The sequence below is a fragment of the Bombyx mandarina genome, chromosome 12 (assembly GCF_030267445.1).
Source record: "Bombyx mandarina strain Sakado chromosome 12, ASM3026744v2".
In the NCBI taxonomy this organism is placed as follows: domain Eukaryota; kingdom Metazoa; phylum Arthropoda; class Insecta; order Lepidoptera; family Bombycidae; genus Bombyx; species Bombyx mandarina.
The window spans coordinates 9,984,343-10,056,431 of record NC_143219.1 but is presented as its reverse complement, the minus strand read 5'-3'; the positions used below and the strand labels follow the sequence as shown (position 1 = coordinate 10,056,431).

The window sequence follows — 72,089 nt, the reverse complement described above, 5'->3', positions numbered from 1 at the left end:
CACATAGATTTATTATAATCATATCGACCAACAAATCATACCAACATTTTTAGCCTACCTCGTTTTTATTATATACCAGACTAAAACTCTACCCTTACATTTGAAAAAATCTGTTTATGTAGGTGCGTTTCGAGTTTAGACTACGATCATTGTATAAGAGCTCTCAATACGTGAAACCCGACCGGCGTTCAATTGTAATCCGCGTATGATGGCTACCGACCGACGCAGTAATTACTCCTATCATAAACATCACCAAACGGAGTGACGTCTAGTGGTCATTCCGAATTTAGGAGTGGTCACGCCAAATTAACTTGCTATCACGTACAGCCCGAGCGAAATTGAATGTGCTCGTATTTTTTTGTGCTACGAAACTGAATTCCCTGAACTTTTTGGCCATACGTTCGTGTGTGTTATTCGTGTGTACTACATAAATATTTTGTTAATGTGAGATAATAAGAGATGTATATTTTAAGGACAGATGATGTTAATGACAAATACTATGCACGATTAATTAAAAGCCGCGCATGAAAAACGTCCGTCCTGAGCTACTTCGACTTCTTCTTTAGTCTATAAAAGTAGACACACCTCAACTGGACACAGCAAAGTAAGTGATGACAGTGGCAGGACTATAATATTATCCACTTTAACACACTGCAGGATAACAGTTCTACGGAAATGCTGTGAAAGAGCTACCGGTTAGCGGTGGTCCAGCGGGATATTCCGGGACACCAGCGGCACTGCCTGGAGCGGCTTATTTGGCTAACAAGATAGCCAACGTAGAGTCATCGACTATCGCCGATTCTGGTTGTAGAGTTCACCGCGCGAATCCCTCTATTCTACCCGGGCTCTGACCCGGTTGTTGTTGACGAAAAATGCGCAAAAAGGCCATCATTTTTCTTTGCTGCCTTAGTTGCGTTTCGATAACCTTCAAAAAACCCGTAGTATAAGTTTGGATGAATGATAAAATATACCTTTAAGTTGACTGTTTTTATTTCGAAACTTCAGTTTTTGTTTATTAATTCATTCGGTGCTTAGTATTGGTACTTATTTCATCTTAATACAGTTCCCCAACAAAATAATTTTAATAGTCGAACAGATCGACAATAGAGTGATCATATCAGGGCTCCGCTTTTTTCTTTTCAAATCCGGAACTCTTAAAACATTACTTATTCCTTCATAGGGAAATATTTTTAAAATTATTCTCAAATGAAACATGATGATGTGATATAACGATTTAGATAAAAATACTTTTTGCAATAAAAGAATTGTTGTATCATTGAAAATTTTGAAAGATTTGCATCTTTTTTAATAATCTTAAAACGGGCACACTCAAGGCCTACGTTGCGTTACTTGGTTATTGGAGGTCACAAGAGGAACAGGGAAATCGAAAGTATTAATTTTGAAAACTAGAACATCTTGTTTTACAGAAATGGCAGGATAATTGTACATCCGGGTGCCGGCTCTTATTCTATCATACCACAGATTGGAAAAAATAGTATTGGATTGATTGGAAAAACCGCATAAATGCTTGTTTTAAAATAACGCAAAAAATTGTGTACATTAATCCCTGTAGATTATAAATTTATATTAGAAAAAAAAGTAACTGCAAAACTCAGATTTGTCAAACTTTCTGTACTCACCATTGACTTTCACTGTATTTTTGTTTCAAGTTCCGTTAATTCCATTTTTATTTTTGATTATTCGACGTACCATGACAATTTATTTTTAGTTATACGATACAACGGGTCAATTAATAACAAAGGTATTCAACTGAAATTTTCACTTTATATTTTAAGGTGGGGTAGTGTGCGGCATGCACGCTGGATACTAAGAGGTCCTGGAAAACGCTTAATATCCGATGAGCTACGAGATCGCTTAACAGCTACGCATTTAAATAAGAAGACACATAAAATAATGTTATTAGGACAACGGATATTACAATGACATATACAAGTATCTAGTTCAATTGAAGTGGGTAGGTCTCCATGAAACAATTGTTATTCTGCTATTTCTTATTCTGCTATTTTTAGCTTCAGTTTATTTGATTAATAGCAATTGAAAATAAATTACATTTCACAGTCTATAAAGTAACTGTTTGTCTCGGAAACCTTTGATAAATTCAATTTTCAACTGGGTGAGTTTCGTGTCTGGGTGGTCCACGCTTGATACATTTGGAATAAATTGGCTGCGTGCCGAATCGATGGTACTAGATATAAAACCGAAGTTATTGAAGAGAACATTTTTTCCAAGCAAATTGATTCAGCAATATCCGCAGTACAGAGTTTGTGGTCGATAGAGGACGACATCATAACTCTCAGACATAATATTAATTTTGTGACTTTGAGGAATTCCCAGGAAATTTGACTTGTTCTGATTGTTTACTAATCCTATCATAATAATAAAAAAATCGATGGTGCGTGGATTTCATTCAAATGAATTCTAAAATAAAGAAAAAACTATTTAACCCGCTTAAAATATCAGATCAATACGGTGTTAAGAAGAGTTGGTATGGCGATCCCGAAGATAATTTAAATTGGGGAGCCCTCAATGAGGGATTAGTTTATACGGTAAGCCTGTAGGCTGTACCCTTTAAATCTGCTGCAGGGCGGAGACCAGGACTAATCAGCGCGGATTGTTGCCCTTACGCCACTCTACTACGTCCTGAATCAAATAAATGAGAAAACTTTCTAATTGGAATTTCAAATAAGCCCCGTTTATCCAGACGAAAGCTGTTCGCGGCTCCACGCGAATATGCTCAAGACTGTTATACAATTCTCTTCAAATTTAGTAATTGATATTGGCTTCCGACAAATAAAACAATATCGTCCCTGTCCCTCACATTTCAATGTAATGTAAGTAAGTACCTCATAGTTAACCACATTCACCAGTTACCCGATATCAGTTCTGAGCGGACAATAAAAAACAAAAAACAAAAGTTATTTATATTAACAAAAACGACACGAACATTCCAATACCTGTCCGCGACATTACAAAGCCTGAATATTATTCGAAACATTAAGTTCAACGTGAGTTCTGCGTACGTAATTACTATTGAAACAATGATTCTTCGTAGTAGAAATATTTTGCACTATATGAAGCTCCATCGATTTAGTTGATTCAAAAATGGGTGCAGAAGTTCGAGGAAATAGCTTTAACAAAGAATAAACCAACATGCGGCGGACCTATGTATAACTTCAAAAGATTCCGACAACGTCGAGATTGTAAGAGCGTCTATTCGTGAACAGCATGGCCTCTCAACTCGCAAGCGGTCTAACTTCTTCAATTTGCCCAAAACATCTTTAAGCCGCATTCTGTACAAATCTTAAATTTATATCTGTACAAAATCCGCAAAATTATAATTTGCGTAATTACTGGTGGTAGGACCTCTTGTGAGTCCGCGCGGATAGGTACCACCGCCCTGCTTATTTCTGCCGTGAAGCAGTAATGCGTTTCGGTTTGAAGGGTGGGGTAGCCGTTGTAACTATAAAAAGTTCAAGTTCAAGTGGTACAGAAATTAAAGTCTCCAGATCATGCTAACACGCTCCAGCTTGCTAACGAGATGCTACAGGTTTTTTTTCTCAGATAAGGCACACTTCCACCTAAATGGATACATAAAAAACTTATACTACTGGTATTACTCATGGTAGGACCTCTTGTGTGTCCGCACGGGTAGGTACCACCACCCTGCCTATTTCTGCCGTGAAGCAATAATGCGTTTTAGTTTGAAGGGCGGGGCAGCCGTTGTAACTATACTGAGACCTTAGAACTGATATCTCAAAGTGGCTGGCGTGTTTACGTCGTAGATATCTATGGGCTCCAGTAATAACTTAACCCCAGGTGGGCCGTCAGCTAGTCCACCCATCTAAGCAATAATAAAAATATCAGGGTTCGATTGCGGAGATGGAGCCTGGGAAACGGCTATTATATCCAAAGGCGCGTACAGGCTCCAAGACAACACCGTGATTTAACCGTCAGTACCGGCCTTAATCCTAAAGATCCTAATCAGGATAATCTAGCAATTTTATTAAATTATTGTATGGTCATCGGTCCTTGATAAGTGTACAAAGTTTAATTTCAATCCGACTCTTTAAAGTGGGTGAAAATCACATTCATAGATTTTGTTACATAGATACGTGCCGAGCGTATAAATATTTAATAAAGGCGTATTAAAAACATTTGAAGCATTACGAAACATCGGCTGAAATCAATAATCGGTTTTAATAAGATTGCCATCCTGATTAGTTTTATTGTTTCTATGGAAAATATGAGGATTAATAAGAGTAAAAGTAGAATTTTCACCGACTGCTGGACGTCCTATTTACATAAAAATATTACATATTTATGAAGTGTCGATCACAGTACGATAATATTTTGTAATTCAGTAATATCACAAAGCAAAAATGTTTGGCTTAATATACTAAAGAGAATAACCGCAATGAATAATGATTACCTTAATTTAATTTTCATTCAATTTTGCTATTTAAACAAAAAATTTTTAGTTATAGAGACTTTTATTTGTTATGGAGAATATTTTTTTAGTTATAGAGAATGCTATCCCACGTTTTAATACTTCATAGTTTTCAAATATCTGAAATAAGGCATCACGAAAAAAGGAAAATAAAAATTAAAACATGAAACTTGGAGATGAGCACTTTTTTTTAGTCTCTGGTAGTTGTTACAGCTACAGGTATCTAATATTTGTATTATTGGATCGCGCGGATCTGAAAGGACGGGTTTAGGGCGTCAGGTGACTGACTGGTTCCTTAGCTCATAACTAAAACATAATATAGCTAAAAACTGTCGGGCGCAAATAGTTATTGAATGGACGGTTGCAAGTTATCAAGCAGTCGGTAGAGCACGTCTGCACACAGTGAGCGATGCGGTCGCTGCTAATTTTGTATTTAAGTACATAAACTAGTAAGTATTTTGGTCCTGAATTATTTGTGGAAGTCCAGAGAAGGTTTAAAAGGTAGATAAATATGAAAATACTCGGAATTAAATAAAAATAACATTTTTGTTTTTCCTTTGATGTGTCCCCCGTCGGACGGATTCCTTTTGTTTGTTTTAAGTTTATTTTATACAAAAGTTTAGGTCTTTTATTTATCGATCGAGGCACTACGAAGTCTGCCGGGTCAGCTAGTTCAGTAATAAAACTAACCTACCATCGAGGTAGGCAGCGACATGTCTATACCCACTATAATATAATATGAAATAATGTCTGTACCCCTGCCATTCATGATGTCGGTCGTGAACGATGATGACCGCACACTACACGGTGGACCGTGTGGTTTTCTGTCTTCATAAGATATTAAAAAAAAACGTTTACCTTAATGATTTGGTTGATCATTCATTTTGTGACATCGTAGGAGAGTTTCATTTGAACATTTGCGTTAGTTCGACGTTGAGATGTTGTAAAACTCGGCCAGCCGATGACCGAGTAAGCTTGGAACAAAATTGCCAATCCTCTTCCACAATGGACCGTAAAATGGTTTTCCGTTTTTGTCCGATCGAGCGGAGCGTTGCTCGTTGATTCACCGGACACGTCGCACCGTGGCCTATCACTAGGAATTTTGGAGAATTTGTGAAAATAAACCTTTAAACTTCAAACTAAATCTATTAAAATGTAACTATTGTTAATGAACATTCTCAATTGAAATGTAACTAGGTATTTAAGTCTCATTCAATCATTAAGTGTGTATCTGGTACTTAGTGTCGGAAATACAAGTCATGTCAGATTAGAGAATTTCTGGAAGTGTAGATGAAAACATTTCTATATAAATACCTGTACCGACGTTACAGAATGTTAATTGAAATCAACGTTCTAGAAAGCTTAAACTTTGTGAAATGGTTTCCACTCAATTAATACGAAAAGAGGACTGACTAAATTGATCCATTATTAGTATAGAAATCCAACTGATATTTCATACCGCTGACTTAGTCTATTTATTTTCAACGCTATTGAAAGATTGGGTACGAAGGTAACATTGAAAATAATTTACCAAAAAGTTTATTGTTTGGATGTCAATTAACTCAAATCACAGTTTTTGTTTATTTGTGTCTTTATTAGACTCTGTGTTCTAGCGTTACTAAAAAACGTAGTTTTCTACGTAAGGGGTAAAAAAAGAAGAACACTATAGCATGGCTGTTTTGCGACAGAAACATAGTCGACACTATCTATGTGGACTCATAATTTTCCGAACCAATAGTAAAGAGTTGAGCCTTAATTTTAAGTAAATTCGTAATTTATTCGAAATTTAAAGAGACTTGAACTGTTAATCGTAACGTTAGCGTACCTGTCGTTTCCTTTTGATGTTTTTTTTTCTTAAACTTTGTCCATGAAAAATTTATATAAATGGATATTCTAATAAAATTAAAACATTTTTTTTATGGCTTACATCATATAAAAATATAAATATATGTATAATTACTTCTACTGGCTGATTGATTCATCGATGCAAAGCCTAAGCCACGGGCGCTACAATCTTGAAGTTTTAGCAATTCATGTATTTTATATTGTAAGAATCCGCCTAGAAAAGACTTTTGATAATTTCTCTACGAAAAAGGAGTACGATTAGTACCTAAGGCAAGAAATGAGGTGATCGATTGTATTAAAGTTTATCCACATTAACTTAGTTACTGTAATGTTAAATCAGGATAAAACCCTGACTATCCCGTATGTAGCCGAGGAGGGTATATCATATAGGTACATATGTACATCATAGTATATTTCAATATACAATTAAAGGTACCAATTTCTAAATCAAATATACAATTATTTTACATTACGTTGAAAAATCAAATTGGAATTGTAATTTTTTATTGTAATTACAAATCGAGGGAAACAACAATTGTATAATCCCAATTGCAAATAGTGTCAGTGGAAGTAACAGACAATTCTTTTTTAAAAAATCCGGTATGTATTTGGATGTTGCAATAACGATAAACGTTTGAATAAGCTTGCGCTTCCTTAAATCAAGAATATTTGATTTTGGAACAATGATGCGAAAAAAAAAACAAAATTAATTACTTAAGCTGCTCATTGCTTAACTGAACAAAAGACTCAGATTAAGCATCCGGATCAAACAATTAATCTCGTATTATATATACGAGATATCACTATACTAGAAACGATTATATAAAATTAATTTCTTAGACACTACAAATTTTAGTGCAAAATAGAAAAATAACAAAATACTTGGCAATAAAAAAAAAAATTGTTACTCAACTTTGTTTTTCCAACTCGAAAAGTAAATTGTGTGTTAATTAAAAAAATAAATATTTCGTTAATAATTATCAATAAATAACAAGTTTTCGCATATCGGAATCGGTCAAGTTGATAAGTTGATACAGCGAAACAAATACTTTTTTTTTTTTTTTTTTTTTTTATGATTGAAAGTTTACTGGTGGCCCGAAGGCCTTTCCAGTTTCACCAGGACAGGTGGGCGAGCTAAGGCTCAGCCAAGAGGGGTGGGATTTGCTAACAACTGCCCGAGCGCCTCCGAAGGAGACCTAACAACTCAAGAGCAATTGTTTCGCGAATGAATCTACTACCGGATCGGAATCGCGACCCGCTGAGAAGATCCGGCGAGAAACTCAGCGGGCTGATGCATGGGTTAGGTTGCACGTCGACCTCTTTGTCGAGTTCGACGAGTACGGTTACCGGGGTCCCTAAGCCTGCCCCTAGTATTAGAGCTGAAGGCATCTAATGCAAAGGTTATTGGATCTGATGGATCCGTAAGGACGTGTCTAGGGCGTCGACGGTGACTGGCTCCTGCATGATCAGGATTCGGAGAGTAGTCAGCGGCGGCAACGATAAGGCGATTATCATGACGCATAGCCTTATCGAAGTATCGTTCCGACGCTGACTTCATGTATTTCCGAATTGATTCGAGGCCCAGGTCGTCGTGTAGGTCAACGTTCCTCACGAACCACGGAGCGCCGACAGCTAACCTGCAAAAGCGGGATTGTAGGGATTGGAGGGTGTCTATGTGTGTGCGGGCCGCGTGAGCGAACACCACACTCGCGTAAGTCATGACGGGCCTTATGCAAGTTTTGTAAAGTGTCACCTTGTTCCGAAGGGACATTTTACTCCGCTTACAGATCATGGGGTAGAGTCTACCGAGAATAAACGCGGCACGGTCACGGACTGATTTTATATGCGGGCGGAATGTCATCGATGCATCCAGGGTAACGCCCAGGTACTTGACCTTCCTGGCCCAGGGTATGGGTTGTCTAAAGAGAGTAATCGGGGGTGTGAGATTCCTCCTCCTAATCCGGGAGGAAATCCGTGTGGAGCTTCCCCTCTGAAATAGCACCGCAGTACTTTTCGCTGGGTTGATGTCTATGCGCCATTTTCGGAACCACTGTCCTAGGGCTAGGGCTGCGCTCTGAAGCTTCTTCGCGATTAGGGACTTATTTCTACTAGAATAGTAAACAGTCGTGTCGTCGGCGAATAAAGCTAAATGGGTCGGCGGCGACCGGGGAATATCGTTGACGAATAAGCTAAATAGGAGGGGTGAGAGGACAGAGCCTTGCGGGACTCCAGCTGTGAGAGGTCGTGGGGAGGAGCGGGTTCCCTCGACTCGATATCGAAAAGAGCGGTTCGACAAGAAGTCCCGTATGATGAGCACGAGACTATCCGGCACGCCCATGTTGAATAGTTTGAAAATCAAACCATTGTGCCAGACTTTGTCGAACGCTTTTGCGACGTCGAAGAAGAGAGCTCCCGTGTATAACGGTTTTGGTCGATTAAGCCCCACAAGAATGTGCTCCGTGAGGCGGTGCACCTGTTGAACGCATGAATGATTTGTACGGAATCCGAATTGTTCATCGATGAGAATGCCCTTGGATGAGACGAAATCTCTGAGGCGCTTGTAGAGCAGACGCTCATACAGTTTGCCTAGAGACATGAGGAGGCTAATCGGGCGGTAGCTCGTCGGATGATTTTTTGGTTTACCGGGTTTATGTATGCCGATAACGTCCGCTTCTTTCCACACCGCGGGAAAGATACAGTTCGCCATAGCGGGAAACAAATACTAGTACGTGGCCTAAAGTATGAAATATGCTTTAGAATCAAATTTATTTACTCTTGACAGACAGTTTCAGTGACAGTTTTTTTTTTATGGCCCGTTTAGGCAGACGTGCATAAGGCCCACCTGATGGTGAGTGGTTACCGTCGCTCATGGCCGTCAGCAATGCCAAGGGCATAGCCAAGCCGATGCCTACCGATAAGTACTCTCCACAAGCCTTGTTTGAAGAAAGAAATGTCATAGCGCTTGGGAAACACCGTGGAGGGGAGCCATCCACAGCCGGATTGTACGTGGCAAAAAAGACCTCTGGGAACGCACTGTGGATGGTCGCAGTGGATCCAGGTAGTATGGATTAACTCTACTCCGGTGGCGGGCGGTGCTATGGTTAAAACGAGATGATGAAATCATCTCAAACAATTCCTCACAGCACTCTTCATGGAACATACGGTACAAAATACAGAGGGATCCGAAGTCCCTCCACAGACCCAGAGGTTCCGACAATCCGATCGGTTTTCTTCTGTATGTAGTCAATTGGAAGAAGATGGCATTTGGGAGCCCCGGCTGAGAGGTGGCAGTAGTACTCCACGCGAGGGCGGACCTGTCTTTGTCCAGGCGTGAAGTACCGCTTCGCTCGGTTGAGTGTTGAGGACTCCCAGCATTTTTGACGCCAACTTGGTTTTGCCCTCCCAATAACTCCGAAATTGGACATCGCTCGAAATGTCGACGCGAATACTCTTGGAAGGTTGCAGGAATACTCCTTGTCCAAATATTATCATATTTTACTAAATTATTTCTACTGGTAAACATACAGGATATCTCGTCATTGCGTGTTATCAAGAAAATTATTAATACTCCAATTTTCATTTTAGAAAAGTCCTTAAGGACTTAACAATAACAAAAGTGCAACTATTTTTCATACAGAAGGCACTAGGTTATTTTAAGTAGCAACTATTTTACGACTTACCAATGCCTACCCAAACGTTTATCAAAAATAGATCAATATGAAACAAAACAAGGCCGTCATTCACATAAAGTACACACACACACACACACACATAAAATAAAATAGTTATCAAAGATTATAGTCGCCTATAAATACGTCTAAACGGGGAAAGTTAATGTGATCGTATAGATATTTACGTTTTTAGTACGCGTTCTGTAAGGGAAGATCCCGTATCGTAACGGAAACATATCTGAAGTATCCCTGAACATTTGGGCGTGGGCATTCAGGTCACGTTTTGGTAACAACGGGAACGATGCCGAGCACCTAGAGGTTTGTTGTGATATCGCCGTGCCGGTTTTTTTCACAATACCTGACCCCGCTAGCCATAGAGATTCGAGTAATCTTAGAGATAGCTCTACCAACTTTATGTTCCTGTTTTTGTTTTAGGTGCCACGTGCCACGGTCTACGTCCCTCTCATTTTATCAAAGTTAAGTCATATATTTAAACAACGTGCCCTTTTTGTCTTCCAGAATTGTTAAATTGAGTTGTTGTGAGGTAATTTTTGATTCCGTTACCAAAACACAATGAATCCGTTCAGTAACTTTAAATTATTGAGAATACATTTTTTACTACCGTATAAACAGCATTGCAGTGGTTTTTTTAACCCTATTATACTTAGCCAAAAGGTTAAATTCGAATTCTACTGGAACCATATTGTAATTTTACCTTTTCCATTTTACTACTATACAAATTATTGTAAGTGATTGATTAACATTGCTCATGGACCTCGGCAATGTCACAGGTGCAGCCAAAATGAGAAATCTATAAAATACTATAAAACACTACAAGAATTTTATCATATCAGAAAAGTTTATGCATCATGAAAACCTCAAAACTTATTTTGCAAATAACGAGTTTCGAAGTGAAAATCTACGTATCTTTATCGAAATAAAATGCAGCCTCTGCTACTCAAAAATATCTGCATCTGTTTAGCTATACGTATTATATATGTATAAAAAACACTATTACAATATCATTGCGCATTGGTGTTCCAATTTATTAACGTCCTAGATGGGACAGCGATGTGGATGAGCGCCTTCTTATGGTCACAGTTATGAATTTATAGTTTACACGTTGGTGACGCCGTCTCTTTGGGATCCAATGAATCCTTCTTGAAGGCGTAAGATGAAAGATGGATGTCCAAAGAATGTAATTTTGAATTTGGAACTCACAAAATCATAATAAACTAAATATCATAAACTAAAGTAAACCAGCTTTTTGTACTGCTGTTGCAACATACTAAAACTTGCTTTGATATTGTGAAGCGTTTGCCTCCCGTTCGACAAACCGTTAAGGAACCCTAATGGAGTGGACTTGGAGAACATCAGGTGAGTCATGAGTATTGTTTCTCCAATTCAGGCTTTTTTCCTATCTTCACTGCGCCACTAAAATATCCTTACTGCCTGCACATCGCATCGCATAATTTGAACCATTTCTCATTCGCACACAATATGGTGTAGCTACACGCACGCTATATCATACTATCTTAAACAATAAATATAAAATTCAATGGAGTTAATTGTTTTTCTAAGTAATTACAAAACATTTGATCTAATACAAATATTGATATTAACCAATGTAATAATGGAATTGTCAATTTGTTTGGAAACTTGACTTCAATCACTTTTTAGGGTAATCACGAACCTGATTGGCTAATATAAATGAATTTTCACAAATTTCATTGCTGCCAAAGACAAATATTGATTTGGCCCACCTAATGGTAAATGTTTACTGCTGTGCATGGCTACCTGTACTGTCAGGGACACAGCCACCTACAGTAAAGTAATACTTTTCTTAAACCTCGTTTGAAGAGAGATGTGATTTGTATGAAGCCATTTGTATTCAAAGAACAACTGTGACTCCAATTTTGTATATTGTGATTATTTACAAAGAAAGGAAAAGACAAATAATGCAATGTGTTGCTTTATAAACAGAAAACACCGGCATTTATACATATTATGTTAATCTTTAAAATGTCTCTTCATTAAAGAATTTAGGACGTAAGATGATGGTGATTATTGTTCGCATGCGTACAAAAAAAAATTAATTAAAAAAAAGGTTTTGTTCCTAAAACAAATATAAGAAAGGGAATTCTGACTTATTAATTTACCCAAGGATAACTTTTAGAAACGTCTCAAGGAAACTCTTCATCTTTATTTTAATATGAAAGTCTCACCTCCGATTTATGTCAAAGCACAACGTTTATTTATTACAAATTCGATTACAACTGAATGAAATTGTCTTAATTTAATTTTTTTATATCAAGTTTTGTTCATTTTGCAGCGGATTCCTTTGGAATATTTCCTCAAACTACATATATCCACTGACAGACACCATCTTACAAGATATGTTCAAAGTAAAATTGAGAGTAACGCTTCTATTCCAGAATACCGATATAAAGTCGATATAAAGGCGCCGCCGAGATTTGGGGTACCGTGTTGTCCAAATAAGTTATATTATTTTAGCATGATATGAAAACGCGTATTTCACAGATTTTAATTTTGTTTAATTTTGCTCTGAATTTTTGATAAGACAAATAGTTCCCGTCAAGACACTCAAGAATTCTTTAGAAATAAAAAAACTAGGTATCTGAAGATATTTTCAATCAATAATACATAGGCAAACATTACAGTGTATATTATAAACAGAATGATAAAAGTGATAAAAGATTGCAAAAACAAATCTTTTAATATTTTTATTTTAAAACTAGCTGTACCCGTCCGCTTCGCTGGGCATTTAAAATTAATATTATTATTTCTGACCCCCACCAAGATTCTCCTCATTAATGCCCCCCACAACTGGTGTAGGGAGTCCAACACTCATATAAATATTAGCCTATCCATTAAGTACATGTATTTTCTACATGGATACCAAGTTTAAAGTCAATCGGATCCATGGTTCGGTAGTTATAACGGGACATCCGTAAAAATCACTGTAGATTTATATATTAGTATAGATTTAAATGTAAGTACGACAAAGGTTCAGGTTTTATTGAAAGAGGTTCATGTATGTTTAATGAAAGTTTGAGCGTGCCTACATGTACGGAACACTGGTCAGGCGTGACATCGTTCGGACTTCACGTTTTAAGCAAGGGGAAGGCAGCTCATATGAGAAATATTAAGGTTTAGCGATCGCCAACAGCTGACGCGGACCAAGCGTGACTCACGCAGAAATACATATTTCCAGCGACCTTCTTCACCTTCAAAACTTCACAATTTCCTTTGTGCATGAAACAATTTAATGTTAACTATTTTATTAAATAGTAAATATACAGAAGAATGATGATTATTATTTGAACATATTTTGATAGTTTCGAACTATTTAGTTTGATGTTAGAATGGTAAATGATTTTTGGAACGAAGTTCCTAATGGGACGATGCGGAGGGGTACCATAACCGGGAAAAAACGTCCCTAACGTAAGATTTTTATTAGTAATGCACACAGTGTACAGCTTAACTTTGTAATAACGTACAAATTAGTAATGCACACAGTGTACGACTTAACTTTGTAATAACGTACAAAAAATAACATATTTTTTTATCATTAATTGACCACAATCTCGGAGCGTTCGTTTACGCAATACACTACGCAATATACTCTTATGCAAACAACCGTGAATGAAGTGTACTACAATAAGTTCGCACGTTACCGAATGACCGTGGGTTGTTGCGAAACCTCCAGTTTTATTTTCTTTATACCTCGAATAGAACTTAAAATTAATGTTTTTATAATAAGGAACTTCGTTCATATCCGGTGTCTCACGACATCACAAATCTTTTTTTACATTTTTAACTATTTATTAAAACAAAATCACGCATTTGTCTTTATAATTTCAAAATAGTAGCAGCGCGGTTAACATTGTCCCGTTATAGCTTAATATTAAAAATAATGTAATATTTCGTAGCGCGACAGACTTAGCTCGTTTGTCAAGGGAGACGACTGCGCGGCTCGTGCCTCCAGCAATCTGTTTGTCCAGCTGCCACCTTCCTCCTTTTAACAAGCGCTTTACTTGATATCCGGAAATTTATTTTTCACGCAATTTGTCATGACTCGTGGTCGACGCGCCGACGATTTATGAACAATTGGACACCGTGTCCCTTACGAGAAATAACACGGTTTACACAATTAAATTAAATCCATGTTGGATTTTAGCCATTTTACGTAACCGTAAATCACCTGATAAATAATAACTGACTGCTTAATGTTTGTTTGGGATTTTAAACTGTGCAATAAATACAGGGTTGAGAGAGATTAACCAAAATTGATTCGGATGAATAATTGCGGATTGCTAACACGAATTACACAACGGTATGAGTATATCGTATCCCGGCAGTTCGGGACAGTCGCTAATCTCAAACATGATAATTGCCATTCGTATATAGAGAGTAGGAACATCGCGAACAATATTGGCTAAATTAAAACACGATTTATACTAGTCAAAGAATTTACAAAAAAAAAAAAAAATTAACAAAATAAATAATAATACTTTCCAAAGCTTAACAACATCTTTTTTATTCATTTAAATGGGCATACGAGTCACAGTCCACGTGGTGTTCGGTGTTTACCGGATTCAAGAATAATCAGAGAGTGAATGACGTCACCCATCTTTTGTGTGTAGGATGTGGCAGTACCAGCAAAAGCAGTCTGTCTACGTTGTAATAAATTAATCGTTATTCAAGTTAGTAAAAGTTTGATTATTTTATTTGCCTATTATGGCTGAACGAGGTCACGCGTTATGTTAAATAGTTATCGGAACTCATCAACACCACAGCCTGAATATCGCCACCCACATACAGATACGAAACATTCGTTTCAATTGTTTAATATAAGAATTGTACATAAAAGAATGGTCTTTAAGATGATTTGTGGCTTTCAGCTTAAGTGTGCTTAGTTTACTAAAAAAACTTGTTGCTTCACCACCTTTTTAGTTTTATTAATTCTCCGAAAATTTCTGAAGGCTTTTTACTATGTGAGTATGGTGTTCTACGAAGAAGATAGTGATTGCTTAGTATCCGAATACTCTAAAGATACATTATAGAAAACGATCAAGATCACTAATAAATGGCGGCCGCCCAACAAAAGAACTCAAAGCACCCCCCATTACATAGAGGTATCAGGTAACTGGCTGTCACCAAAAATGTACTTTTTTTTTTTTTTGTCAGGAGGAAATCGCCGGACTCCCACCCTCCACTGGGGATGGAGGGTGGGGCATGTCGGAGTGGAACCGACTAAAACCTCCTGTCGCTCAACAACCAACGTCCAACCCTCGCATGAGACAGAACTCATGAAAAGGCAAGGGGAGGAGAGTGAAGCGTTTAGTGCGGAGCGCATCTCTCCCATCACCCTCCCCCTCGGGATGCCGGGCCAGCGATCGTCGGCGCCACGACCACCAGCCCTCTCGGTCGGCAGGCTGTCCGAAGCCCGCCTAGATGGCGCCGGTTTGAATAGGTTATCCTACGAAATACCCCGCTGGGTCAGAACCAGCGTGGGTCGAGGATAGCCGGCCTTCCATCACCCGGATGCTCTTGCGTAAAACGCGTGCAGAGCAGCTTGCACGTCGTCTTCTTAGGCCCCATTCGCCGGGCCCCAGACCGACATATGAGGGGGACCCGAAACACTTAGAGGGCCAGGGCTAGGGCGAGATCCGCCTCCCTGGCCCCCGCTCGACGGCGGCGGGCTTGTGCGTCTCTCACGCGCCCGCCGCCTCCTTCTGCGAGATGGTGCACTCGCAGAAGTCGAGCATCGCCTTCCACGACTCGTCGTTGCCGAGCATTGATGCCACAACACTCGGCAACGACAAGTCGTTTCCTATTTTTGCGACGAGGACACGGCGCCACCCCTCCCATGCGGGGCAGGCAACGAGCGTGTGCTCCGCCGTGTCCAAGTCGCAACCACAATGGTAACACTCTGCCGTCGGCTCGGCTCCGATCCGGTGCAGGAACTCACCGAAGCAACCATGCCCAGTGAGCACCTGCGTGAGCCGGAAAGTGAGGCGTCCTCTGTCACGATTCACCCAATCCACAAGAATCGGGCGAATCGCCTCGACGGTCCTACGACCAGCCGAAGGATCGGCCAGCCGCCTGGACCATGACTCCAGCACGGACCGCTGAGATTGGGCCCTCCGCGCTCTGACCACACTGGGGCTGGGACGCGCCACGCCCCGGGCACGAAGGTTAGCCGCCACTGATAGTCAGCGGCGAGCGCCTCCGCCTCCAGGACCCAAGGCGGCGTCCCAGCCAGTACACACGCCGCCTCAAAAGAGATGGTGCGATAACCACGGATGACCCTGACCGCGATGGTGCGTTGCGGCCGTTGCAGCAACTTCGCTACCCCCACGGCCAGGGACTGGCCCCACACGGGTGCCCCGTATAAGGCCATTGACCGCACCACCCCCGTATAGAGACGGCGCGTCACCTGGTCAGGCCCCCCGATGTTGGGAAGAAGCCGGCTTAACGCGCCGGCCACCCCCAACAAACGAGGGACCAGGTGCTGAAAGTGAGCACGGAAGGTCCAACGACTGTCCAGAATGAGGCCGAGGTACTTTAACTGCACCCCGACCCCGATCCGGACGCCTCAAACCACGATATGGGCATCGACAGGTGACCAAAAATGTACTTAATGTTTATTGTTAAAAAAAAAGATTCTACTTAAATATAAAATTGTGGAATGTTGATGCATTCTTTCGAAATTTCCAAGTACCGGTAAGTTCTCTAATTGTAAATTTTTCAATGCACTGTCCTTAACAACTATATAATTACAAAATTGCGTGACATGTACTTTCTAAGACATAATGTATGTATGTATATGTGAAATTGACTCAATTGTTTTGTTACTACGATTTCGTAAGACTCAATTTTCAATAAAGTTCAATTATTTAAAAGAACGTAACGTGAGTCAAGTTTGATGTAAACTTCTATTTTCTGCAATTTCAAGTTTGATGTAAACTTCTATTTTCTGCAATTTTCGCTATTTATAGACATAATCAGTCACAATCAGTCGTCCATAAACAAGAAAACTGTAAAGTACTCGAAACATTAAAAATAACCTAATGACCATAAAAACACGAGGTTATACCGTAAAAGTAGGTTTAATTATAAACTTCTATTGTCAATACTAAATTTCTTACGAATCAATAAACTACGATTAAAAATGTAAAAATAATTTCTAAGAATAGCTATTTAAAAACAATAATAATAGTTTCTGCTAGTGATAGTTACAAAACCAGACGAATTTATAATTAATTCCGTTTCTTTTTTTTTGCAAGAATTTTCTTTTTATTTTGTCATGACTTAGAATAAAAAAAATTCATATTACTCTGAATTTTTCACCCTCTACGATCAACCCCTATTTTTTATTTGTATAAACTTTTTTTATTTGTATAAATTTGTTTAAACTTAAATTTTTTTGGCAAGATTTTCATTTTAATTTTTTATGTTGTCATGACTTAAAATAAAAAATATAAATTCCGTTTCTTGTAGTATTCTTTTCAAATATGGAAATATCATTTACGTCAGAATTATGCTCCTGTAAAGTTGTTTTTTGAGATATTTGCTAGAAGGTTATTGATGGGACGGCTTAGTAAGTTTAATTTCGATGAAGTAAGCACATAAGTTAAAGAATAAGACATATTGTTAATATATTGAATGAAATGACAACGTTTATTTGTATTTTCTTTAAAATAGATCTTTGACCTTATGACTGACTAATGATCTACGACCATGCGTAAAATTATGAAATCGAGAGTATAATTCTGCATCTGATGTATTAAAATATAATGAAATAATTATTTGTGTGCAGACTTGAAACATCACAGCATAAAATATACAGTATTTATATACTTGGTACGATTTAAGATGATACCGTCGTCTCCACCCTGTATATAAGAGAAGGGATATTAAAGGTATCATCAATAAACTGGAAAGGAGCTTTCATTGTTTCCCTATTGGAAATACTTCAAGGGGTAAGTTCGTTTGAAACCGCGTGTAGACAGAAAGCCCTCGTCAAGCCCCCAACTGTCCCTCTGACAAAACTTTGACAACTCTATAGTTACAAGTGCAGGCTTTACGAGCTCACGAATCATTATCTCATTGTTCTCGAGAAACTCAAAATACGTCGTTTACGACAACGCTTTGTTCTCCAAAATTATGATCGTACCCTCGGTTATCCTGAACCATTAGGAACATTATGTTCTCGGCTATCTTGTATATGATTTTGGCAACAACGGTAGATACAAGAATGTACAAACAATCTCAATCACCAGTAGTATTTTAGAACAATTCATGAATGATCATCATGTATAGATAACATGTAATCATTACGTAACAGATATGGCAATAGCTCTTCAGCTTGTAGTTATTACATTTTATTAACAATAATACATTTAACCTTGCAATATATTTAATAAATTAATTGATGCTCTCCCAGTTGTCGAAATGAAATCTTTACCGCTGATAACTTTTTTTTTGTTTTTGATTTTTTCTTATAAAGGTGAGCAAAAAGAAGGAAAATGGTTATTTTTCTATTTCTTTTTATTGTTAGCACTTTTTGTACAGGGAGGAAATGGTCGGACTTACGCTACGCGTTGGGGGCGGTAGCCAAGGCATATCAGAGTTAAACTGACTAAAGCCCCCCATCGCTAAACATCCCGCGTCCGAGCCTTGGGCTGGTAGAGCTCATCCGAGGTAGAACGGGGGCAAGGCTAGATGTATCGAGCGGAGCGCATGTTTCTGCGCCACCTTGACATCACCAGACGTCAAGACCTCTCGGTCCGGACCGTGCTCGGTGCTAGAAGGCGCAGCCAACTCATACACCCTGAGCACCGCACTGGATTACAACCATCGTGTCTCAGGGAGTGCGGTCATCCGCTCTTCCGCAAAGATGTATGAACAACATTCTTATACTTAATTCGGTGGTTTGGTTGTGTGTGTATTTATTTTGTGTTTTATTTTACATGATAAGTGGTTACCTCGCTCATGGACGTCACCAATGCCGGAGCACAGCCTAGCCGCTGCCTACCGCTGAGCACTCTCCGTAAGCCTCGTTTGAAGAAGAACGTGTCATAACACTCGGGAAGCACCGTAGGTGTGAGCTTATTCCAAAGCCGGATCGTACGTGGCAAAACAGATCTCTGGATAAACTGGCACTGGTACTGTGGATGAACGTAGTGGCTCTAGGTAGTATGGATGAATTCTACTCCAGTTGCGGGTGGTGCAATGGTAAAAATGAGAGAATAATATCATCTTAAACTATTCCTGACAGCGATAAAACATACGGTACAAAACACAGAAAGGCCCGAAGTCTCTCGGTAGACCCAGACTTTCTAAATTTATTTGAAACTTTAAAAAGAAAACAGAACATGGAACATCCGGCCATGACTTATGCAAGTGTAGTGTTCATTCACCCGGCCCGCACTCAAATAAAGGCCCCAAAAGTCCCCATTCCGTTTTTGCAGGATAGCCGTCGGAACACCGTGGTACGTCAGGAATGTAAATCTTCATCATCATCATCAGCCTTTATCTGCCCACTGCTGAACATAGGCCTTAAATACGTAAATCTTCACGATGACCTAAAATTAGTATCCATCCCTAAATATAATGTAAAAGCGACTTGACACAATAACCCTCTTATCATAGCCGCTTCAAAATACGTACATACCCGTCCAGACGACTAAGCAACACACAGCCTCCTTCGCCCTAAATACATCGTTTCCGATGCACTATTGGTGCTTTTAGGCATTCCAAGCACCGGTCATCGTTAACGTGAAATCCGTCAAATGCGACGGTGCAGGCTTCGATGTGCAACTTAACCCAGAGAAACAACCCCTGCTTTTCTCACCGGTTCTTCTCAGTGGATCACGTTTCCGACTCGTTGGTAGATTCTGCCCAGCACTGCCCGTGTTAGGGCTAGTATTATGAAAATCTCTCAGGCTGAGCCCCGTGAGCTCGCCTATACAATTGTTGAAGCTAGTTTAGCCTGCTGAGGTTACTGGGATAGGAAAAAAACGGGAAAATTTTCCAAATATGAATATATAAAAATGAAATGCTGTTCGTCAGTCTCGCTAAAATTCGAGAACCGCTGGACCCATTTGGCTGATTTTGGTCTTGAATTATTTGTGGAAGTCCAGAGAAGGTTTAAAAGGCAGAATAAATCGAGATTTACGTACTTAGCACTTCATATTAATCCTTATTTTAAAAAGATCTCAGAAACGGCAGCAGGATTAGAGCTTCGTAGAATGTGATTAGTGAAAACATTACAGTGAATAAAAATTAGTTCAAAATGAGCAAACATATGTATTCGACGGCAAATTTGACCGATAAAGAACTGAAGGAACAAGGGAATAGGCTTTTTAGTTTACGGCGGTACGAAGATGCAAAGAATTGCTATACAAAAGCTATTATAAAAAATCCATCAGTGGCCACATACTTCACAAACCGTGCCCTTTGTCATCTCAAAATGAAACACTGGGAGGCAACCTGTCAAGATTGTCGAAGGGCCCTTGACATTGATACAAACCAGGTCAAAGGACATTTCTTTCTGGGACAGGCTCTGGTTGAACTTGAATGCTATGATGAAGCCATCAAGCATCTGCATAGAGCAAATGATCTGGCTCGTGAGCAGAAGCTAAATTTCGGTGATGACATAGCTGCACAGCTACGCACAGCACGGAAGAAGAGATGGAATGTACAAGAGGAGAAAAGGATAGCCCAAGAAATTGAATTGCAAACATATTTAAACAGGCTAATAAATGAAGACATGCAACGTAGGATAGAGACCCTGAAACTAGATGGAAACAATGAAGATGATCGTAATACAAAAATATCCAAAATTGAGGAAGAATGTAATAACTACTCTAGTGAATTAAATAATTTATTTTCAAAAATTGACGATCGCCGAAGGAAGCGCGATGTGCCAGATTACCTATGTGGTAAAATAAGCTTTGAAATCCTGAATGAGCCGGTCATCACTCCGAGTGGCATCACTTATGAGAAAAAGGACATTGAGGAACATTTAGAACGCGTTGGTCACTTCGATCCGGTTACCCGTGTGAAGTTGACGGCAGATCAGCTGATACCCAACTTCACTATGAAGGAGGTCGTTGACGCTTTTCTGCAGGACAACGAATGGGCCCTCGACTATTGAACATATCTCGTATTTGTAACCTCGATGTAACCAATACGATTTTCGCACAGACGTGAATCGAATTCTTTATTTGTGTGAAATTTTATTCTGATTTTACGTTTTTCGTTATTTGTGCACGAAAGTTTCGTCTTACGGAAAAGTCATAAGCGCGAATGTGACTAGGGTTGCCACCCGCACTTAATAATAAAGTATTGTACGTTATTTCGGGTAGTTGTACTCTATACTTTATGTGAAAAATAAAGTACACACGAAAATACTTTATTTGAAAAGTTTTAGTCGTATGTATGTTTTTGTTAGGCGAAATACATCGATCGCTCAGTTGATGTCGCCGCTCGCCAACGCCTCAGCACCTAAGCACTCGTTTTTTTAACAATTAATTCTGAACGCAACATAACCTCAAATGTCAACAATGTCACTGTCATTAATTGTCACAGTTTCGTGTTTAATTTTATCAATTGTAATAAAAAATATGTCTTTAACATAATAATAATAATAATAAATAAATTGTACTTTATGTTAATACTTTGTACTTTTTTTCCTACCCATAATACCCAATGTACTTTATCTGCAAAAAAAAGGTGGCAACCCTAAATGTGACAGTTACGTGGTGAAGTCACATCAATAACGCGAAAGTGCTCATCGATAGAAGTTAAAAATGATTCGTTCCCGCTTATGAATTCCAATTAGAAAAAAAAATTTTTTTTTGCAGCAATGCAATTTTTTTTATGCATTTCTGTACACTCTATACGAGATAGGAAAAGTAGTTGAGCTACGTCAGTTTTTATGTCTACCTTTATCTATATAATATATAAACCATAACCTAATTCCTAAAATAGTTAGGCAGATTAGTGACAAATATGGGAAAGCAACTGTCATAATGACGTTTTAGTAACATTGCAATTTTATATTCTATAAACTAAGTACCATAACTATATATTATTACATTATTTAGTGTCGATATTTCTTGTAACATGTACGTAAGTGCATATAAGTTTAATCGAAAAACTGTAAAAGGAATTCGTTGAGAAAAATTATTGAAATTATTTGGGCAGCAGATAAGGCAGATAATTGTAACTATACTGAGATTTTAGAACTTGTATCTCAAGGTGGGTGGCGCGTCTACGTTGTAGATGTCTATGGGCTCCAGTAACCACTTAACATCAGGTGGGCTGTGAGCTCGTCCACCCATCTACGCAATAAAAAAAAAAAAAAAAAGATAAATATGAAATTGCTCAGAATTAAATAAAAATAACAATTTTGTTTTTCCTTTTTTTTTTTGTTTTAAGTTTTTTTTATACAAAAGTTTAGGTCGTTTATTTATCGATTGAGGCACTACGAAGTCTGCCGGGTCAGCTAGTAATAAATATATTATTATAAATATTGAATTACAGGGTAATTAATATATCCTTATTTGAAAGCACTCAATTGGAAAACGAAAAAACAATTTTCCACAATTTTCAGGTTGCACTGGTCTACGACCCGTAGGGACGGACTTGTCATGAAAAATGATATCAAAGCAGGTGTGTTCATTCTATGAACGTTGGTGGATGGTTAGCCTTTGGTCATCTGACGGCACACAAGCGCCGGTAATCCTGCACTGCATCCATCATTCTGTAATCCAGGCTCTAGCTCACCACCGCTCAAAATGGCTATAAAGGGGCTTTAAACGATTACGTGCGTAAATGTTCCTTACTCCGTTCCATTCTTCATTGTTGCTGTTAATTAAAATATTATCTTAAAATCATGACTTGGGCTTTAGTGTTTTTTTTTTAATTTCATTACATGTCTTTTCTCTATGGCTTTTGAGTTGTTTTGTATTTCCACAAAAATTTTGTTCACTACTTGCTATTATTTACACCAATCGTTCACAAACTAACAATTCTTCAACGAGTTATTCAGAAAAATTGCGTACGATCTATGTTAGTCAAATTTGTATATTTATCAAATGAATTAAAATGTTTGCGTTGTAACTCACATATACTAAATAAATACAAAGGAATAATAAATAAGTAGGTGTATTATGATTTTTCAGATTCAAAAATAAAACTTTTAAAATATTTAAAATAGTTTTATTTTACGGCAAGATACGGGGATATGTTAGAATTTAACAAATAAAAAAAAAAGTTTAGTGATTTTTTGTCGATCCTGGGACAAGTTTTGTATGTTATATATTTAAAGTAAATTTAATATGTATTTAAAAGCTAATTTTATTAATTATAAAATTGGAACGATTACTCTGCTTCACATTAACTGGCATAAAGATATTATAATAAACATAAATGTAGGAGACAGTAGCAAGTAAACAAAGACAATATGTTAATTTCCAAATTATTTGTTCAAACATAACTCTAAGGTTAAGGCTGAACCGGTTTATATGAAAATCTTGAATGCTTAGAATTTTAAAACTGGTATAAACTTTATCTTAAAATTACCTAGTGTAGATATTATAAAACTAAAATCATGTTTTATAAATAATAATATAATGAATAATAATCTAATAAAATATATTCGAATCTGCATCAATATCAATCGAATATTGATATTGATGCAGACGTGTCTCGTTCGTAGTGAATTTCGAAATTTTATTTATATGTCGTGGATAACGACTTTTTGTTGTCGTGGATAACGACTTTTAGTAATAATAAGACGGTGGTTTTGATTATTATTTTAAATGATGAAATGTTGTTTTGATAAATATCACAAAATGAAGGGTAGACTCCGTAACGCCACAGTATAAAATGGCGCTACGTGGACAGAGTCGTGGCATTCCGTGTCAGACAGTCATTCCGTCCGTCTCAGTCAGTGAGTCTCTGACAGTCAGTCAGTCAGTCAGTCGGTCTGTCGGTATGTGGAACGAAACTGTCGGTTTACCCTGTCATTGTGAAAGTTGTGTGTGTTGAGTTTCAATAATTATTATTCAAAATGTTTTATTGACTTTTTATAAACTGAGTTCAACCAAATACGAATGATGACGGAACCTACCGCTCAGCCATCCCTGATGTGTGCCAACATATATATTATCGTGTGTAATATTATCAGTCCAAAATCTCAATCCAGACTGTACTTTATAGTTGGTATGAATAGTATTCATAAAAATTTTGTCACTCAATGCAATGGAAAGAAATTGGACACCTAGTGTCCTGTCCTGTTCCTGTCTTTCTTAATTCAATTTTACTATCATTAGTTTAAAATAACCATGATCTTTAAAATAAACAGAACCATTTTCAAATAAAAAAGGATTTATGTATTTAAAATGTATTCACCTAAATTAATTTCGTTCGTGGCCTGTGCGTGTACATACAACGTCAAAAACAAGAAGATACGGCAAAGCTAAGCCCTAGGGTTTAACCGCTACGTGCTTCGGATACGGCGGACATTATAACCAGTTTAAGCCAGAACTCCGAGAAACACTCTGAATTTCAATTAGTCGAGCCTATATCGTAATACGTCACGGGAAGTCAATTTCAATAAAATATGTAGTGAACTGGCGACGGAGCACTCACTTACTTATTTAAATTATTGACCAGCTAAAAGAGTCTCATAAAGAACACTGAAGTATGCAATCCCGATCGCCTCGATTTCTTATTAGTTTCTACGAATATTTCAGCATATATCTTAAAAGTAAATATCGTCGCCTGCTTATTAGTAATGCTATTCTTGTATAATTATTAAAATTAAATGTTTAAATAAAAGAGTTTTCTCGAGCGAAGAAAATTATTATTCATGTGAAATCTGTTCATGCGGTCAGACATGAATCAGAGAAGATCATAATTTTGGGTCCGATAGAGGGCAAGCGCGCCCTGGGCAGAACACCAGCCAGGTGGTCAAATCTGGTTTTAATTTTTCATTATTATTATTATTTTTTTAGACTTGTTTTTTCTTTTATTGTGAATATTTCTATTTATTTAAAAAAAAGAATATATTTGAGAAAAAACAAAAAGAAAAAAAAGCCCGCTGAGTTTGTTTCGCCGGTTCTTCTCAGGACTGTGGCTTTTTTTGGAACCGGTGGTAGAGTTAACATTGTTATTTGTATTTTGACATTCAACAAGTGTGTCATACTGACATCTAAGTTGAAATAAATGATTTTGAATTTGAATTTGAATTTGAATTTGGTTAAGGAAGCCGTTGGTGGGAGTCTTATACCATGCGCTCCATGCCACCCATGATCGAACACTGTGGAGTAAAGTCACACGTGGTCGCAATCCTCAGCAGTGAGGGAACGATGAAGAAGAAGAAGTGTTCAAATTTTGATTTCGTCATGGCCTAACCAATAAGACACCGGATGCATTTGTATCTAGCGTTGCGCTGCTCGAATCCCGCAGGCAGGTATACATTTTTATTTTGAAATACGTACCTAGCATCCACTGTGAAGGAATAACATCTTGTATTGCACGTGTGTATTCAAACCTACAAAAATTATAATTTATAATTATTAGTGGTAGGGCGCTTTGTGGGCCCGCACGGGCTTGTACCACTATCCTGCCTATTTCTGCCATGAAGATTATAACGTGTTTCGGTTCGAAGGGCAGGTTAGCCGTTGCACTTTAAAAACTGTTACTAAGAACTCATGTCTCAAGGTGGCCTTAACTTCAGGTGAATCTACCTAAGTAATAACAGAAATGGGGGTGTATATCTGCGCCGCTTCGATCTGATGCTGGCGTTTACGTTAAGCAATATGACACATCGAAACTGATTCTTTTCATAAAGAATAGCATCAGAAACCGACACACATATCAAAATCATGAAGACTGTGATACAATAGTGGGAATGGATGACCTAGAGAGAGTTTATGTGGTTAGAGGCAGCGTGAGCGAACACTACACTTGCATAAGTCATAACGGAAAGCATGCAAATTTTTGTGGAGTGTCACGTTGTTACGAAGAGAATTTATATCGCTTTCAGATCATTGGGTAGATATGTATGTAGTTATTTTTTATTTTATTTATCAATAAATAATAGATATTGAACCTAACAAGCGATCCCACAAAATTTCGTATTCGAATAAAACAAACTTTTTTTATAGTTAGTAAATAGTTACGAAAAAGCGTGATTACGAATTGTACATGACACAACAAGACCTCGAGCGAATTAATTTCTGTGTAAATCCAACGTTCAAAACGAATTCTGAATAATACCTATAATATTGAAATTCACTATCTCTTAACAATCTCAATTATCGATTCCGTGAATCTCACGATGATTCATCCTCTTAATATACTGTTCCATTATGAACGGTATTTTTCTATTGAATCTGAAATCTCCCACAATCAACATATTTAATTTTTGAAATATTGCGTGCTACAAATGGTTCGTAGAAATAGTAATACAGCTGTACATATTACATAGATAGTCAACACGCAAAAAGGCTCAGTTTGAGACACCCAAGCTGGGTAGATTGACCTTAATTTCAGTTCTATTTTATCGTTTAATACTTTTATTCATTAAATCGGTGAATCAATAATCTTCCATAATAATTTAGTAGCTGATAATAATCCTAGTAATCTTCACTGGTGATTTAGTAACTGATAGTCATAGCCTGGTTTTTTCTTCTTTCAAATAACTTTCTGAAAAAAATGTTATGTATCTGATATTATAATATCGCACAAAACAGTACACCCACACAAAGGTATATTCGATAAAGGGGAATGATTAAAAACAAATAAGTTGTAATTTTAGTTATATTTAAAAAAGGAAAAGATAATTATTCTTTTAAACTCTGTTAGTAGTTACTTTATTTTTTAATAATTAATTGCAAATGTCAAATAGTGGATTGAAATGATGATCTATAAATATAACAAAGCACTGGGATAATCTGTGGGTTTGTTTGTTCGCTCACACCTCTGGAATTACTGAAAGGATTATCGGGTATTTTCACTGATAAACAGATTAATTTGGAGCAGAGTATAGGCTTGTATTATTCGTTTTATAAGAATAGGCTCTTGTAAAAAGAAGTTGACAAACTGTATATGTATTTGGAATTCAGACGTATACTGTTAGATACAGACAATACGAAGCACACTTTGATTGCCTATTACATTTTCACGCCCAAATGACTAAACCTATTTTGTTGATATTCGGTATGGAAACATAGAGAGCCCTGGGAAAGATTATATGCTACCTTTCAACCCCATACTGAGTATGGTTTTATATTTAAGCGATATAAAGTGTAGTCCGTGCAGACGAAGCTGCAAACGGAAAGAAAATAGAATGTAAAACAATAATGGGATTCGGATAATATTCACGATATGGTAAAATTATATTTTTATTTTACTTATTTACCGTTTCTACAAAGAAATTTGTATAAAATTACTCATTATTATTAGGAAGTAGTTAAAAATAGTTATGTTTTGAAACCACTAACAATCTTGTGCTAATAGTAACTGGCTGATTGATAGTATCAAGATTCAAAACACACGTAATTAACTGCGGTTGCTTCAGGATCACAGTTCGCGATTCATGTAACAAACTTGTTACGAGAAAGAAAATGAGGACAGAAAGTTTTATTACGTGCTCACTCTGTTACAAGATTATTTCCTTGGATGGATACAAAGAAGATTCGAAAAAGTTTACACTCGATATGAATTCCCTGAAGGCAGACGTGGGTACAGACTTGTTCGGGGAATTTCCACAAACGTGATCGTGTCAGGACTCTCTTTTGTTAAGTTTTATGGGTTTGCATCCGAACACACGTACACGGACGATAAACAGCTTTAAAACTGGTATTTAAATTAAACTCAAATAAAACGGAGCACGGAATTGTAAACTTTAAATGATTTACAATGAATTAATTGTAAATGTATTCATTTGAGTTACGAATCTTATTCGTGAGACAATTAGATTCATTTAAAATATATTTGATTAATGCTAATTTTAATACATATTGTTCATAATCCTCTTCCTTCTTTGGGATGGACTATATCAATCACTTATCCCCAATAGGTAGCAGATTAAACTAGACAAGTAGCTGTTTAACGAAAAGCAATCAATCAATATACGCAGTCTTGATGATTGAAAACTATTACTAACTACTAGTATGTAATTGATTATGACAATTGAATTTACATACTTTTAAACTATACTTTAATTTATATTTTTTGGAATTTGAATTGTCTCTGAGCGCTTTCCAAGGCTGCTGTGAGCAAATTCTGTTAGTCTAGTCTACTACCGCTGTGAATGCCCCATGAACATCTGGCCCTCAATGCGAAATAGAGACTAATCTTACAACGGCTGTCTCATCCTTTAAACCGAAACGCATTACTGCTTCACGGCAGAAATAGGCAGGGTGGTAGTACCTACCCGAGCGGATTCACAAGAAGTCCTACCATTACCCCTATTATCCTATTTACTGAGACTTTTTCAGTGGACTTTTTGGAGGATCCCGTGGAGTTACGTCCAACGAATTAATTATAGTCGAATTTCGACTACTGCTGGACCACTAGTATTATATTATACTATGTTAGTTGGCTGCTGGTTCTCCTTGTAATAAATAAATAAAACAGCAAAACAAATGACGTGTTAATAAGGACATTTTAAATGAACGTAAGAATTCGTAGATAACAGCTAGAGTGCCGTAGTCGAACGAAAGGAAGCTCTTGTAGTACTCCCAAGCGCGTTGTCTAACAACTAGTGACTTAAACACCTTTATCCAGCACTTAGAATTTTAATTGTCGTGTACTTAAAGGCATCACATAATAAAATAACGTTTTTTAGTGTAATTATGTTTTTGTTATTTTAAGATTTCGACGAAATGGATTGTTGCATTATCTGTATCACAGGCTTATTATAAAGCTTTTGAGTTGTAAATGAAAGCAAATTTAAAAATTTTAAACAAATAGAATTGACCTTTTTTCACACACCTTTTTGTTAAACTGATCCTATTTCGTAGTAACACAATATAATAATATGTTCTTAGATTACTATGTTTCACTTGCCCCTAATTGCTCTAGTACGTCGAAAGATACAAGATGAACACAAAATAGATAATGTGGACATATATATACCTAGACAGTCTGTTATTCACCGTTTATCTTGACGCATACGATCTGATATATTGCGTACAAGTATATGACCATAGCACTCTGTCATCCTGACGGGTAAACTAAATTGTAAACACATCAGATGGAACTCGTATACCACAGCCCCTAACGCAGACGCTTGGACACGTTAGTTGATGATCTCACTTTCAATATAATCGCTCCGCTAACCCCGACTCGCTACCCGCTAAATATCGCGCATCACCCGGATATACTCGACAACGTAAGCCCCTCAGGCCAACTCGTAGCGTTCGATGATGACGAAAAAGCAGAGCTGCTGGCCGATAAATTGCAAAGCCAGTGCTCACCCAGAACTCAATCCGCGGATCCTGTTCATGTAGAAATAGTAGATAATGAGGTCGAACGTAGAGCCTCCTTGCCACCCTCGAACGCGTTATCATCTACCACTCCAATGGAAATTAAAGACCTGATCAAAGACCTACGTCCTTTTTTTTTTTTCCGACGGGATTTCTAACCGCGTTATTAAACTTCTACCCGCCCAAACAAGTCGTGATGTTGTCATCTATTTTCAGTGCCGCTATGACGAACTTTATCTTTCCCGCCATGTGGAAAGAAGCGGACGTTATCGGCATACATAAACCCGGTAAACCCAAAAAGCCACCGACGAGTTACCGCCTCATGTCTCTAGGCAAACTGTATGAACGTCTGCTCTACAAACGCCTCAGAGACTTCGTCTCATCCAAGGGCAATCTCATCGATGCACAATTCGGATTCCGCGCAAATCGGCGGAGGCGGAGGCTCACATTTTCGTAGGACTTAACCGACCTTAACCGTTATAACGCCTCAGAGACTTTGTCTCATCCAGGGGCATTTTCTTTCAAACTATCCAATATAAGCGTGCCGGACAGTCTCGTGCTAATCATACGGGACTTCTTGTCGAACCGCTTTTTTCGATAACGAGTCGTAAAACCAGCTCCTCCCCGCGACCTTTCACAGCTGGAGTCCCGCAAGGCTCTGTCCTCTTACCGCTCCTATTTAGTTCATTCGTCAACGATATTCCCCGGTTGCCGCCGACACATTTAGCTTTATTTTTCGACGACACTACTGTTTACTATTCGAGTAGAAACATGTCCTTAATCGCGAGGAAACTCCAGAGCGCAGCCGAAGCCCTAGGACAGTGGTTCCGAAAATGGCGCATAGACATCAACCCAAAGAAAAGTACTGCGGTGCCATTTCAAAGGGAAGACTCCACACGGGTTTCCTCCTGGATTAGGAGGAGGATTCTCACATCCCCGATCACCCTCTTCGGCCAACTCTTACCATGGGCCAGGAAGGCCAAGTGCCTGGGTGTCACCATCCATCCATGCACCATCCATGCATCCATGACATTCCGCCCACATGTAAAATCAGTCCGTGAACGTGCCGCGTTTATTCTCGCCAAACTCTCTACCCCATGGTAAGGGAAGTAAAATGTCCCTTTGGAACAAGGTGACCCTTTACAAAACTTGCATAAGGCCCATCATGACTTACGCGAATATGGTGTTCGCTCACGCGGCCCGGACACACATATCCAATCCCTACAATGTCGTTTTTGCAGGCTAGTCGTCGGAGCTCTGTGGTTCTTGAGGAACGTCGACTTACACGAGACCTGGACTTCGAATCGATCCGAAAACACATGAAGTCAGCATCAGAACGTTACTTCTTTAAGTCTATGCGTCATGATAATCGCCTTATCGTTGCTGCAGCAGACTACTTCCTGAATCCTGATCACGCAGGAGCCAGTCACCGTTGACGCCTTAGACACATCTTTACGGATCCATCAGATCCAATAACCCTTGCATTAGACGTCTTCAGCCCTAACGTGCGTGGTGGCCAATGATACTTCTTAACTAAGACGATTTCCAAAGAATGGTTACACTGTGATCCACTTCGATTTCTGTAATGGAAAGACCACGTTAAAGTATAATCACCATGCAGTTTTAAAAATCTTTAAGACAGTTTCGGCCCTAAGGATCAGTTTTCTTACCGTATCTGAGAAAACATGGGCATATAGATCTTACCGCATTATGATTTCTTCTGGGATGTTACACTACAGGCTACGCAGATGACGATCTTTTATTAGTAGAGACAGACTCTCGGTCTGAAATTGATTGAAAAGTCGGTCTGAAAAGCCAAAACATTTATCGATTTAAAATCGAATTAAGTGATCAGAATAGTCCCGATTTTTCATAACAAATGTTCCAGCTTCTAGTCGAAGAAAACCATGATGTAGCTCTTCATGAGCAATTTCTGGAAATCAGGATAAAAGGCAGTCTCTTAAAATTGTCCTAAAAAGTCAAATTTATTAAAGATATATAACAAATAGGTGAAGAACAAAAGCGTATTTTTTTGTGATTTGATTAGAATATTTCCCTATTCCTGTTCTATTAGATTATCCTATTTGGAATATTCCTATTAAATTCCTCCTTTTAATATATGGAAAATTACCAATACAGTTAAGTTAAGTTGTTTTATTTACTGTTTACCAGGCTCACAACTCCTGTCCAATAAAAATTACCCAAAAGGTCAACGACTAGAATTTACTGGTGGTAGGACCTCTTGGGAGTCCGCACGGGTAGGTACCACCGCCCCGCCTATTTCTTCCGTAGCAGTAATGCGTTTCGGTTTGAAGGGTGGGGCAGCCGTTGTGACTATACTGAGACCTTAGAACTATATTTCAAAGTGTGTGGCGCATTTACGTTGTAGATGTCTATGGGCTCCGGTAACCACTTAACACCAGGTGGGCTGTGAGCTCGTCCACACATCTAAGCTATAAAAAAAAAAAAAACATTTCTGTGTAAGGCACGTATAATAGTTGGTGCGTAAAAGCTTTTAGTACTGATGTACTGCCTAGTTTTATTCTTGTAAAATTAGAAACACAACATCATGCGTCACCTACTAACATATTCGATGCTAACGAATATTTATTACCGCGTGACAGAATGTATTATGCAGGTCTTGTGACAAGTGGAGGAAACTTTGAGGCAGACGTTTTTACCACAACTCTTACCTTACAAATCGTTATATGAAAAGTTATTACCACAGTTCTCGCCTTTTTAATAATAGGTTGAGGAAAAGATTCTTCACCTTTTTTTAAGAAAATTCACAACATTTTTTATATATTATAGTTTATTCATATTTAACTAAAGTATGTAGGTACTGGTTCTGATCAAAATACCGCGACAATTGGTTTTGGCAGTCCTCTCGTGATGTTAACCTGACACTGCCTAAAGAATTCTGAAGAGTCCGAAACAGGTGGTAATCTGAAGGTGCAAGCTCAGGACTATACGGCGGATGCATTAACACCACCCAGCCAAGCTCTCTTAATTTTTGCTGAATGGCTAAAGATGTGTGAGGTCTAGCGTTATCATGATGAAAAACCACACCCCATCTGTTGATTAATTCCGGCCACTTTCTCTCAACTTCTTGCTTTAATCTCATCAGTTCTTCGCAGTAGAGCTCAGAATTGATGGTCCTATCTGGTAGTAACAGCTCATAATGAATAATGCTCTTCCAATCCCACCATACACACAGCATCACTTTATTGCGAGTTAACCTGGGTTTCGCCACAGTCTGTGAAGCCTGACCGGCCTTTGACCACGACCTTTTTCACACGTTCTTGTCGTACGTGATCCACTTTTCATCACCAGTTATCAGCTTCTTCAAAAATGGTTCGGTTTCATTACGTCGTAATAAAGAATCACAAATGAGTACACGGCTCATTAAGTTTTTTTCAGTGAGTTCGTGAGGTACCCAAATATCGAGCTTTTTTGTGTACCCAGTTTTTTTCAAATGCGCCAAAACTGTTTTGTGATCAACTTCCAGTTCTTCAGCTACGCCGTAACTACTAATATGCCGATCTGCCCCCACTTTTTAAAAAATGGCATTGTTCACCCTGTTTTTTTCCAACTCTTAAAACCGTCACTAGAGAGCGCTGTAATACGCAAATCCGTTGTCATGATATCCTTGTCATAAGTGACACAGTATCCGTAGATTATTGATTTTTATTGAATATACAAGTTTTTCTAATCCAAGTTTATTTTCATAATCATCCCTCGGAAAGTCGATCATGGTCCAATACGAGCCGGATAAGAAAACAACTAATGATAAACAATAATTATAAGTGCAAAAGAACGTTACAAACCGTAATTAACACAAAACTATTTCGTTGCTAAGTACTAGTGAATGTGAAGAATGGGCCCGGAAAGTTATATTAAATTACAAACCGATGTTCAAAATAAGATATTTAAGGCATAGGTTAATTTCAAAAAGTCACCTGCGTCTAGAATAACAAGGGAATATATCGAAACGAGATTGCAATTATCGGAACAACATTGGTTAAAGTTTGAAGAAAATCACCAGAATGTTATATTGGGATGCGAAAGTAACGATTATAGCTATTAAACAAAAGGTACAATAACAAACGTTACATCGCGAACTGCATTCTGGCCAGGCTGGTTGGGCAAAAGGGCTTTATCTTCAGAGTCATCCAACGGTGTCAAACAAATATTCGATACGACAAATGATTGCTTGCACGCTTTATCTAACCTTGGTATACCTGTATCGACATGGGACATCTTGATTATATATCTCATCACAATAAAATTGGATAATGAATCCCAGAAACAATGGAAACAAAAACTAAGCGAACAGGCTGATCGATTGCCTACACTAAGCGAGTTCCAATCATTCCTGGAATCAAGATATCGAGCACTCGAGTTTTTAGAACCAAACCAAAGAATAGAGTCTAGAGGCAAAGATGTAGTGGATAAACCGAAGGTGTTCAGCGTGACGACGTCTGTATCCTGCCCATTCTGTTCGGGAGATCACTTGCTTTATCAATGCAAGAAATTTGTATTAGAAGCCATCGAGAATCGCCGGGAGTTCATCCAGAAGAGAAAACTGTGTTTCAATTGCTTCGGAGCTAACCATTCGGTAACACAGTGCAAACGACGCACGGCTTGTTGGCGCTGTGGCCGACGCCATCACTCGCTGCTGCACCAGGAAGGCGGCACTCACAATCCGGCCCTGGCGGGCCCTAGTCAGCCCACTAATCAACAGCGGGAGCCAGCACAAGAACCGCAGGCGGCGGATCACGTGGAGCGTGTTGTCAGCCATTTTTCTAACAGTGAAATGAGATCAAGTAGTCAAGTAATGTTAGCTACCGCATTAGTTAATGTATCCAGCAAGGGTATGTATCACACACTTAGGACATTGTTGGATCAGGGCTCTCAAGCCTCGTTTATTAGTGAACACGCAGTTCAACTTTTGCAGCTTTGAAGGTTGCCAGTTCGAAGTACCATATCTGGTTTAGGAGGAGAAAAATCTAGTATTTCAGTAAAACATATGGTTCAATTTAAAGTACAGTCCACATATAACTCTTTTAGCTATCCCATTCAAGCCTATGTTTTAAACTGCCTAACATCCACTCTTCCTTCACAGCAAATTCAATTACAGGATTGGCCGGAATTGTTGCAATTGCAGATGGCTGATCCAGGATATGGTACACCAAGCAATATAGATCTTCTACTGGGCGCTGATGTGTATGGTCAGGTTTTGTCAGAAGGCATATTGAGAAATCCATCTGGAATCTTGACAGCTCAAAATACACAGCTGGGATGGATCCTGTCGGGACGAGTTTAAGTTAGTGGGGATACTCCTTACATTATTAGCGCACATACCCATGACAACTCAATCAATGATTTGCAGCGTCAGTTCTGGGAGATTGAAACTGACTAGCATCATCCACTTTTATCCAAGGAAGAAGAATCCTGTGAAAGATACTTTGAATCCACTACAACTAGGGACAGTTTGGGTCGTTATGTTGTAGGTCTTCCTTTTCGCGACAACAATCCACTTGCTCAAGAAGAAACTTGAAAATAATCCAGTCCTGAAGCAAGAATAATCCAAGGTAATAAATGTAGCCACCTGGCTATGAATCATATAGAAGTAATTAATGACAAACAAGAAGCTGCTAAGCCAGGATGCGTTTATCTACCTCATCATGCAGTTGGTTGTTCGCGAGGACAAAAGTACAACGAAGGTCGGCGTTGTTTTCGACGCTTCGTGTAAGGGTACCAGCGGCAAGTCATTGAACAATGATTTATTGGTAGGTCCAAGGCTTCAACCAGAGTTACGACACATAATTATGAAATGGCGTACTTATCCTATATATTTCGCAGCGGACATAGTTAAGATGTATCGAATGGTCAAGGTCGTACCAGAGCATACTGACTTCCAGATAATGTCACAAGGGTACTATCAAATGTAAGAAATCTAAAATTGTAAGACCAGTCTCCAAACTTTGCATTTTGCCTATCGCTTTTTAACATTACTTACCTGAATAACTGTATATATTTCATGCAATGTATGTAACTTAAATGTATCTTTGGATGCATCAGCTATTAAGTATTTTGTTATTGTTTAGTTGTAAGTAAGTACGAACTGTTTAAAAGCAACCCTTGACTGAACTTTGTCGTTATTATGGTTTCTTTAATGTGTAAGTTTATATTTAGTTCATGTTGAGCAGTTCTTTATTGATTACTATTAGGTTAAGATGTTACGGTTTCATGGAAATGTTAATTGTACATGTAAAATTTTATGGCCTCATTGTTGGCTATGAACTTTTGTAGTTCATGGTGGGCGGAATGTTCACCCTGTTTTTTCCAACTCTTAAAACCGTCACTAGAGAGCGCTGTAATACGCAAATCCGTTGTCATGATATCCTTGTCATAAGTGATACAGTATCCGTAGATTATTGATTTTTATTGAATATACAAGTTTTTCTAATCCAAGTTTATTTTCATAATCATCCCTCGGAAAGTCGATCAGGCATCTTACGACAGTACGAAAAATAAATAAAAATCACATATTTTCCTAATATGAATTTGGAATTACCTTCTTTAAAATTTAAACTTTTGATGATACCAAAACCAGACAGTATAGCCAAAGAGATTTTATTACAAGTTCATACATACTATAATGCGAAAAAACTTTTTCCCCAACCTACTATATTTTTTTCTGTTAGAGTTGGACAGACGAGTTCACGGTCGATCTAGAGCTAAATAAATACAATATACATCACATTATGAAGGGTATTTCAATACTCTTAATAGTTATATTAATACGTGAAGCAAAAACTTTGCATCCCTTTTTACGAAAATTGCCCGGACGGAGGTGTATGAAATTTGCCACACTTATAGAGAATATACAGAAGAAGTGCAGAATGCTCATATTTAAAAAAAATATGCATTAAAAATACATTAAATCAATAAAGAAAACATTACAAACACACTACCGTGTATTTGACACAACACATACGTATAATAAATACGAGTATACTCTTTGTAAATTGTCGATTGTGAAACTTTTGTTATTCATTAAAGTCTGTCTCAATTTCATCAATTGAGAATAGATTAGTATTGTTTGTCTTTAATATTATTTGTTTAAAGTGCAGCCTCTGAAATATTAAGTGTATAATCTATGGTGCAGTCTTGTACTCTTAATAATCTGCTCCTATACAAGGAATATAAAACAATATCTATTCTATTATTTCTAAGTTCAACACAGAAACGATATCATAACTTAGCTTGTTTTGCGCATTACAAATATCGTTAAAAGTTCTCGCTACAAAAACATTGAAGCCGTATTAGTATAAAGGTTTATGAACAAACCAGTTCACAGCTTGAACATAGCTAACAAAATAAAACTTTTTACTGTTCAGAACTTTACGTTTAAACAGCTACGCCAAAATATAGGCCGTCCGTTCATTACGAGTAAAAGAGGCTGTGCTATACAAACAGTTGCGCAATCCATCACGTGGAAGCGGGCCCCGACAGACCACTTAGTGACTGTCCGCTACCATCCGACGTAACTCTCTACCAACATCCGTATATCGCCAGAGCGTTACCTCAATGTAACGACCACGAAATGAACAAAAAAAATGCTTCTGTGTTTTCCCTACCCGTGTACACATTGCTTGCTTTGACCACAATATACAGTGCAAATTTAAATTTATTTAAAGATCAATATACATATAATATGTTACTGCTCATCAATATGTCAACAGAAATATAATGACGATCAACAAAGTTAAGAGCAAAAATAAACAGAATCATATGTATGTTAACCAAGACCAAGAGAGAAGGATGAGGCATTTCTATCGCTGTCCGTGGGATCGCTTACTCTTGTGGGAAAAATGTTCAATATTAACAGATTAACTCGGTCGGGGATCCGGCTTCATAAAAATAAATTCCAATATTCCCCTCGTTGCTCTCATAACTCGTAAGAAACGGCTCTCGCTGGAAAGTTTAAGGCGGACGATTGGAGAATAAAAATAGCATTTATTCCATGGTAAATTAAGTTTTTATTGAAGGATTTACGAGTTTCGGGTGTTATAAAAATACAGTAGGTTCCAACAATTAACGATTTCATATGTAAATCTACTTTAAAACGATTTTTCGTGCAATATTAAAATGATTTCAAAATCTATAAAAATTATAAATACAACTTCATGTTCAACTTAGGGGTCATTTCCAGGTTATCATATACATATTACTAATAGAATAAACTAAAAACAGAAATAAATAAATCCACTTAAAATAAAAAAGTAATTAAATTGATTAACTAACGTTTATATTCAGTAGATTGACATATAAACCCTCATTCAGACAAAGCTAGTTCTCATACTAACAAAATGATATGTAGCTTTCACAATGATGTCACGGGTCGACCATTTGTCGGCTTACTACAGAGCCAAACACATCACAACTAAATAGCGATTCCGAAAATCATCCAATTCCGTTTCTGCAGGATAACCGTCGGAGCACCGTGACATGTGAAGAATGTAGATATTCAAACTTAAATATTGTAGTACCGATACGTAAGTATCTTAAGGAAACGTCAGAGCGCTACTTCGATAAAGCGGCGCTACACGAAAACCCCCTTATTGTGGCCGCTGCTAATTACTTATAGGATCGCGACGAAAGTGGGGTAGCCGTTGTACTGTAAAACTGAGACTTAGATCTCATGTCTCAAGGGCTGGCTTACGTTGTTTGTGTCTATAGGCTTATGTAACCTTTTAAAACCAGGTGGGCCGTGAGGTCGTTCGTCCATCAGAGCAATAAAAAAATATAGGTATATATTATTTATGTTCATTGGAAATAATTTCATTGGAAGACGTGCCCCGTGCACTATTTCTGTTTTTCTTATGTTTGACTATTTCTGTATTTTCTGTAAATCTACACTTTTAGAAAATCCTAAATAAATCAAAGATTTAAAATTTGGACTAACTATTCTTCAAAATTTGGCAAGTAAGCATTTTTTAATAATATTTTTTTTATCCAAATACAAATATAAAAAAAAATCATTAAATTACCCTATTCTACTTTCATTGATTTCTCCTTGCTTAGGGTTATGAATGTCAACTAGTTAACTAAAGTCTCTATTAACTTGTTTCTCTTCATCAACAAATTATTTTTCTTAACGGCAATCCCACACATTTTTTTAAGTTTTGTGCACAGATACTCGCTTAACTAGTGCTAGGTAAAAGTAAATATCAACTTACTTTAACTTAGATAGCTTTGTGTATTTTCTCCGTATACATTTGCTCCGATGAGAAAACTTGGAAATTCTAAAATAGTTTACTCTCTACTGGCTTCGAGTGACACGTAAACTCAATACAAAAGTTAACATTACGCACTCACCTATTTTACTGTGCTTAAAGGTTTAAAGGATCACGAATCTCGAATAGATGCTTGATAAATACTTATAAATAGCTATTTAAAATGCACACAGCTTATGCAGCTTGGAACACGTTGTGGTTTATTTGCAGAGTATTTTAGTTTCAGATTCGGTTGCTCTATAATAGTAAAGTTAGCATAACTTGCACAAATTTTACTGGTGGTAGGACCTCTTGTGAGTCCGTGCGGGTAGGTACCACCACCTTGCCTATTTCTGCCGTGAAGCAGTAATGCGTTTCCATTTAAAGGGTACGGCAGCCGTTGTAACTATATTTGAGACCTTATAACTTATATCTCAAGGTGGGTGGCGCATTTACGTTGTAGATGTCTATGGGCTCCAGTAACCACTTAACACCAGGTGGGCTCTGACCCCGTCCACCATTCTAAGCAATAAAAAATAAAAACTCGTCTGACAATGATTTCTTCGTTCGTAAGCTGAGTATTCTGTGAATTTATTTTTCGACCAATACACATAGACGATCTTCGAAGAATGGGTGGATCAGGGTGTAGGGTGATCTCCCTCGGCATGCCATAGTTCCAACAGTCCTGTCGCAAGTAAACAGACCGACGTGCTCTGTGTCCCCAATTAACACGTTCCTCCTTCTACAAAACAAACAGGAGAATACCTACATTTTCTCAATATTGATTTTTGTTATTTCTCAATTCAATTAACTTCAACTGCCTAGGCGTCAATAGGATCACTTAATTAGCGTCTGTATTCATATTTCTAGTAGTGTATACGAGGGTGTATTCGTATAGAATCGACGATTCGTTGGAAAATCGTGCAGTGCGATGTTGTATATAAATACAACGAGCACCAGCAAACAGCTCGCAGCTATATATGTATATATATGTACGGCTGGCTTTGGTAGAAGATGTCGAATGATATGGACCTTCCAGTAGAACTTATTTCACTACTTAAATACTATGGTATGGGAATCAGGATAATGTGGTGAGCTGATCGGATTCGCTATCGGATTGTTACTGGTTAGAGTGTGATGTCAGGCAAGACGGGCTAATATCAATGAACCTCTTCAACTTATTGCTTACTATGTAGCTTTAAATGCTCTTAAAGGAGTATCTCATTTTAAGTATCTGGGATATTGGGATCACCAAAACGATCGCAGGTGACGTTGATATGGAAAGAGAGCGAAGCGCGTGTCAGCTAAAGCTAATGTGCTAGCTCGCAGGTTTGCAGTTGTACGGTACAAGTGAGAACGACACTCTTCAGACCATATTACCAGTCTTTATACACGTGCAGCTTTTGGTTCAGACATACAAAAATGCATCACTTTGCACATACAGTATAATAATTTCTTCAGGGCGCAGATGGGTCTAACGCCGTGGTGAAGCGGGATTTTTTTTATTGCTTGGATGGGTGGACGAGCTCACAGCCCACCTGGTGTTAAGTGGTTACTGGAGCCCATAGATATCTACAACGTAAATGCGCCACCCACCTTGAGATATAAGTTCTAAGGTCTCAAGTGTACTTACAACGGAATAGGCAGAAATAGGCAGGGTGGTGCCACCATCCTGCCTATTTCTGCCGTGAAGCAGTAATGCGTTTCGGTTTGAAGGGTGGGACAGCCGTTGTAACTATACTTGAGACCTTAGAACTTATATCTCAGGGTGGGTGGCGCATTTACGTTGTAGATGTCTATGGGCTCCAATAACCCCTGAACACCAGGTGGGCTGTGAGCTCGTCCACCCAACTCAGCAATAAAAAAAAAACCACTGAACTTCAATGGTTCACAACAGAGGTTTTCATTAAAATGAAGGATTCATGAGGTAAACTATCAGAGAGAAGAGAGCTAATCAGGCAGCACTTGAAGCTATTCCGCGCCCTGAGCGATGCAAACGAGCAAACTTCGGGATCACAAACTGGGTTAGACTCATCCCATAACTTTGATCGACACTTCAAAGTAAAAATTAATTAGCTACAGTATGGAAAAAAATATTTACATGTTTACGAAGATATTTAGTAACCAACAAAAAGATTATGTAGGTACTTGTCGAATGCGGGTCAATAATAAAGTTTTTCTAACGTAACGTCCAGCTCCGACTATAGTACGGAGAGAAAGGTTCTGCTGGGCCTGCAACTTCACCTGCAATTTAAAGCGGTGTGAGTTACCAGAATTTAGGTGAACACAATTCCAGCTCTGACGCCTCATTTTGAAACGTTATAACATGTAATTCTTTAACGATAGCATTCTGACCATCAGTTTATCGTGCAACAATTCGCTCGATGAAAGATCTTTTCTTTGTGCTTGGAAACGATTACAAATTTTTTTTTTTTTTTTTTTTTATGATTGAAGGATTACTGGTGGCCCGGAGGCCTTTCCAGTTTCACCAGGACAGGTGGGCGAGCAAAGGCTCAGCCAGGAGGGGTGGGATTTGCTAACAGCTGTCCGAGCGCCTCCGAAGGAGACCTAACAACTCAAGAGTAGCTGCTTCGCGAATGAATCTACTACCGGATAGGAATCGCGACCCGCTGAGAAGATCCGACGAGAAACTCAGCGAGCTGATTCATGGGTTAGGTTGCACGGCGAACTCTTTGTCGAGTTCGACGAGTACGGTTACCGAGGTCCCTAAGCCTGCTCCTAGAGCTGAAGGCGTCTAGTGCAAAGGTTATTGGATCTGATGGATCCGTAAGGACGTGTCTAGGGCGTCGACGGTGACTGGCTTCTGCATGATCAGGATTCGGGGAGTAGTCAGCGGCGGCTACGATAAGGCGATTATCATGACGCATAGCCTTATCGAAGTATCGTTCCGACGCTGACTTCATGTATTTCCGAATTGATTCGAGGCCCAGGTCGTCGTGTAGGTCAACGTTCCTCACGAACCACGGAGCCCCGACAGCTAACCTGCAAAAGCGGGATTGTAGGGATTGGAGGGTGTCTATGTGTGTGCGGGCCGCGTGAGCGAACACCACACTCGCGTAAGTCATGACGGGCCTTAAACAAGTTTTGTAAAGTGTCACCTTGTTCCGAAGGGACATTTTACTCCGCTTACAGATCATGGGGTAGAGTCTACCGAGAATAAACGCGGCACGGTCACGGACTGATTTTATATGCGGGCGGAATGTCATCGATGCATCCAGGGTAACGCCCAGGTACTTGACCTTCCTGGCCCAGGGTATGGATTGACTAAAGAGAGTAATCGGGGGTGTGAGATTCCTCCTCCTAATACGGGAGGAAATCCGTGTGGAGCTTCCCCTCTGAAATAGCACCGCAGTACTTTTCGCTGGGTTGATGTCTATGCGCCATTTTCGGAACCACTGTCCTAGGGCTAGGGCTGCGCTCTGAAGCTTCTTCGCGATTAGGGACTTGTTTCTACTGGAATAGTAAACAGTCGTGTCGTCGGCGAATAAAGCTAAATGGGTCGGCGGCGACCGGGGAACATCGTTAACGAATAAGCTAAATAGGAGGGGTGAAAGGACAGAGCCTTGCGGGACTCCAGCTGTGAGAGGTCGTGGGGAGGAGCGGGTTCCCTCGACTCGATATCGAAAAGAGCGGTTCGACAAGAAGTCCCGTATGATGAGCACGAGACTATCCGGCACACCCATGTTGAATAGTTTGAAAATCAAACCGTTGTGCCAGACTTTGTCGAACGCTTTTGCGACGTCGAAGAAGAGAGCTCCCGTGTATAACGGTTTTGGTCGATTAAGCCCCACAAGAATGTGCTCCGTGAGGCGGTGCACCTGTTGAACGCATGAGTGATTTGTACGGAATCCGAATTGTTCATCGATGAGAATGCCCTTGGATGAGACGAAGTCTCTGAGGCGTTTGTAGAGCAGACGCTCATACAGTTTGCCTAGAGACATGAGGAGGCTAACCGGGCGGTAGCTCGTCGGATGATTTTTTGGTTTACCGGGTTTATGTATGGCGATAACGTCCGCTTCTTTCCACACCGCGGGAAAGATACAGTTCGCCATAGCGGTATTGAAAATAGATGCCAACATCACGATGAGTTGGACGGGTAGAAGTTTAATAACGCGGTTGGATATACCGTCGGAACCGGGAGCCTTGCGAGGACGTAGGTCTTTGATCAAGTCTTTAACTTCCATCGGGGTGACGGGTGGTAACGCATCCGAGGGTGGCAAGGAGACTCTGCGTTCTACCTCACTGTCTACTAATTCTACATGAACAGGGTCCACGGATTGAGTGCTGGGCGTGCACTGGGTTTGCAATGTATCGGCCAGCAACTCTGCTTTTTCGTCATCATCAAACGCCGCGAGTCGGCCTGAGGGGCCTACGAGGGGGGGCATAGTTACTGCCGTATCCGATTTGAGAGTACGAGCTAAGCGGTAGTAAGACCTTTGGGAGGGCGCGAGTCCTTTTAAGAAATCAGACCATCTGGCATCTCGGACTTCGGCGATGCGAGACTTTACGTCGCGTTGTAGGGCACGCATTCGAATACGATTTTCCGCGGTAGGATACCTGTCGTAGGCGCGTATCGAGGCGTTCTTAGCTCTAAGGAGTTCCCTAATATCATCGGACAATTTGAAGCGGTGAAGGAAGTCCTCCGCTACAACTTGTTTCGATGATCTATCTAATGTTGAGGTGATGTGTGACGTTAAGATGTCTATGGCTTCAGCGGTATCCTGAGGAGACGGGGTAGAGTCCGGGTTAAACGGGAGGGATGGTGGATCAGATTCAGCCAGGCTAATGCCCAGCGTGTGCCAATCCACCACAGTCCTCGTGACGGGAACGGAGTCGGGAGCGCGACCGAGCTTCATAACGACGGGACGGTGGTCTGAATCTAACTCTGAAACTACTTCGATCCAGTGTAAGCTTAGAGTTACGTTTTTTAATAATGCTATGTCGAGTATATCCGGGCGATGCGCGATATTTAGCGGGTAGTGAGTCGGTGTTAGCGGAGCGACGATATCGAAGGCGAGATCATCGACTAACGCGTCAAGCCGCCTGCCATTCGGGGTTGTGGTGTGTGAGTTCCACCTGATGTGTTTACAATTTAGGTCGCCCGCCAGAATGACAGAGCTCCCCGTGCCGAGCAGCGCCTCGATATCACTGCTTAGAACGATCTTATCCGGTGGAAGATAAACGGACGCGATAACGATCACGTTGATTTGCGAGACCGTAAGCGTTAAAAAATCCTATCGTTACGGATAGGGGCTTTATTCTACTTATATACGCCATTGATTACCGGCGGAGTGAGGGGAGGACGTACGTATTTAATGACGCGTATACGTTGGCGTATTCTTGCACAACGGCGATAAAGTGTTGTGCAGTGGAGGCAGCGCGAATGGCGTCGCCCAAAGCGTTAACGCGCTCAAAGTTGATCGACTGAAAGAAGTCGATCGCTAAAGCGAGATTGTCGGACGCGGTCGGAGGGCAAGTCGCGGGAGAGGGACGAGTTGCGGGGGCGGGACGAATCGCGGAGGAGGGAGTTGTAACCGTGTTCGTGTACGGCAGCGGTTTCGCCCAAGCCGAGACACTGGGCACCGGCGCCGGAACGAACGCTGGCTTAGCCTGCGACACAGAGGGTGCCGAGGCTTTGATGTCTGGGCCGGAAGCTCGGAGGCGGTTTGGGCGGGCGACGCGGCGATTTATTTTCGGGGCTCGGGGGCATCCGCGGTAATTTGCGGGGTGACCCTGTGTACGACACAGGACGCAGCTAGGCGGTTCCGTCGCGGTTTTTTGATCGCGAGTGCAGAGGGCCGTGGCGTGATCTCCTAAACACTTGACGCATCGGGGGCGCGCGTGACAGTTACGGGAAGAATGCCCGTATAATTGGCAGTTATGGCACTGGCTAGGTGTGCCTTTCTTGTGTGGGGTTTCGACGGCGATTCCGGAAAGGCTACAGACCGTTCGGATGTTGAATATTTGCTTACCCTCGGGGGTAGGCTGGACGGCGACGAGAACCATGTTATATGGCTCCCTTCCGCGACCTGTGTGCATGCGGTGTACGGAGTTAACCGGTAGGCCTTGTTCGAGAAGGTCGGCCTTGACTAGCTCGGCATCCAACTCTTTAGGGATGCCACGTATGACGGCACGGAGTTCGCGCTCCTCCTGGAGCGTATACGTGTGGAAACTTATATGCTCCTTACGGAGGTAAGAAGAGAGGGCCCTATGGTCGTCGGGTGTTCGAACCTTAATTTGAATGCCGTTCGCAAGGTTACGGGCATTCGTGAAGTTGATATTTTTGGCCTTAAGGGCCAGGGAAACTCGATCCCAAGCTGCCTTCTCTTGGAGGATTACCGGGGGAGGGGTCTGGGTTTTATTTTGTGCCACCGGACGCGGCGACGGAGTGGCACGGGCTGGAGGCACAACGGGAGTCTGAGGGCGGGGGCGCGACGCGTTCGCGGCTTTGCTAATTTTAGCGGCCGCGGGAGCTCGAGACTCCGCGACATGCTTCTTACCCTTTTGTACCAGGGTGAATCCATCCGTCGATGAGGCGGGAGCGAGGTCGACCTCCATCTCCGAGTCAGAGTCGGAGGACGAGGAGGCGGGCGCAGGTGACCTACGAGCAGGTGTTTTGGAGGGCACGATGGAGGCTGCGGATGATCGCGCTGCTGGAACGGTGGCCACGGCGGACGACGCAGCAGTTTTACTCGCCAGTATAGGCGACGCGGGAACGGCAGGCATGACGGAGGCTGCGGTGCTCGATGCAGAAGCTTTGCACGCAGGTACAGGCGACGCAGGAGCAGCGAGCTCGGCGGAGTCCACGAGAGGGCTCGCGGTGTGATCGGCCTTGAAGGCCAGAAACTCTGAGGCGAGCTGTGGGTGGCGAAGTCGGAGGAATTCCGCGAATACAGCGTCCATGATCGCTGAGTGCCCGGGTGGGGCGGCCCCGGGTCTTGAAAACACTCGCCTTGCGGCGAGGCCCCAACTTCTCGGACCTGAGCGGTTCTATTGAACACAGGTGGCGATGCGGCACGATTACTACAGGACAAAGAAAAAACACAACCAAACGGAAATAACAAAAAGAAACAGAACAATTGAACACTTCCAGGAAAACAGTTTGTCGGCAGATGTACCACGAACACAGAAACAACAAAAGGAAACAAAACAAATAAAAACTTCCAGAAAGAGCACTTAGTCGGCAGATGTACCACGAACACAGGCCGCGCGAACAATGGCCGGGCTAACAAAAGCCGGGCGAACAAAGACCGGGCGATCGAGTGGTCGATGAGCACGTCCGCACGTGACGGGTGCCTCTATCGGAATGACAACATTTTCTATAAACTCTCTTATGGCCGCGATATTTTCTAGCTACCCTGAGCAATAATAGAAAAATTGAAAATAGTTTTTTGTATATAGAAAGAAAAAAAGGGTGCGTGTACTTATGTACCCGCGTAAGAAGTTATACTTTATTTTTATTAAATTAATTTCTTTTTTTTTAAATATTAAATAATTAATAATAATTTTTTAACGTTAATAATTTAATAATATTTAGTATGAATTATATTAAATAATAATTTTGTCATTTATATTACTAAATAATACATACGGATAGTTAACCTCAATTGTATTGGAGCACTTGTGGGCAACTTCATTTCTGTTAATTTTGTGTCACGGTGCGCGCGCATCGTAAAATTTCACTCTCATCAATTTTTCATAACGCGCCTAAAGAAGTATAACTTCAAAAAAAAAACAACAAAACAAACAAATTTGTTTTTCAGCTCTTGAGAGCGATCTAACAATCTAACAAAACGATTTCAATACGATGCTTTTTTTATTGCCCGTTAAGGCAGATGAGCATACGGCCCACCTGACGGTGAGTGGTTACCTTCGCCCATGGACTTCAGCAATGCCGGGGGCAGCGCCAGGCCGCTGCCTACCGTTAAGTACTCTCCACAAGTTTGAAGAAGGATATGTCATAGCGCTCGGGAAACACCGTGGAGGGGAGCTCATTCCAAAGCCGTATGGTACCTGGCAAAAAAGATCTCTGGGAGGGCACTGTGGATGAACGCAATGGCTCCAGGTAGTATGGATGAACTCTACTCCGGTGGCGGGGCGGTAAAACGTGATGATGGTATCATCTCAAACAATTCTTCAGAGCAGTACCGCGCAAGGCCCAACTTGTGCTTTTTTGTTTAGTTACTATTATAATTGACAAAAAAAGTACATATATAGCTTCCAACAAAACTTTAAAGTAAGCGAATTAGAGCTCTAGGTAAGTTATCAATTATTTTAAGAATTTATTTAACAAACTCAAAAGAAGATCAAAACGAGAGAAACCGACGAAACAAATGTCATCCATCGTTCCATTACAATGAATATAGTTGATTGTTCCGAACCTGTAATGAAATTCGTAGCAATAAGAGCCATCTCGCTTGATTAATGTCAGCCTCTTTCGAGCACAACCGGATATTAAGCTTCCTTAACAAAGTTTATTGCACTTTTTGTTAACTTGTTTCCTAATTAATTTAAAGCAACAAGTGTCTCTTGATAAATTAAAAAAGGTGCTACTACAATACGATAAGATACTTGCGTTTTTTTTAAGTTACAAAACTGACATGCTATTATTTTCGTCGGGAAAACTAGTAAAACAAAACCAAAAAATATATAATGCCTTTACTTCTATGTACTGAAATGACTTTGTGGAGTTTTCAAGTCGCGTAATTTAATAACAATTTAATTTCATTATAAATTTACCCCGATTCGATAACAGTGAGAGGAATTTTAGATTATTCGCTTCGAGAAATAAAGATGTTTCGATATTACAGGTGTGGCAGTAGCCATCATATACCTACCATAAGATACTTGATAGAACCCTGAATCTCGCTTGCGAGATTTTCAAGATAATCTTTCATAAAGAAAAGTTCCGAACAACAACATTCAGACCGTCGGTCTACCGAGAAATTTCCTCTGCGGAAGATTTTCCCTTTGTCGATAAGCCTATTATAAACGTAAGAGGGATTTATTTACCGATTAATATCAATATTTTATTACTTTATACCTTCCTCAACACAAGAAAACAGTCCTCGTAAGTCCCGATGTTCCTGGTAAATAGACAAATCGTTAGCAGACATTGCTCATTTGTCATGACATAACTATGTCACAATCTCAAAGCTTTTGTATTTTCTCTTACGGGAAGATTTTCGACATTTTGAGACATACGTAAATGTTAACCAATTCCAATATATAACATTATACTTAAAACATTTTTTGTAATCTATTTTACTGGTGGCAGGACCTCTTCGGGGGCGCCCAACACTCGAATGTTGGTCCGGTGATAAAGCGGTGCAAAGACGCTCGTGTGCGCCGCTCACGGTGTGTCTCCCGAGACGACGTCCTTAGGGATTTTCCCGGGGATGAGATCCCGTCCTATCATTAGTACGGGTACCGGCGAAGGCGGGACTTTCGGCGCGCACCGCGGTACCGTAAGTTTCGTGTAGTCAGTGCGGTGGAGCTCGATGGGGTTTAGTCGGCAGTCGGTTCTGCGGAGCAAGTGCCTCGCGCGCCTTTTTCAAGGCGTAGTCTCCTGTGAGAAATTGAGGGAGGACCTCGGTCCTTCTCTTCTCCCCTTCTTCCTCTCCGGAGGCTCCGGAGTCCGACATAACCCGGTCCGTTACCCCCTTCGACCGGGTATCCGTAAATGGATTCCGCAGAGTTAATAAAAAAAGGACTTCTTGTGAGTCCGCGCGGGTAGGTACCACCACCCTGCCTATTTATGCCGTAAAGCAGTAATGCGTTTCGGTTTAAAGGGTCGGTCAACCGTTTGAACTATACTGAGATCTTTGAACTTATATCTCAAGGTGGGTAGCGCATTTACACTGTAGATGTGTATGGACTCCAGTAACCACTTAACACCAGGTGGGCTGTTGTGAGCTCGTGCACCCATCTAAGGAATAAATAATTAAATAAATAATCAAGCTGAAGTTGCAACAGAAACATGAACACTTGCAAAGTACCTACGGCCAAACAAATTATTTGATTGAGTACGTAAAACTTGGCAGGGACGATTTTAATCGCTTTACCGATCCTAATTCGGGAAAGTTGAATCTACTTAGTAGCCACGTCGTGTCTCGTTCCGATACACACTGTAAACAGAAGTCGAAACTGTTGAGAGGCAGACCTTTCGGGTCATTACCCAGACCCTGGCTTCGACTAATAGCGGCCCGCTAACTTCCACTCGCAGATAAATCAGGATAATGAGCTAAATTTGTAACCTTTATTTAATGTCTACGTATATTACAATTTGAACTCTCTAGTTAAATAAAATAACTTAAAAGCTTACAGCATATCTATATATTAATACGTGAAGGAAAAACTTTGTATCCCTTTTTACGAAAATTGCGCAGACGGAGGAGTATGAAATTTCTCAGACTTATAAGAAGGAGTGCAGAATGTTAATATTTTTTTTTAATTAGGCCTAAAAATACATTAAATCAATAAAAAAAATATTGCACACACTACCATGTATTTGACGCACGCAATGCACACACGCATGCATACTATTTATTTATTGTCAAACTTTTGTTCTTGACGTCTGTGGTCAAATTGAGAATAGATTAAATATTGTTTGTCTTTATTAATATTTTTCTATAGTGTAGTATAGTGTAGTCTTGGCTTTGAAAATACAATCATAATAGTGTACAAACTTACAATTTCAATTAATTATAGTCGAATTTCGACTACTGCGGGACCTCTAGTCACTATATAATTAACGTACAAAAAAAAGATAACAGATTGGAGAATTTAGTTGAAAAAATAATGTACTCTGAATACATACCTACTAATACACATGCCTACATTGTTATTTATCACTTCGCTAACATAGTAAGCAATTTTGTTATTCAAAGGGCATTAAAATCATGCCACTTTTCACATCAAGCTCTGCTCTCACCCATCAAATCCTCGTTGTGAGCGTTATGAAAGAAATGGATTGGAACGTTCGGCCCGGAAAATAATATTTGACAAACAACAAAGAAGTTTCTCAGTTAACGCCTATACGCCATTAATCACTCTATTATTGAACGATGTGGCACAAAGCACACTATACCTTTCGATCGCTGCTAGTGCGCTTTCCTTATGAAGCAACTGTTTGTACAATGTTAAGTTTATTTTAACACCTACCTACTACCTATGTTGGCGATATTTTGCTGATCATTTTGAAGCTTTCGCGGCCTTGCTTCGAAAAGATCTCATTACGATATTGTAATCGTAAATACACAAATATAATACATACATACGTGAAAGGCTTATCCTTCAACATCGTGAATTACCTAAATCAAACTAAATAAAATAAAAATCTACATCGCCGTGAAACTGAATTCTCTTGTAGTGGTATTTTAGAGGTATGATCGTGCCCGTTTAAAAATGAAACAAAAGCCATAAAATGAATTTCATAATATCTAAAAAAAATTCAACATGGAAAACCTATTAGTTAGTAATCGAACCATTTAGAATTTAGATGAATCATTTACATTAAAATCTTAAATCATCAGCTGACCTACTCGCAAATTATAAATTATTATTATTACCTATACCTTTTATTTCATATATTGAATAGTATATAATTATACTACTTACTAAGTACTACTTCCTATTATGCATATTTTATGTATTATAAGTATTTGAGTAACTTGGTAGTATAGTTGCAGTCTTCAAAATCAAAAATACTTACAATAAAATCTACTTCTTTGTGTACTGTGAATGTTTTTAAACTTCTATACAGTTACAAAACGACACAATAATAGATTTAGTCTTGAAGGGTAGTTTTCCATCTTAATCTTTGTTCTTACCAACATAAAATCTAACAAAAACACATAATAATATTGCACGCCCCTATTTCAGCCCCTGAATCAGAAAATAGCAAACTTTACGTTGATGAAATTGCGATAAACAATATTATTAATTAAATATTATGATATTTCGAAGACGCGACGCGACCCTGTACAAAATACTAATGAAGTTACCGTTTAGTCTATGGAAGTTAAAATTAATAAATATGTTTTATTTCTATTAATCAAAATATGCACCAATGGTACCGACGCATCTCTATCAGCGCGTTGGTAATCTTTCAATGCCCTTCTTTAAGAAGTCATGAGTACAAACTCTCCAAAGGCTTTTTGTACTGCCTCTCGAGTATTGAATCTTTTACCTGTCAATAAGTTGTACAAACTTTAGGAAAAGGAGAAGTCTGTCAGCGCGAGGTCTAGTGAGTACGGTAGATGACGTAAAACATCCAACCCTAGGTTTTGTAGCTTATAGGCCATTTGTAGTGCCGTATGAGGTCGAGCATTGTCGTGTAGGAACAGCCAGGATGAGCACCAAAGGCACCAAGGAACCAAGACTGGCCGGAGATTCGCATACTTCTCCATCATTGTGTTGAGTCCCTCACAGTACACAACTGCAGTAATGCATGTGCCATTTGATAAGAATCTGTGCTGAATTACACCAGCCTTTGATCATCAATGACCATGACTTTTTAAGCGTAAGTTTTCGTTTGAGGCAATGCGGTGCAAAATCCCTTCGTTCCTGTATCTATTAAGCAACACAAGGCGTACCTTAACGGGTACTTTACGCGTTCGTCGCACTGGCGATCGTTCAGTTCATGCGGAACCCACTTATTAAGTTTTTTACCTTGACAATCTGGCGTAAATGGACCAATATTGTTTTGATGCTAACGTTTTGAAGGTTACTGCTAACTCAGCGGTAGATTTGATATCTTATGCTTCCATTATCTCGTTTAATTCGTTGTTGTTGACTTTATTTTTCGAGCGACCTCGCAAATCAAATCAAAATTCGGAAACTTTCAAACAAATAACAAGTCGTGGGTTTATAGTGATCATTCCGGATAGGTCATTAATGTCGTGAGTCGTTTGTGCGGAATTGCTATTGAGTTTGAAAAAACAAAATTCATTTGAATTCAGAATTTATTTCCAGCCATACATTAATTACGTTCAAAAAATGATGAATATTCTAAAACGGAAACTTAATTGGTTAAGTATATTGAAAATAGAAGTAAGATTCTCTTTTGATGAGATTAAGGGTCATTTGCAAAGCTCAAAATGCTAAGAGAAAGTACGGACTCATTCTCTTTTACCGAACCCTTCAAAAGGTCTTTATCGGCCCATAAAATTTCTTTTGTACTACGCGAACTTTCTGTAGCGACGTCAACTTGTTTGATGGTCACCCTCGACAATAATTTTCTAAGCCCTCCGTCGGCTTCACCGATCGCTTCGCAAGTTACTGCCGATAAAATAAATTCTTTACAAAATAAATTCTGTTATGATCCTTTTTACTTTTACCGAAGGAGGAGGAGTAATAATAGGATGATCCGAAAACGAATGTTTCCAATAAGTCGTCCATCCCAAGCTTGTTTCAAAATACATTTCGCCTTTTTGGACAAATGTGGAGTTATTACAAAAATGTTTTCAATGGAATTACGATCGTCCAGATTATGTAAGATACCTTTGCAGAAAATTTTGTTCTAGTATCTAATACAATATTAGACTCTAAGGACTTTAGCTTTTAAGCCAACTGGAAAATGCTTAAGTGCGTACACATCTCATGACCTTAAAATTATATATAGCAGTAGCTATTTAAGTAAATTTCTTTCAACACAAAAATATTTCTGTATTATTCTATTTAATAGTTTGATAATAGTTTTAGATGTATTATCATATTTCTATTACGCATCAACATATTTTGTTTACAACACACCGATGACAATTGTTTATGAAGGCTTTCCGTTGCTTTGACAAAGTAATAATATTTTCCAAGCAGACCTGTTATTTCATTATTTAAAAACGAATGGGTAGACTAACTCACCGCTCACCTAGTGTCAAGTGGTTACCGGAGCCCATAGAACAACACAAGGTAGTTGCCGCCACCCACCTTGAGACATTAGCTCTAAGGTCTTCTTTTTTACAGTACGACTACCTCACCCAATAAATAAATAAATAAAAAACCAACAAATAAAAGGACTAGGACGGTGGATGTCCTTTAATACCTACTGAATTATGACCTGAAAAATACAAGTTTCTATCGTATAAACAACTGAAGATAATAATCGAATGCAATACTCTCAGAAAACCCACTTTAAATTTTTTATTTTGGTTGCTCACGTGACGCGCACAATGTATGTACATAAACACCCTTCAAATCACTCAATCCTGTTTTTAGCAGGATAACCATCGGAGCACCGTGGTACGTGAGGAATGTAAATCTTCACAACGATTTTCAATTAGACCCAGTACGTAAGTATCTAAAAAAAGCGTCACAGCGCTTCTTCGAAAGGCCGCGCGCCATGATAATTTTTTAATGTGGCCGTGGGTAACTAAATATCCGAACCAGGCAACGGGGCAAAACAAAGTCGCGTCGCCCAAAACATGTCTTGTCGGATCAACTCTTGGTGTTTTAGGCTCTCCAAGTACCGAACACCACTCTGGTCGAACTCGTCGAATACAGAATCGAAGAGTTCGACGTGCAACCTAGCCCATAGACACAGCCCACTGAGTTTCTCGCCTTTGATCTTTTCGGTGAGTCGCGACTCCAAGCCGATGATAGATTCAGCAAAGCGATTACCAATTTCGGAGTCACTTGCGGGGAAGCCAAGTTGGCGTCAAAAATGCTGGGAGTCCTCAACAAAGCGAAGCAGTAGTTCACGCTTGGACAAAGCACAGGTCCGGCCTCGCGTGGAGAACTGCTTCCACCTCTGGGCCGGGGCTCCCAAATACCAGCTACTTCCATTTGACTCCTTACAGAAGAGAGCCGTTCGGATTGTCGATAATCCCATTCTCACGGATCGTTTGAAAACTTTAGGTCTGCGGAGAGACTTAGGTTCCGTCTGTATTTTGTACCGTATGTTCCATGAGGAGTGCTCTGAGGAATAATTTAAGATGATACTATCATCTTGTTTTTACCATAGCACCGCCCGCCACCGGAGTAGAGTTCATCCATACTACCTGGAGCCACTGCTTTCATCTACAGTGCATTTCTATAGAACATTTTTGTCACGTACCATCCGGCTTTGGAATGAGCTCCACTCCACGGTATTTCCCGAGCGCTATGAAATGTCATTGTTCTTCTTCAAACGAGGCTTGTGGAGAGTATTAAACGGTAGGCAGCGGCTTGGCTCTGCCCTTGGCATTGCTGACATCCATGAGCGACGGTAATCACTTACCATTAGGTGGACCGTATGCTCGTCTGCCTGTTAGTGCAATAAAAAAAATTTAGGACCAATGTTAGTAATTCCCTCAGGTTAAACCTGTAAGCTCACCTACAAGTTCGTGAGTGTTTGGAACAGCGCCTTAGGCTACCAGCAAATAGGTAGGGAAAAGACAAATTAATGGCTATTTATATAGATAGTTTCTAAGTAATATTTCTAAAATGTGAAGCACTAAAAAATCATTTCGCATCCGATCACCGAGACTTTTCTTATATTATATTTTAAAACAAAATCTTTCAGAAATTTAAACAGACAGCTTAAAAGCCTTTCAGTGAGGCGGCGTTTGATGAGACATAATTCAATGTGTTGGCGAGTGTTGAAAATTAAGCAGAGCATTGGAGCTACCCTGCATCGCCTCACAACCGAACCTATGGGTCGAGAAAGGGCCCCTGCACCCGGCACCCGATGGTTACTACGGGGATTTCTAGCCCTCACCGCTCACTCCATTTCTAAGCTGGAGAGACGACAGAGAATCGATCTCCCTGTTGCGTTTCTCTTGGAGTATAGCTGCTTCGAGAGGTATCTGTAGAGATTTACCGCGAGAATCTGGACTTAGGTTACGCCAATATGAGTACCCGGGCTACGACTCGGTATCTGAGTTTGCCCTCAAAGCTTGCCCAAGGTTGCAAGCAAGGAGCATCTACGGCAGGTAGGGTGTTCATTTAATATAAATTGAATATACATCAATGTTTTTTGCGATGTATCAATCGGAAAGCTTGCATAGCTATTTTCTCTGATATATCGAATTGAAGCGACGATGTTTTCAATACATCGATAAAACATCAGCTAATTTCCGAACAAATATAGATCCTGATAGTGCAAAATATAGCGAAAAATATTACATAAATAATAATATCAGTTTTCTGTTCTTTTATGTATAAAAAAAACATAATATTTATACCAAATATGAACAAGTTTACCCTGAACGAATCCTTAAATATGTTAAAATTAATTTCAGTATATCGAACCTGGCGCCTCATGATTCACTAGGCACAACCAACTTTACGAAAGATCCGATAATTTAATTTATTTTGTCGACTACAGTATTAAAAACATTATTATTTAACGAGTTCTTACAAATATTTTTTTTACTAAAATGTGTTCCCGATATTTCGTCGATGAGCCACGGCAATAAAGTCGACAATCTTATGTTGTAAAGTGTTATATGTCTTTCACGGTGTGTTGTCTATGGGATCCGGTGACCGCTCAACAGGTAGTACTCGAACTCAACTACAGTACCCGGCGCTAAATATTGCACATCGACCGTGGGAAAGAGACGGTTAATTTTTGCTTCGTAGATCGTTATACCTGTCGCACATTACCTAATTGACATTTAGTCTCCATAGATACCAGACCGTTAGTGTTTCGCCGCACACAGCTAACGCTTTACAACAAAAACAAAATTAGACGAATGTCTCTTTCTAAATATCGATGTGAAATATTTATTGCTTGGTACTTTAAACATGTTGGCAAATAAAAGCTGGAGCATAAGTATGTTTTAATTTTGTATGCATAGTATGTATGCATACCGTTATACAAACTTATAGGAAAATTTCATCAAAACGAAAGTGAGTGAGCTTTTTCCTTGTAAATCTACTTTTAAAGCGAACGGAAGTGGTGTTTTGAGTTTCATCCGTCCGTGGGGAGTTTCGTCAATCCGATGCGCGACTGGGACCGATTTCGTGGTCGACTGCTCGTTACACACCGCTGATCAGCAACAATGGATGTCGGAGCACTGCCCTCGCGTTTCATCGTCAGACATACCAAGCTATTGTTTTTGATTAATCACGCATAATATCACAAAACGCTTGACACTACTTCTAACGTAACAAAAAATTTAAAATAGCTCACTTTTTCTTTCCTAAGTGTTTTTTTTTTAAAGGTTCATAAGCTACTTCCAAAGAAAGTTCTATTGCTTGGCACGTCTTCCACATAAAAGTGTCTCATGTCTGGCCGCATTTCGTCTCGGTAAATTTTAATATGTATTATAATAGGTATTTAGTAAATATTATGAACTTCAGAACCGCTAACCTTAGTTTGCTGATAAGATCACCTGAACTCTAATACTAAAAATAAGTCATTTTGTTTGATTTTTACTTTATGTAACGTGTATATTATGTATGCTCTAGGATTAGCTCCGACTGGATCATATTATACAGATCAAATAGGGTCTAGCAGAATTGTATAATAAAGGTTATCGCGTACATTAAAAGCTTTTCGTTCTTATTTCAAATGGATCATATTGATTGTAATTAATTTTTCGTGCAGCTTTTTGGACACCAAACATAATTGAATTACATAATAAAACCACAAAAATAGCTCAATACTATATGAGGTATATCCCCTGCTGGTAATCTCCGAAGAATTCTCCGAATCTGTGCCCGTAATTAATTAACTTTTTATCAGATTTCCTGTGTCGTCTCCTTAAGGATTTCTTTGTTAGTCTCACGTGCAAAATGAAACGGAATACATTAAAAAAAAATTATACAGATGAAATTACAAAAAGGTCATTTTCAAGAAAAATATGGCTATTTCATAAATCTGCAACTCAATTTTATGAAGAAATTTTATAATTGTACTAGCTGACCCGGCAAACGTTGTTTTGCCATATATAAGATTTCTAGGGAATTTCTAGTGTAGAAAAAAAAACGAACTTATTGTAAGTGTGTAAGGATGTGGTAAATGAGTGAAAGAGGTATGTAGTGCTGTGAACGATGAGGGAATATATAATAAAAATAACAAAACCTCATTCAACCACATAATACCTCATTATGACAAAAAAATATGTCCAAATAAAACAAAAATATGTTAGGGGTGGACAACCCTAATCACTTAGGGGTATGAAAAATAGATAGTAGCCGATTCTCAGGCTTACTGAATATGCATAAAAAATTTCATGAGAATCGGTCAAGCGGTTTCGGAGGAGTATGGGAACAAACATTGTGACACGAGAATTTTATATACCTATCTCATATATATGTCATAAATTCTGTCACATGTTTAATGTAAAATAATTGAATCAAGTTTATTCATTATGTAACCATTCATATACCAAAATGAACTTAACAAAACATAGATTCTTATGACATTAAAGTTTATTCAAAGTGACCTCCGTGATTTTGAATACAGGCCTTCAATCTGCGCGGCCAGTCGTCTATCGCAGCACGAACGAGGTCCATGTCAATATCGGTGGCTGCCTTAATCAAGGATGTCTTGAGTGACTCCAAATTGGGATGAGGCTTTAAGCACGTCTTTTCCTCCAAGTTTTGCCATATCTTGTAATCTAACGGATTCAAATCTGGACTGGAGGAGGGCCAGTCTTCGTGCCGGATGAAGTCGATTTCACGCGCCGCCAGCCAGTCTTGTGTGCTCTTCGCTCTATGAGCTGGCGCCGAATCTTGTTGGAATGTGTGCCCCAGTGCCTGTTATTGAACATGGTATGAGAAACAGGTTCCACAAGGTTCGTCAGGACTGTATTTTGACACACAACTGCATTCGTTTTTACACCTTTCTCACAAAAATGTACCTCTGTTAAGTCCCAATAAGAAACTCCCAACCATACCATGAGCGAGGATGGAAAATGACCTCGTTGGACACGCGGAAAACAGTTGCTCGCTTCTTCACTACTGTGTGCATACACCTTATCATTTTGTTTGTTGTAGCTCTCTTCTACGGTAAAAAATTTTTCATCCGAAAAAAGAATTTTCCGATATTTTTTTCCCGCGTACCGCTTCAACAAAGCGCGGCATCTCTTCAGTCTCAGGTCCATTAGACGAGCATTCAAACGATGTCCTGTTTTTCTTCGATATGCCCGAAGCCCTAAGTCTTCATTTAACACCCTTTTCACCGTGGTTCTGCTTAACCCCATCTGAAGGGCCAACAGTTTCTGCTTACGTTTGGGATTTCTTTGAATTCGCGCCTTCACAGCTTTTATCACTGTTGGAGTCCTAACAGACCGAGGGCGACCACTTCTTGACCTGTCATCTACACTAGAGTCTTCATTGTATGGTTTGATGGTACGATAAACGAATCTTTTGGTTATATTCAAATTTTTCAGTATGTTAAAAATTTGAATTGGCGCGTAACCGCAACGATTCAACGCAATAACTGCAACACGGTCTTCTTTAAGCGTCCACTCCATATTTAAAAATGAGTAAAATTCTAAAAGTATACATTTTTATTTTCATGAACAATTCGAAATTCGAATTCAATAAACTTTTTTGTGGCCAGCATTCTAAAAGAAAAGTTTTTACTGTGTGACAATACTTATGACCTGACTAGTTATTAGATTAACTAAATTGACAATGATCCATATTCTAAAATTACATTAAATTCTCTCATCACCAATGACGGTAATTAAAAAAAAAAACTTTACCAACAACTTGCTTTATTGTCAATAACTCGTAAGCGTATTAACGTGACTTTCATAAAAAAATGGTGCTCGCATCTGCAAACACTCCTATACTCGTAATCTGAAGATGTACGCTTGATACGGCAGATCCACAGCGCGTGAATAAAAACGAATCATTACGCAAATGTTTTAGTAAAATCCTGCTAACCAGATTTGTTGTTAAAATAAAAGCTCCGCATAAATCGAGGTCATTTTCTGTTTTAATTGTAAATTAATTAGATTTTGGGCTGCGGTTGTGTAGTATGCGCACTCCGAACAACTGCCAAACTTACTTGAAACCTTTACACGAGACACATTTAATATAATTTTGTTATGGAAACTGGCACCCAGTATCGTGTACCAGAATTCATGTCTACTACGTTACTCAGAAGTTTGTCTGAACAAGAGCAAGTTAAATCGGTGTCACAGTCTCGACTTCAAACAAGTTTAAACTTGACTATTAGTTTAACAGTTAAATTTTATATCGAAGTCGTGAATTCCTGTTACGCTTCACTGTGTTTTCCGATTTCTTGACACATCTCTATTTCTTCAGCATCTCATACATACATTTATGATACCTATTATAAAAACCTGAAAAAGCAACAACTGTACAAAATTTCAACTTGATAGAATACATAAACAATTTATTATTATTTTTTATTGCTTAGATGGGTGGACGAGCTCACAGCCCACCTGTTGTTAAGTGGTTACTGGAGCCCATAGACATCTATAACGTAAATGCGCCACCCACCTTGAGATATAAGTTCTAAGGTCTCAAGTATAGTTACAACGGCTGCCCTACCCTTCAAATAAACACATGTTCAAATGTTCATAAAGCAAAATTAAATGTTCGTTGATATTCCAGTGGAAGATACAAAAGTCGCGATTTTGCATGTCTACTGTGCTAGCAAAAAAAAAACCTAAATGTTCTATGATTTATGAACTCTTAATGTGAATTCACGTGAAAACAAATGATGAAAACCATTAAAGTGAATTCAGCAGCGTATTTATTCATATGTGAAACATTCATCAAAGGTCGAATGTTATTCTAATAGGCAAAAAAATCGGATAAAAGTTGGGTGAATTTAAGTATGTAAGTAATTTATATAAAGATCATTTAATAATATAAATGTGCAAGATTTATAACTTCAAATACCGTGCTCTAAGTCTAAACGGGAATAAACTACTAATGCTGCCTGCTATTATTATTGATTTCTGCAATTATATAAACATATAATACTAGCGCCCTCCGCCCTCGCTTCGCTTCGGAAACTGTAATTTATTATTTGCTTCTCCACTATTTAGTGGATGTTATTATACATATAAGCCTTCCTTTTTAATCACTCTATCTATTAAAAACCGCATCAAATCCGTTGCGTAGTTTTAAAGATTTAAGCATACATAGGGATATAGGGACAGAGAAAGCGACCTTGTTTTATACTATGTAGTGGTAGGCTTTAACAAACAATGCCACTCATAAGAAATAGCTCGTAAAACTAACTCGTAAAACTAAAAATTAACTAACACATCATCCTTATGATGACCAAAGCTAAGTCGGCAGACTCACAAGCACCGTTGACCTCAGATTACTAATTGACATAGAATATCAATACTCAAAATTAAACGAATTTAAGCAACAAAAACGTGTCTATTTATGTATTTATTTAAATATAGTTGGATTCGCAGTGTAACGCTATTTACGTATTATGTACTCCGAGTTTTTGCGACAATTTACATTTCGGGCACTAGCAGAGGCTTAATGTTACAGAGCGTGCAGTGAAAAAGCTAGCTATGATCCGAGAGAAATTCCTTATTATCAAAAAGCTACTCTAAATCTAAAAGTACCATTTAATTTTATTTTTTTTATTGCTTAGTTGGGTGGACGAGCTCACAGCCCACCTGGTGTTATGTGGTTACTGGAGCCCATAGACATCTACAACGTAAATGTCTAAACCCACCTTGAGATATATTTCTAAGATCTCAGTACAGTTACAACGGCTGCCCTACCCTTCAAACCGAAACGCATTACTGCTTCACGGCAGAAATAGGAGGAATTTAAACAGTAAATAGTAAATTATAGAAACAAACATAAATAAACTACTCAAAACTATTCAAGTGTCTCAACCTCTTGCCATTTTAAATTACAATGAGCTTTCACAATAATGGTTTTGTATAACAATCAATAAAGCCTACGTAAAATAAACGGACGCCTTCACCCGAAAACAGTTTTATATAAATCTCAAAGGAACACCTGTTCTGTTAATATATTCAGAACCTCGAAGATGTTGTCCATTATCCTTGGATTACCTTCAAGAGCTACGTTGCTTAAAACTTTGATTACCCTGTAAGGTTGAACGATATTAAATTATCATTATAAAGCCATTCGCCCGATGACTCATTAAGTAGACTTCTAATGAGTGATTTACGTTAACTGGAGTGTACTGTGTCACACTCACTGCGTCCGTGATGTATGCTGAGTACGCGTCGTATTAAGGTCTCTTCATATATAACCAGCTTCTAGATAATAATAAAGTAACACTTAACTATGAATATCCTGAAAGTAGTTTGAAGGTTATAAAGCGTTTTGAAGGATAAGACAGCCGTTTACAGCAATGAAATCTGCTTTTATCAGTATGTATTGTGGTCTGAGTTTTTTATATAGTCTTACGACCGCCTATATGTCAAAATTTTACCCTTTTTGAGGTTCGTATACCTATGATTGGCAAAGCAGGATAGGATTTAATTAGACTAACTAATTAATCATGTCATTACATTGGAAGTGTGACAAAATAAATCACTTACTTATTTTAGAAAAAAACTGAATAACATTAAATGAAACCGAATTTAGGTTTACAAACAATTTCACTTCACTAGGTTAAAAATCGTAAAGTCAACTTTACCAAATTCGTATCTTAGTCTATAGCTAAACGGGTTTTCTATTTGATGCTACCCTTATAAAGCGTTTAATGCTTTACCTAGGTCGGAACTTAGCAACCTGTAATAAGAGAGCTCTGAACCGTGAAGCTTAGCTACACGTCCCCGTTACCGAAATTGATGCTTTTACTTTTCCAGCACACCTACGCATCAAAGGCATTAGGCAAAAAAAATTCCATCGATATTGAGTTTCATGAACTGCTGCTATTTATTTATAAAAGAGGGCGGAAAACAAACGGGAAATTCAATTTGGAAACTTTTACTAATTACACAAACATGCTTTCACTACACGAAATGAAGACTACAAGTTTCAATTTTTTTTTTGGACTTAATTGCTCCTCAAAATTTAATTAAATGGGTATATTTCCTGTAGCGCTCATAAGTACAGCGATTATTATTTATAGACCCGATCTCATAAGTTACTTAAGTGGTGTAGATAGTGGCGAATAATCTAATAACCAAGAAAGATCTAAAAAACAAGGGATTGATGAGTTTATGGTAGTAACTAAAAGAGATAGTTACCAATGGTTTTCAGTATATTGAATGGATTACGACTGTGGATGTCTACAAATTTAAATGAGAACTTCACTTAGACTTTAAATTTAATACAAAAAATATGAAATATCTATTATTTTACTATTGACAAGTCAGTTGTTTTTTACCTTAGTCGATCCTAGTGTCTGTCTAAGAAAAAAATAATTAAAATGAACGGGAAAATGTATAAATAATTATTTTCTCATCGGATCTTCTCAACGGGTCGCGATTCCAATCCGGTAGTTGCTCTTCAGCTGTTTTAATGTCCTTTGGAGACACTCGATCTGCTGCTAGCAAATTCTAGCTTTCCTGGCTGAGCTCGTGCTCGCCCACTTGTCCTGGTGAAACTGAAAAGGCCGCCGGGCCACTAATAATCCTTCCATCTGAAATAAATAAATAAATAATAATAAATAATTTTCACGCTCAGTTGAGATTTCGTTCGTAATTTATGAATTGGCAAGGCAAATCTGACTTATATCTGGTTTTATTCAATGCATTACTCTTTACACCATACGATACACGACACACGTACAAGACAGTACTATAGAAGATACAATAAATAAAATTGAGAGTGTCAGTCCGCACGAGTATATACATACATATATATTATACCACCATTATGCCGATTTCTGGTGCGACATGGTCATGTGTTCCGGTTTTCTAGAAGGGAATTGTATTGTGTAACAGCCGTTACGCAATACAATTGAGATTTTGAACTCACTTTTCAAGAAACTACATTTATTTACGTTACATAGGCGGCACTGAAAATTTCGGGAATTAATGAAGTGACACAACATTACTATTTAAAAATGTATTTATTGCTTTTCGAAGTATTCTCCGCAAAATTTGACACATTTTTCCATACGATGGAACCAATCATTGAAGCAACCATTCCATTCGGAAGTTGGGGTCTCCAAAATGGCCGTTTTGTAGGCGTCCACAGCTTCTTCAGGTGATGAAAATCTCTGTCCACGCAATTTATTCTTTATTTTAGGGAAAGTATAGAAATCATTAGGGCTTAGGTCGGGGCTGTACGGCGGATGGTCTAATAATTCTATGTTTTCTTGCTCTAAAAACTCTTTTGTTCTGTGCGCGGTGTGAGAACTCGCATTGTCGTGATGGAAGATGATGCGGCGGTTGCAGTTCTCTTTACGGAGTTCAGAAACGACCTGTGGCAAACAAATGCTAGCATAGCATCCTGCATTAACCGTTCTTTGTCCCTCAAGAGGAATAGTCGTAACATGGCCGGTTTTGGAGACAAACGTGGCCACCATTTTTTTTGCAATACTCTGTGAACGAACAATTTTTGTTGGTTTTAACTCATTTTCGAACAGCCAAACTCGTGACTGTTTTTTTGTTTCGGGTTCGTACGCATATATCCAGGATTCGTCACCTGATACAATGTTGTATACAGCATTTGAGGATCCTGCGTGGAATCTTTCGAGAGTTCTGACGCACCAAGTAACGCGAGCCGCTTTTTGCTCTTCACAGAGCGAATGCGGTATCCATCGGGAAAACAACTTTTTTACACCTAATTGTTCATGCAAGATTATTTGTATTTGACTCATGCCAATGTCTAAAGTTGCCTGAATTTCGCGGTATGTCACATGTCGATCTTCCTCAATCAGCTTACGCACAGCATCAACGTTTTCTTGGGTGATTGCAGTTTTTGGACGACCTTGACGGGGATCATCACTGAGCTTGACACGTCCACGTTGAAACTCAGCAAACCAGCGATAAATTGTGGTTTTGGATGGGGCTTCAACACCGAATGCAGAAATCATCCGGTCAACACACTGTTTTTGTGTTAAACCACTTCGAAAGTCATAATAAATCATCGCTCTTGAATTTTCTCGAGTCAATTCCATTTTCTCAACGACTAAACAAGTTTGACAAAACCACGTGACAAGAGCGAGAATCTTTTTTTAAATAAATAAATGGTATTCGATTTTTAAAACCAAGGAGTTTTCAATTAAAAAGATTTTAATATGATAGGAACAGTGGAAATATTCCATTCCCGATACTTTTAGTGCAGCCCTCGTACAATGCCTACGGGCATCGCCCACCACCAGGTGGGCTGTAAGCTCCTTCACCAATCAATGCCAAAAATTATTAAAAAAAAACAGTAATTTTTTGGATGGATATACTTTGTCAAGAAAGTATCGGGAAAAGGTGAATTATAATACATAAAAAATGATAATTATTATCCAAATTTATTTTAATCGCCTTCAAAGTATGTTATTTCAAAAACGACACACTTAGCCAATTATCAAAACACTTTTTAAACGCTTTTTCCGGAATAGAGTTCAGTTCTCGCCGCGAATTCTCCTTTATGTTTTCTACCGAATGAAAACGTGTGCCACGAAATGGTAATCGAGTTTAAGAAAAGAAAGAAGTTGTCTGGAACCATATCTGGTGATTAAGGGGGCTTTAGTCAAAAACTCGCTTACAATCATGGCCTTATGCGAAGGCGCATTACCGTGGTGCAAAATCCAAAAAAAAACTTTCTACAAATCTTACCTTTTTCGTCGAATTTGCTCTCTTAAACTTCGCATAACGTTCGAATAACATTTTTTATTACCGTTTGACCTTCCAGCAATCACTCGTAGGAGTGCAAAACACACAAGTCAAAGAAAACAGTCCACATAACTTTGACTTTTGACCTACGTTGGTTTTTACAGTTTCAATTCAGTTGTAAGGCGGCGTTATGAAGCTTGTTATCTAGTTTGCATGTTAAACTCATAAGCACACGTCTCGTCACCGGTAATAATGCGTTTCATTAATGTTGTGTCAGAATTTACTCATTCTAGAATGTCCTCAGCCACTCTTAAGCGATTAAGCTTTCTTGTGAAACTGGAAAGGCCTCCGGGCCATCAGTAATCCCTCAATCATAAATAAAAGGTTGAACAACTTTGGTGAGCGTCCCCCTGTTCTGATTGTCACAACGTCAAACTTAACAGTGAGAACAGCGCCAATTCGTAACGTCATTCTTCTTTCCTTAGTAGCAACCTCCACCATTCTCACAAGCTACTCGATCAAGTCCATTCCTGAAAAGAACCAAACTTTATCATTTTTAATGCGGGAGTTCAACCTTCAAGCCTCCTATAGTTATTCGTATCACGTCTATTAATGACCATCGACGCGGCACAATGTTGGAATAACACGACCGGCCGTTTCCGTTGCCGTTGAAATAACTCTGTGAGTTGCCGATAAAAAATGTGTGAACGAAATTTGTCTTAGTAACGTTAATGCACTGACCGTAACAAGAGTTTCTAGTTTTGAACAGCACAAAAACTATTTATATTATTAGTCATGCTTCTAAAAGTTCTCCTTTTTGGAAAAAGGTTACTTTTTTAAAATAATAACTAAATAATAGTATCTATACGAAATATTAATATTTATCGTGCATTAATAGGTATTTTACATATTTATTTATCGTGAATATCGACGCTACTGATAAAGGGTACTTACTTTTTTTTTTTATTGCTTAGATGGGTGGACGACCTCACAGCCCACCTGGTGTTAAGTGGTTACTGGAGCCCATAGACATCTACAACGTAAATGCGCCACCCACCTTGAGATATAAGTTCTACGGTCTCAGTATAGTTACAACGGCTGCCCCACCCTTCAAACCGAAACGCTTTACTGCTTCACGGCAGAAATAAACAGGGCGGTGGTACCTACCGGACTCACAAGACGTCCTACCACCGAAAAAAAATGTTTTTTCTCAATTTTTTGCTTTTCCTAGTAACTACGCAAATTAAAATTTTGCGGGTTTGATTTCTATTACACGATGTTATTCCTTCATCGTGGAAGTCAATCGTGAACATTTGTTGAGTACGTATTTCATTAGAAAAATTGGTACCCGCGTGAGATTCGAACACCGGTGCATCGTTCAACACGAACGCACCGGACGTCTTATCCTTTAGGCCACGACGACTTACTACTGGTAGGCTACTGGTAGAAGTCTTGACATGGTAATGTATTAATAAAGATATTATGTAAGAAACTAAAACTAAAAGTAGTCATTTGTGTATACTTAGTCTGGCCATAAATACTGATACAATTAAAAATAAACAAAATATTACATTTGAATTTGGAATCTGTCATTTTTATATGATTGCTCATTCAGTTTTTTCCATAGATTATACACTTAATATATTAGTTTTTTCATTTTGGCGCTAATACATTGTACAATATTTTGCGATATTAAAATGGAGTGGGGTGATAAAGAGAACCGAATCACTGTGATTACATTACACAAAGTAGGCATGGAGCCAAATGCAATTTTTAAAACTCTCCATACGCTTGGTATTAGTAAAATGTTTGTGTACCGGGCTATTAATAGGTGCAATGAGACCTTCTCTGTTTGTGACAGAAAAAGATTTGGCCGTCCACGTAGTGTTCGTACGAAAAAGGTGGTCACAGCAGTAAGGGAAAGAATTCTAAGAAATCCTGTCCGAAAGCAAAAGATTTTATCTCGGGAGATGAAGATAGCACCTAGAACCATGTCGCGTATTTTAAAAGATGACTTAGGACTTGCAGTCTATAAGCGACGTACTGGTCATTTCTTAACTGATAATTTAAAATAAAATCGAAACAACTACTGAAGCGGTACGCAAAGGGAGGTCATAGAAACATTTTGTTTACGGATGAGAAAATTTTTACAATTGAGTAACATTTTAACAAACAAAATGACCGTATTTATGCTCAAAGCTCTAAGGAAGCTTCCCAATTAGTCGACAGAATGCAACGTGGGCACTATCCGACTTCAGTGATGGTTTGGTGGGGTATTAGCTATGAAGGAGTGACTGAGCCATACTTTTGTGAAAAAGGTATCAAAACATCGGCACAATTGTATCAAGATACCATTCTTGAGAAGGTAGTGAAGCCCCTTAACAACACCATGTTCAATAATCAAGAATGGTCCTTCCAGCAAGACTCGGCGCCAGGTCATAAAGCTCGGTCTACGCAGTCTTGGTTGGAAACGAACGTTTCGGACTTCAGAGCTGAAGACTGGCCGTCGTCTAGTCCCGATCTTAATCCGCTGGATTATGATTTATGGTCAGTTTTAGAGAGTACGGCTTGCTCTAAACGCCATGGTAATTTGGAGTCCCTAAAACAATCCGTACGATTGGCAGTGAAAAATTTTCCCATGGAAAGAGTTTTTATTTAAAAGTAGTTAGTAGTTTAGAAACGGACGTACTCCCACTGCAAAGCAATCTATTTATCTAACAACCCTCTATAAGGATTCTCGCGAGCAGTGCGTAATATTCGTGGCCTTGTTTTGCAGTCGATAAGCGTAGAAATATACCCGGGAGGCGCAACTTCCCTTTTATACAAAATATAGTGAATTCATTCTTAGATGTAACAATAAGATTCATAAAACAATCGTCTTAGCACGAATGCATAATATATGAATTTATTTAAGAATCATGTTTACATAATAATATTATATTGATGATTCATGAAGAATTCAGTTGGTTAATTGATTCTGGCGAAATGTTATGAATGAAAAGTTGTTTCTTTAGAGCAATAAAAATATAACCTTATTTTACATTTTATTATTACAGCGTGGGCCTCATGGTAAAGGTTAAACAATTACAATTTGTGGCAACTGTGTAAAATTATGCTTAAATAAATAGAATTTCCATACTTATAGTTAGTTTAGTTTATTTTTTTGATCGTACGTAATAATTTTACTTGGGTACTATTAGGTTTAGTAATCTGTGCTATTAGCACTATATCACTTTTACTGGTGGTAGGATCACTTGTGAGTCCACGCGGGTGGGCACCATCACCCTGCCTATTTCTGCCGTGAGGCAGTAATGCGTTTCGGTTTGAAGGGTGGGGCAGCCGTTGTAACTATAATTGAGACCTTAGAACTTATATCTCAAGGTGGGTGGCGCATTTACGTTGTGGATGTCTATGGGCTCCAGTAACCACTTAACACCAGGTGGGCTGTGAGCTCGTCCAACCATCTAAGCAATAAAAAAAAATATATACCTAGTCAGGTCATAAATTCTGTCACATGTTTAATGTAAAATAATTGAAACAAGTTTATTCATTATGTAACCGTTCATATACCAAAATGAACTTAACAAAACATAGATTCTTATGACACTAAAGTTTATTCAAAATGACCTCCGTGATTTTGAATACAGGCCTTCAATCTGCGCGGCCAGTCGTCTATCGCAGCACGAACGAGGTCCATGTCAATATCGGCGGCTGCCTTAATCAAGGATGTCTTGAGTGACTCCAAATTGGGATGAGGCTTTGAGCACGCCTTTTCCTCCAAGTGTTGCCATATCTTGTAATCTAATCTGGACTGGAGGAGGGCAGTTTTCGTGCCGGATGAAGTCGATTTCACGTGCCGCCAACCAGTCTTGTGTGCTCTTCGCTCTATGAGCTGGCGACGAATCTTGTTGGAATACCCAGTGCCTGTTATTGAACATGGTATGAGAAACAGGTTCCACAAGGTTCGTCAGGACTGTATTTTGATACACAACTGCATTCGTTTTTACACCTTTCTCACAAAAATGTACCTCTGTTAAGCCCCAATAAGAAACTCCCAACCATACCATGAACGAGGATGGAAAATGACCTCGTTGGACACGCGGAATACAGTTGCTCGCTTCTTCACTACTGTGTGCGTACATCTTATCATTTTGTTTGTTGTAGCTCTCTTCTACGGTAAAAATTTTTTCATCCAAAAAAAGAATTTCCTGATATATTTTTTCCGCGTACCGCTTCAACAAAGCGCGGCATCTCTTCAGTCTCAGGTCCATTAGACGAGCATTCAAACGATGTCCTGTTTTTCTTCGATATGCCCGAAGCCCTAAGTCTTCATTTAATACCCTTTTCACCGTGGTTCTGCTTAACCCCATCTGAAGGGCCAACAGTTTCTGCTTACGTTTGGGATTTCTTTGAATTCGCGCCTTCACAGCTTTTATCACTGCTGGAGTCCTAACAGACCGAGGGCGACCACTTCTTGACCTGTCATTACACTAGAGTCTTCATTGTATCGTTTGATGGTACGATAAACGAATCTTTTGGTTATATTCAAAATTTTCAGTATGTTAAAAATTTGAATTGGCGCGTAACCGCAACGATGCAACGCAATAACTGCAACACGGTTTTCTTTAAGCGTCCACTCCATATTTAAAAATGAGTAAAATTCTAAAAGTATACATTTTTATTTTCATGAACAATTCGAAATTCGAATTCAATAAACTTTTTTGTGGCCAGCATTCTAAAAGAAAAGTTTTTACTGTGTGACAATACTTATGACCTGACTAGTTATATAGGTATATCAATGGCGTCCGGGAGGTGGTAAAATATCTGCTCAATAAAGGGAATAATGAACACGTTTGAGAACAAAGTCAAACATATTGGATTAAAAATAAAGTCAACGGTAGACAGTGACTTAGTTTTACCCCTGGTATTGCCGACGTCCCTGAGTAACGGTAACCACTCACCATAAGGAAGGCCCCAAAACCCAGCAGATAAAAAGGCAATAAAAGAAACAAAGACTCATAGAAATATAGTGAATTGATTATATAGCGCATATAAAGTGAGAAATGTAGTGAAGAAATAAAATAAAAATAAAAATTGATTCAATGTTCTTTTTTTTATTACTTAACTGGGTAGACGAGCTCACAGCCCACCTGGTATTAAGTGATTATCGGAGCCCATAGACATCTACAACGTGAATGCCGCCCACCCATCTTGAGATTTGAGTTCTAAGGTCTCAGTAAAGTTACAACGGCTACCCAACCCTTCAAACCGAAACGCTTTACTGCTTCACGGCAGAAACAAGTAGGGCGGTGGTACCTACCCGTGCGGACTCATAAGAGATCCTACCACTAATAAAATGGTGTTTTATTAGCAAAAGGCATTTACTTGCCTATCAATCTATCAAGTTAATAATTAGCTAGAAATTCAGGTAAGCCTAATGATGCCACTTACTGTTTCTAAATATATAAATATTGGCTTCAACTGCAAGTAGATTTCCGTAACAGCATAAAAACGGTAAAATACTGCACAATGAAAGGGCCAATTATTAAGGCGGCATTAGGAAATCAATAATATATAATATTCTGTTCAAAATGCTATAAAGTTGCGAAACAAATATCACCAGATGGTAAAATGTTTGATGAATGACGCTGCCGGCGCTATGGCCACGCAACGCTGTAATCAAAATTAAGAATCTTCCGACGTCACGCAATTGCTACTTTTAAGGGCATGCAACGCCCCTCGCTAACTCGACTATAGTGTAGCCGTAACTTTTAAGGCAACAACCAAAGGCTTTCAGATCGATAAAAATTTACTTATGCATACCCCGGCGAGCTCAATGCCACTTGCAATGATGGATCGAACGATACGACGGCGGCAACGATACTAATACGATATTTATAATGTTGATGTTTTCAGAATTATAATGCTATGGAGTATTTATTACTGGCGTTTTCTGTGATGTTGGATAACTTCTCATTTTCTTAGGTAAGATAAGGATGGAATTTTCTTTGAATATTATGTACCAATGAGTTTCATATTATTACTGTTATAACAAATTTTATGCATAGTTCATCAAAATGAACATTCAAAGCTTGGTTTCATTGAATTGAGGTTTTGCACAATTATTGTTGGTTCTACAGGAAAACATTTTTTTAGACCAGAATATGGAACGTGTCGCGAACGGCGAACGAAGCGTATCACATACAAAAATGTGTGTTTTATATAGTCATAATGAAGTGTGGTAGTAATTTACGCATTTAATTTAAATATTAATATTTGTGGCTTCGTTTGTTCTTGCACTACGATTTTGTGCGTCGTTTAGCCGATTCAATCGAAATTTGGGGCGGTCTGTTGTTGGCACTTAAAGGACAGTAGTCATAATTTGTTTCGAAATAGTCAATGTGACAATCTTTATGTTAGTTGGGTGTGTTATGACCTTAACGTTTCACGATCCTGCCTATATCTGCCGCGAATTGCCGTAATTAAGACTGACACTTTATGTCTCGATGCGGATGGCGACGTTCGAATTGTGATATCCACACTCGTGTTTCATAAAGCCTTAACATTATTCGTTTTGATACTTGATTAAAAACACACAGCTATAAAGAATAATACTACTAATATTTAAAACGTTAATCTATTCATTTCAAAAATGTTTCTCTCCTGAAATGTTGCTGTACATACTTTTAGTTACGCGAAAAGTCTTTCAGCAGAAAAAAATAAATCGTCGTAGAATTGGTAGGTACAAAAGTTGCGAGAGTTCGTTCGTAGGCAGATATCTGTAGCGTCGAGCCCACCACTCGCGAGCAATCTGTTTACGTAACAGCCCCGTTATGTTCGGAGAGGGTTCTCGTAGTAGACGTTAAACATATTGCCTCATAAATCGTGAGAATCCCGGCAAACGCTGTACACCCGTACCGGTGTCGATTTGACTACGTTTCCTTTACGATTTCACGATATTGAGCGATCGGGCTCAACATTTTAAGTTTATCACGCGTGAGCTACGAGCTACGCGTCACATATCCAAACAGCCTTCAATGAATCACGTTCTCGATAGGATAAAGCCTTCTATCGAAAATACGTAATTTTCCTTACACTTCTACTTACTCTTTGGACAGTACACTTTGTTATGCAATACAAATAAAGTACGTTACGAAAATATTTATAGTGCCAACAACATGAAAGCGTTAACGAACACCCGGCTGCCAGGAAGCCTATAATTAAATAATAATTGGCTTTCAAAGAAAAACATTTTTCATCAACACTATTTCAGAAGGAGTTTTCACCGCAAACTAGGTTAAACTCAGTTCTATGGTTAAGTTTGTTAGAGATTAGATATCTACACAAACACGCAGGGCCCAACATACCACATGTTTTCTCTCAACAATTATGTAAAACTATTGTTCATTTATAAGGAAATGTGAAACTCAAATATTTTGTTTTGTTTCTCGAACAAAACCATAGATAAAATAAACAATACACTAGAATTGATGTCTGCGCTCATTGGAACTCCTTTCTCATTAAAATAATAATACATTTATTTGACAGTTTAATTATTATGGCGGTCTTTCTATTCATGTCTCGTGACTAACGTCATTTTCTCTTCACGTCATTTTAATGCTTAG

At 38.9% G+C, this 72,089-nt stretch overlaps 2 protein-coding genes and 1 long non-coding RNA gene across 3 annotated transcripts; 2 read left to right on the top strand and 1 right to left on the bottom strand.

Moving 5' to 3' along the window:
* The first annotated feature begins 20,184 nt into the window (after nt 1-20,184).
* LOC149501807 (E3 ubiquitin-protein ligase CHIP-like) lies at nt 20,185-21,694 on the top strand. The gene has a single exon (XM_089731952.1). It carries the CDS (start codon nt 20,309-20,311, stop codon nt 21,170-21,172), a length of 864 nt encoding a protein of 287 aa, XP_089588078.1. The 5' UTR covers nt 20,185-20,308; the 3' UTR covers nt 21,173-21,694.
* An 8,051-nt stretch (nt 21,695-29,745) lies between these two features.
* Nucleotides 29,746-34,897, top strand: LOC149501806 (uncharacterized). Its single transcript, XM_089731790.1, has 3 exons — nt 29,746-29,809; nt 33,617-34,396; nt 34,663-34,897. The coding sequence occupies exons 1-3, from the start codon at nt 29,746-29,748 to the stop codon at nt 34,695-34,697; spliced, it is 879 nt and encodes a 292-aa protein (XP_089587916.1). The 3' UTR covers nt 34,698-34,897.
* Nucleotides 34,898-61,333: 26,436 nt separating this feature from the next.
* Nucleotides 61,334-70,354, bottom strand: LOC149501805 (uncharacterized). The gene is made up of 3 exons (XR_016323973.1): nt 69,916-70,354; nt 64,468-64,994; nt 61,334-62,330 (listed from the first exon to the last, which is right to left on the bottom strand). It is a non-coding gene; the product is annotated as an uncharacterized LOC149501805 (long non-coding RNA).
* Between the last annotated feature and the right edge of the window lie 1,735 nt (nt 70,355-72,089).

Excerpts from the sequence above, each read along its gene's own strand:
- LOC149501807 (XM_089731952.1), top strand. The coding sequence starts at position 20,309 with ATGAGCAAACATATGTATTCGACGGCAAATTTGACCGATAAAGAACTG.
- LOC149501806 (XM_089731790.1), top strand. The coding sequence starts at position 29,746 with ATGACGAACTTTATCTTTCCCGCCATGTGGAAAGAAGCGGACGTTATC. Across the intron at positions 29,810-33,616 it reads TATCGGCATACATAAACCCG|GTACAATAACAAACGTTACA; the intron begins GTAAACCCAAAA and ends ATTAAACAAAAG. Across the intron at positions 34,397-34,662 it reads AGTTAATGTATCCAGCAAGG|GATTGGCCGGAATTGTTGCA; the intron begins GTATGTATCACA and ends ATTCAATTACAG.